Source organism: Aegilops tauschii, chromosome 7, assembly GCF_002575655.3.
Source record: "Aegilops tauschii subsp. strangulata cultivar AL8/78 chromosome 7, Aet v6.0, whole genome shotgun sequence".
NCBI classification, from domain to species: domain Eukaryota; kingdom Viridiplantae; phylum Streptophyta; class Magnoliopsida; order Poales; family Poaceae; genus Aegilops; species Aegilops tauschii.
Window position 1 is genome coordinate 155,962,754 of NC_053041.3, and position 71,943 is coordinate 156,034,696.

The 71,943-nt window shown below is 50.6% G+C and overlaps 2 protein-coding genes across 2 annotated transcripts; one reads left to right on the forward strand and one right to left on the reverse strand.

Moving 5' to 3' along the window:
- Window positions 1-6,179: 6,179 nt before the first annotated feature.
- Window positions 6,180-6,635, reverse strand: LOC141026954 (uncharacterized). Its single transcript, XM_073503850.1, has one exon. It carries the CDS (start codon window positions 6,633-6,635, stop codon window positions 6,180-6,182), a length of 456 nt encoding a protein of 151 aa, XP_073359951.1.
- Window positions 6,636-15,676: 9,041 nt separating this feature from the next.
- On the forward strand, window positions 15,677-17,395 carry LOC109761280 (xyloglucan O-acetyltransferase 1). The gene is made up of 2 exons (XM_020320075.3): window positions 15,677-15,945; window positions 16,065-17,395. The coding sequence occupies exons 1-2, from the start codon at window positions 15,747-15,749 to the stop codon at window positions 17,156-17,158; spliced, it is 1,293 nt and encodes a 430-aa protein (XP_020175664.1). The 5' UTR covers window positions 15,677-15,746; the 3' UTR covers window positions 17,159-17,395.
- The last annotated feature ends 54,548 nt before the right edge of the window (window positions 17,396-71,943 follow it).

The following is a 71,943-nucleotide window of genomic DNA, read 5'->3' on the forward strand; positions in this document are numbered from 1 at the left end:
CTTCGATCCCGTTGATCGGGTCTTCGATGATGAAGCAGGGGCAACAAGGTCAAGGTGGGGGTCACTGATGGATCACTAACCAACCTATATTAAGCAGTTTAGGATAAGCAGGTAAGATACAATGAGCAGGTTACAAAAGCAGGCTATGCATCAGAATAGGAGCAAACAATAACAGTAGCAAAATCTAATGCAAGCATGAGAGAATGGAATGGGCGATATCGGGATGATCAAAAGGGGGGCTTGCCTGGTTGCTCTGGCAAGGAGGGGTCGTCGTCGACGTAGTCGATCACAGGGGCGGCATCAGTCTCGGGGTCTATAGAGAGAAGAGGGGGAAGAAACAGTAAATATAAAGTAGGCAAAGCATCACAAAGCATAACATGGCAATATGCGGTGCCGGGTGTGACCTAACGTAAGGCTACATGATATAGGTGAAGGGGGAATTCAACCGGGAATGTTTTCCCGGTTCCGGACCTGTGTCACACAGATGACCGGAGGGGGAATGTTCCATGTTCAGATAGTTAGAGGCATCTGACTGATGAATGGACCGCGTATTCGGATTCGTTGGATTTTTCTGAGCAACTTTCATATAGAAAACATTTTCATCCGAGTTACGGTTTATTTTCTATGAATTTTCAAAGATTAAACCATTTTCTGGATTTATTTAAATTAACAGAAAAGATAAAATGACGTCAGCATGACGTGCTGATGACGTCAGCAGTCAACAGACTCGCTGACCAGGTCAAACTGACCAATGGGTCCTACATGTCATAGAGAGAGGGCTAACAGTGGGTTATTTTAATTAAACGTGGTTAATTAGCAGCTGGGTCCCACATGTCAGTGACTAATTAGCTAAACTAATTACTTTTAATTATAAAATCGTTTCAATTAGTTATTTAAGTGGTGGGGCCCGCACGTCAGTGGCTGGGGCCTGCCCAGTCAGCACGTTGACTGGGTTGACCCAGTCAACGGGGCCCCCAGGGCCTACGAGGCAGTGACCAGGGGAGTGGCCCCGGCCGGCCATGTCAGCGCTGGCTACCGGAGTTGCTCCGGCGAGCCTTCCGCGGCGGCACACGTCGGGAGAGGGGTCGGGTTCCGCGCACAGGGGGTTTCCAGGGTCGTAGCTAGATGCGTTCGACGCGGCTCGACGTCGCACGCAAGATGGAGGCGATGGCTTGGGCCGGGAACGACCGGAACGACACCGGCGACGAGCAGAAGCGGCGCCGGAGTTCGGGCTCGAGCGGGTGCAGCGTTAGAGCGCGCGAGCGGCCAAACTAACCAGCTAGGCGGGTGCTGCACGATGCGGTCAAGCTAACGGGCATACGCCCATGACCAATTGGTCACCGGAGACCCGCCGGCGACGACCTCCGCGGCGATGCGTTCGGGCGCGCGTGGGGAAAGCAGCTAGGGGCGCGCTAAAGTCAACAAGGAGAGGGAGAAGGATGAGGGGCTCACCGAGCGGCACACGGAGGCCGGTGATAGGTTTAGTAGCAGCAGGGGTCGCCGGAGAGGAGGAAGATGGCGGCGCCCGTGGCGGATGGAGGTTGAAGATGGGGAGGCAGTGGGTTCCCTGGTGGCTTCCGACCCGAGCCCGTGGTCGGGGAGGGCGTAGCAGAGGCCGGCGAGGCAGGTGGACACGCCGGAGGCGCCCGGGGACGGCAGTGGCCGCGATGGTGGCGCGGCGACGGCGACGAAAGCGTCGGCCCCTTTCTCCAGATCGGCAGAGTGGGAGTGAGGAAGAGGGGATATGGAGAGGGCAAGTGGGTGAGGGGAGACGAGAGGAGCCCGAGGCGTCGCCCTTATCCTCTCCCGGCGAGGCCGGCGAGGTGGTCGGGGTCGACCTCGCCCCTGTAGCGACACGAAGCAGAGGAACAGGAAGGGGAGGGAGCGACCGGTGAGGGGGGGGGGGAGTGGGCCGGCCTGCTGGGCCAGCTGGCTCGGGTGGGCCGAAGCCCAAGTGGGGCAGGGGCTTTCTCTCTCTCTGCTTTTCCTTTTTCCTTTTTTGTTTCTTTTTATTTTCAGCAGCTTTTGCATTTTCTTTTTAGCCAATAATTACTTTGCAAAATTATGCCACTGGCCAAAACAATTTCAAAGAATTAAAGTGCACTGCCACAAAAATATTGTGAGACTTTTGAAATAGTTTGCCAATTTTATAAATTAAAAAGGCATTTAATTTATTGCTTAGGTCACTGTTTTACGTAGTTTAGGCCACTTAAACCCTTTGCAAAAATGTTGGTTCACCACCAATATTACCAGAAGAATATGTTTCACATGATGAACATTTTAGTTTTCATGTTTGAGCAATTTTGAATTTCACTCAAAATTTGAACTTGAATTCAACTGGAATTTGAAAGGAGAGAGAACCAAAGGTGATCAAACACTTGTTAAGCAAAATGATTAACTTAACCCCAGGGTTACTGTAGCATCATTACACCAGGGTGTTACAACTCTCCTCCTCTAAAAGAAATTCTCGTCCCGAGAATTAAGAGGTAGAAGGGAACAGGTCGGGGTATTCAGCCCGGAGGTTATCTTCGCGTTCCCAAGTGGCTTCCTCTTTAGTATGATTCGACCATTGCACCTTGAGGAACTTGGTAACCTTCTGGCGTGTTCGACGTTCAGCTTCTTCAAGAATGCAGATCGAATGCTCTTTGTATGTGAGATCATCTTGAACTTCAATCAATTCCGGATCCACTTCACGTTCCGGATCCTTGAAGCAACGACGAAGTTGTGACACATGGAAGACGTCATGGACGTGAGAGAACTGAGGTGGCAACTCAAGTTGATAAGCTACCAGCCCACAACGGGCCAGAATGCGGAAAGGACCAATGTAGCGCGGAGCTAGCTTGCCCTTGACTCCGAACCGATGAGTGCCTCTCAAAGGAGTGACACGCAGATAAGCTTGTTCACCAGGTTGATAAGTTGAACCCCAGTGTTTCCGGTCATAGTTGCTCTTCTGGCGGGACTGGGCCGCCTTGAGATTATCCCGGACAATGCGAACCTGCTCTTCAGCTTGTTGAATAATGTCTGGACCAATGAGCGTCCGTTCCCCAGTTTCTGACCAATTCAGAGGGGTTCGGCACTTACGTCCATAGAGCACTTCAAAGGGTGCCATCTTCAAGCTGGCTTGATAGCTGTTGTTATAAGAGAACTCCGCATAAGGGAGAGATTCTTCCCACTTCTTGCCGAAAGAAATAACACAAGCCCGAAGCATGTCTTCAAGAATTTGATTGACTCGCTCGACTTGGCCTTGGGATTGGGGATGATAAGCAGTGCTCCAGGTAATATGAGTTCCCATTGCCTCTTGGAAACTATCCCAGAACTTTGAAGTGAATATACTGCCGCGATCTGAACTGATCTCCTTCGGAATGCCGTGGAGTGACACAATTCTGGAGATATACAAGTTTGCTAATTGACTAGCAGTGATAGTCTCCTTGACTGGCAGAAAGTGAGCAACCTTCGAGAATTGGTCGATGACGACAAAGATAGCATCGTTACCTTTCTGAGACTTGGGAAGGCCAGTGACAAAGTCCATTTGGATCTTATCCCACTTCCATTCAGGAATCGGAAGTGGTTGTAGAAGTCCAGCCGGTTTCTGATGTTCTGCTTTGACGCGACGATAAACGTCACATTCTTCAATATATCGAGCAATGTCTTGCTTCATATTAGACCACCAGTACTTCTGACGGATGTCTAGATACATCTTGGTACTTCCCGGATGAATAGAGAGAGGGGTGTCATGCGCTTCTTTCATCACCTTCTCTGTCATAAGCTCGAACCGGGGCACTACAATGCGATCTCTGAAGTATAAGGTTCCATCTTCACCAAGTGAGAAATCTCTGGATTTCTCTAATGCAAGATCCTTTTTCATCAGATCAACATGTGCATCTTTGGCTTGAGCAGACTTGATTGCTTTCAGAAGAGTTGGTTCCAAGACAAGGTTATTCAGAGAACCCTGTGGAACTAGTTGAAGGTTCAGCTTGCATAGCTCTTCATAAAGGCGGGGCTGAGCTTTGAAGACCATGTGATTGTTGCAATAAGACTTACGACTCAGGGCATCGGCCATTACATTAGCCTTGCTAGGGGTATAGGATATACCGCAGTTGTAGTCAGCAATAGCTTCCATCCATCGCTGCTGACGGAGGTTCAGATCTGGCTGAGTAAACAGGTACTTCAGACTCTGATGATCGGTGAAAATCTCACAACGATTACCGAGAAGGTATTGCCGCCATAGCTTCAGTGCAAAGATAACCGCAGCAAGCTCGAGATCATGAACTGGGTAGTTCTCTTCATGAGGACGCACTTGACGGGAGGCATACGCAATTACTTTGCGCTCTTGCATTAGGACACAGCCTAATCCTTGACGTGAAGCGTCGCAATAGATGACGAAGTCCTTGCGAGAATCAGGGGGAGCAAGCACTGGGGCAGAAGTCAGCTTGTCCTTGAGTGCTTGGAAACTTTCCTGACATTTGTCTGTCCAATCGAACTTAATGCCCTTGTGAAGCAGATTGGTCAGTGGCTTGGCAATCTTTGAGAAGTTCTCGACAAAGCGGCGACAATAGCTGGCAAGTCCGAGAAAGCTTCTGACTTGCTTGACAGTCTTCGGAGGGGTCCAGTCAAGAATAGCCTGAACGCGCTCTGGGTTGACGGCAATACCATCCTTGGAGATGACATGACCAAGGTAGGTGACTTCGGGTAACCAGAATTCACACTTGGAATACTTGGCATAAAGTTGATGCTCTCGAAGCTTCTCTAGAACAAGTCGAAGATGTTCAGCATGTTCTTCTTTGTTCTTCGAATATACCAGGATATCATCCAGATAGACTACGACGAACTTGTCGAGGTAATCCATGAATATGTAGTTCATCAGACGGGAGAATGTAGCTGGAGCATTGGTCAAGCCAAAAGACATGACAGTGTACTCGTAAGAACCATAACGAGTGACGAATGTGGTCTTTGGAATATCCTCTTCACGAACACGGATCTGGTGGTAACCCAACCTCAAGTCGAGTTTAGAGAAAATCGATGAACCAGCCAGTTGATCATACAGATCATTGATCTGAGGAAGGGGATATTTGTTCTGAATTGTAGCTTGGTTGATAGGACGGTAGTCTTGGACCAAACGGTTCGTTCCGTCCTTCTTCTTGACGAAGAGAGAAGGTGCTCCCCAAGCAGAGGAACTTGGAAGAATGAAACCCTTGCAAAGAGATTTGTCGATTTCCTCCTTAAGTTCAAGGAGTTCATGAGGTGGCATCTTATACGGTCGTTTGGCAATAGGAACGGTGCCTGGTTTCAAGTCGATGACGAACTCGACAGCCCGGGCAGGGGGTATTCCTGGAAGTTCTTCTGGAAATACGTCTTGGAAGTCACGAACGACTGGAATCTTTTCAATTCCCTCAAGAGGTGCTGCGTTCAACGCATTCAAAGCATAAAGTCGTGCTTCAGCGTTTTGAACAAGCTGAGCATGGTAGGTTACTATCTCATCGGAAGGATGTAGGAGGTGAACGACCTTGGTGGCGCAAATGATAGAGGCAATATGCTTTTTCAACCATTCCATTCCCAGAATGAGGTCAATATTGGAAGACTCCAGGATAATGGGAGAAACAAGGAATTCCAACCCTTCAATTTCAACGGGGACGTCACGACCAATCATGGTAGTTCGACACTGACCCGCAGGGGTGCGTACCACTATCGGGGTGTTCATGGGCTCGCATCGAATGTCGTGTGCGTATGCAAAATTTTCTGACATGAATGAATGCGATGCTCCTGAATCGAATAAAACAGAAGCCGGTACTAAATTAACGAGAAGAGTACCCATCACAGTGGCAGGCTGGTCTTGAGCTTCATTCAGATCAACATGATTAGCCTGACCACGACCATAAGGTCTGGCATTGTTGTTATGGGGCTGATTGTTACGGCCAGTTGAAGGCAGAGCCAACTGGCTCTTTTTCTGATTGCATTCTTTAGCAAGGTGGCCTGGGCGGCCATATCTGAAGCACAGACCATCATTGGGATCGGGAGCAGGAGCTCGGGATGGTACATCTCGAAGAGGCTGCCTCTGCGGTGGAGGAGGCAGACGAGGTGCAGCATAGGACTGTCTTGGTGCGGGTGCAGTTGGACGATACATGCTGTGGGGGATCCATATCCGACGCTTCTGCGCGGACGGGCCCGAAGATGAGCCAGCGTCACGGCTGCCTGAGGGATCCCTGGTGTTCCTGAAGACCAGTCTCAACCTGAATAGCCTTGTTCACCAAGGTGGCGAAGTCGGCAAAGTCATGAACGAGCAGTGCTAGCTTGATATCAGGGTGAAGTCCATCACGAAACTTCTCTTGCTTACGAGCATCAGTTGCAATGTCTTCTTCAGCATAACGTGACAAATCCAGAAATTCCCGTTGATAAGCATCTACAGACTTGTTGCCTTGGGTGAGGTTACGGAAATCTCGCTTCTTCCTGTCCATGATTCCCTGAGGAATGAAGCGGGCACGGAAGGCAGCTTGGAAATCCGGCCAAGTGATGACCGGTCCAGCAGGTAGGGTACGCCTGTGGCTGTCCCACCATTGAGCAGCAGGACCCTTGAGGAAGAAGGATGCGAAGGTGACATAGCTGGCAGGGGTAACACTAGCAGACTCCATTTCATACATGATGTCGCAGAGCCAGTCATCAGCATCAAGGGGTTGAGTTGAGCTGCGGTAGATAGTTGGGTTGAGGCGCATGAAGTCCTGCAGAGTTACTGGGGTTGGCTGTTGATTCATATTCGGACGAGGAAACTGAGCCATCATTCCTTCCATGAACTGGCGGTTCAGCTCAAATTGTTGCATCATTCCGGCGAAGAATTCGGGCGGTGGTGGATCGTTGGCACCACGGCCACGACCAGCGGGTCTAACCATCCTGCTAACATGTAACAGGGGGGTAGTTCAGCATTGAGCATTTGCAAAGACAAGGACCTTTCATGATGAAACATGCATAATGAAAGAGGTACGATGGATACCACTTCGTAGTCAACACGACAGTGTGTGTACTATTCAGAATACTATTCTAAGGAATAACCAAGGCTTATCCAACTTTGGGGTGAATGTGGTCACGGGATCCTAATGTTAGAGTTAGTAAATTCGTTTAACCCGAATGGAAGAGAGATCAGAGTCCCAGAGTATAGATGAGGAGTAAAAGATCCTAATACCACCCAATGGCGACGTGGGCCCGTAAGCCACACAGCCAATGTTAGTAAAAGTTTTTCAGTGACTAGACTCAACTTCGGCCAAGGAGTTGGAAAGGGGGCTACCTATAGGTAGTCAGCTCTGATACCAACTTGTGACACCCTCGATTCAATCGTACACTAATCATACACGCAAATGTGTACGATCAAGATCAAGGACTCACGGGAAGATATCACAACACAACTCTAGATACAAATTAAAATAATACAAGCTTTATATTACAAGCCGGGGGCCTCGAGGGCTCGAATACATGAGCTCGATTACACAAGAGTCAGCGGAAGCAACAATATCTGAGTACAGACATAAGTTGAACAGGGATGCCTTAAGAAGGCTAGCACAAAAAAGCAACACGATCGAAGAGGCAAGGCCTCCTGCCTGGGAGCCTCCTAACTACTCCTGGTCGTCAGCGGTCTCCACGTAGTAGCAGGCATCGGCGGTGGCATCTGGCTCCTGGGCTCCGACATCTGATTGCATCAACCGGAAAGAAGAAGAAAGGGGCAAAGGGGAAGCAAAGCAACCGTGAGTACTCATCCAAAGTACTCGCAAGCAAGGATCTACACTACATATGCAACATTATCAAAGGAAGGTTGTATATGTGGACTGGGCTGCAGCAATGCCAGAATAGAGAGAAGGCATAGTCCTACCGAAGACTAGCATCTTCTGGAAACCACCATCTTGCAGCAACAGGAGGGTGTAGAGTAGCATAAAGTAAAGTAGTAGAAGTGTTATCAACCTCGGCCAGAGATCCTTTCTCGACTCCCTGCGAGAAAGCAATCCCAGAGCCATACTATCCAGTTCCAATTATAATCCAATTCTCATATCCAAGTCTCATCACAAGTATCCAGTTCTAGTTGTATCGATCGGGATACAACTCCAAGTGTCCATTACCGTAGGACAGGCTATCGATAGATGTTTTCTTCCCTGCAGGGGTGCACCAACTTACCCACCACGCTCGATTAACTCCGGCCGGACACACTTTCCTGGGTCATGCCCGGCCTCGGCCAAACAATACGCCGCAACCCGACCTAGGCTTAATAGAGAGGTCAAGCACGCCGGACTAAACCTATGCCCCCAGGGGTCATGGGCCATCGCCCCGGGAACTCCTGCACGTTGCGTGGGCGGCCGGTGAGCAGACCTAGCTACCTCCTTAAAAAGGTAGGAGCTTACCAGTCCAACCCGGCGCGCGCCGCTCAGTCGCTTGACGTCTATTAAGCCTCGGCTGATGCATACGACGCAGAACGCCCATACTATGCCCACGTGATGGTTAGTGCTATCAGGCCAGAGGCCCCTCGGATCAAATATCCAAATCGTAGTGGATTAGGAGCACGCGGTAACAAGCAGAGACTCACGAAAGATGTGACCCCCGTCGCCCCGTCTCGAGGACTTGCGGCAAGGGCTAGGAATGCCCGGCCACGCCTCGTAATTATCTCGCGGGCACCTTCCAGGTCAACCCGTCTCCACATCACACGCGGGTACCCCTCAGGGTCGACCCGCCTTTCCAAGTAACAATTGTAAAGTCTAAGTATCCGTGTGTCCAAACATCAAGGGGAAAACCCGAGGAATCACCCCCGATGGATTCCACTCGATGTAATCATCAAGGTGAACGTAAGAGGAATCACCCCCGAGGTTCACACTTGAGGGGTTGCACAACAGAGTCGTATCGAAGGTGGTTAAGGCGGAATCACCCTCGATGACCACGACCGAATAGCTACACTACAGGGTTAACATCAGAAATGCTGTAGAGGTCTCACCCTCGGCACTCGATAGTAACCCAGCAGTGTCGAGCAACTAAGGAGAAAGTGATGTGCGATGCCGGGGCCTGGTCTTCGATCCCGTTGATCGGGTCTTCGATGATGAAGCAGGGGCAACAAGGTCAAGGTGGGGGTCACTGATGGATCACTAACCAACCTATACTAAGCAGTTTAGGATAAGCAGGTAAGATACAATGAGCAGGTTACAAAAGCAGGCTATGCATCAGAATAGGAGCAAACAATAACAGTAGCAAAATCTAATGCAAGCATGAGAGAATGGAATGGGCGATATCGGGATGATCAAAAGGGGGGCTTGCCTGGTTGCTCTGGCAAGGAGGGGTCGTCGTCGACGTAGTCGATCACAGGGGCGGCATCAGTCTCGGGGTCTACCGGAGAGAAGAGGGTGAAGAAACAGTAAATATAAAGTAGGCAAAGCATCACAAAGCATAACATGGCAATATGCGGTGCCGGGTGTGACCTAACGTAAGGCTACATGATATAGGTGAAGGGGGAATTCAACCGGGAATGTTTTCCCGGTTCCGGACCTGTGTCACACAGATGACCGGAGGGGGAATGTTCCATGTTCAGATAGTTAGAGGCATCTGACTGATGAATGGACCGCGTATTCGGATTCGTTGGATTTTTCTGAGCAACTTTCATATAGAAAACATTTTCATCCGAGTTACGGTTTATTTTCTATGAATTTTCAAAGATTAAACCATTTTCTGGATTTATTTAAATTAACAGAAAAGATAAAATGACGTCAGCATGATGTGCTGATGACGTCAGCAGTCAACAGACTCGCTGACCAGGTCAAACTGACCAATGGGTCCTACATGTCATAGAGAGAGGGCTAACAGTGGGTTATTTTAATTAAACGTGGTTAATTAGCAGCTGGGTCCCACATGTCAGTGACTAATTAGCTAAACTAATTACTTTTAATTATAAAATCATTTCAATTAGTTATGTAAGTGGTGGGGCCCGCACGTCAGTGGCTGGGGCCTGCCTAGTCAGCACGTTGACTGGGTTGACCCAGTCAACGGGGCCCCCAGGGCCTACGAGGCAGTGACCAGGGGAGTGGCCCCGGCCGGCCACGTCAGCGCTGGCTACCGGAGTTGCTCCGGCGAGCCTCCCGCGGCGGCGCACGTCGGGAGAGGGGTCGGGTTCCGCGCACAGGGGGTTTCCGGGGTCGTAGCTAGATGCGTTCGACGCGGCTCGACGTCGCACGCAAGATGGAGGCGATGGCTTGGGCCGGGAACGACCGGAACGACACCGGCGACGAGCAGAAGCGGCGCCGGAGTTCGGGCTCGAGCGGGTGCGGCGTTAGAGCGCGCGAGCGGCCAAACTAACCAGCTAGGCAGGTGCTGCACGATGCGGTCAAGCTAACGGGCATACGCCCATGACCAATTGGTCACCGGAGACCCGCCGGCGAAGAGCTCGGCGCTGCGTTCGGGCGCGCGTGGGGAAAGCAGCTAGGGGGCGTGCTAAAGTCAACAAGGAGAGGGAGAAGGATGAGGGGCTCACCGAGCGGCACACGGAGGCCGGTGATAGGTTTAGTAGCAGCAGGGGTCGCCGGAGAGGAGGAAGATGGCGGCGCCCGTGGCGGACGGAGGTTGAAGACGGGGAGGCAGTGGGTTCCCTGGTGGCTTCCGACCCGAGCCCGTGGTCGGGGAGGGCGTAGCAGAGGTCGGCGAGGCAGGTGCACACGCCGGAGGCGCCCGGGGACGGCAGTGGCCGCGATGGTGGCGCGGCGACGGCGACGAAAGCGTCGGCCCCTTTCTCCAGATCGGCAGAGTAGGATTGAGGAAGAGGGGATATGGAGAGGGCAAGTGGGTGAGGGGAGACGAGGGGAGCCCGAGGCGTCGCCCTTATCCTCTCCCGGCGAGGCCGGCGAGGTGGTCGGGGTCGACCTCGCCCCTGTAGCGACACGAAGCAGAGGAACAGGAAGGGGAGGGAGCGACCGGTGAGGGGGGGGGGGGGAGTGGGCCGGCCTGCTGGGCCAGCTGGCTCGGGTGGGCCGAAGCCCAAGTGGGGCAGGGGCTTTCTCTCTCTGCTTTTCCTTTTTCCTTTTTTTGTTTCTTTTTATTTTCAGCAGCTTTTGCATTTTCTTTTTATCCAATAATTACTTTGCAAAATTATGCCATTGGCCAAAACAATTTCAAAGAATTAAAGTGCACTGCCACAAAAATATTGTGAGACTTTTGAAATAGTTTGCCAATTTTATAAATTAAAAAGGCATTTAATTTATTGCTTAGGTCACTGTTTTACGTAGTTTAGGCCACTTAAACCCTTTGCAAAAATGTTGGTTCACCACCAATATTACCAGAAGAATATGTTTCACATGATGAACATTTTAGTTTTCATGTTTGAGCAATTTTGAATTTCACTCAGAATTTGAACTTGAATTCAACTGGAATTTGAAAGGAGAGAGAACCAAGGGTGATCAAACACTTGTTAAGCAAAATGATTAACTTAACCCCAGGGTTACTGTAGCATCATTACACCGGGGTGTTACACCGCCTTTCAGGCCGGCTCCTGCCGCCGGGCCGTCCGCATCGTCATCTGTTGAACCGGCCCCAGGCTGGCGTCCTAGTCCGAACTACCGCGGCAAAAACCCTATCTACAGGCCGCCGTCGACTCGTTCGGTTCCGCCTACGACATCACCAGCACCGAGTCCTGCACCACCCACCAGTGCTCCATCTGCGGTTGCATGGCGGCCTCCTCATGATCCTTGGACGGGGCTTGTTCAAGCATGGCCCATGCCCTGGTCCGCTCCGTCCACCCTCGGTGCTCCGCCGGCATACTTAGGTGCCTGGCAACCTGGCCTTCGGCCGCCTACTAGTGCTCCCGGGGTTCTCAACCCCCGACAGCCGGCCAATGCCTATCACGCCGCCCCGACGTATGCTCCTTATGGTCATTACAGCACCGACGGCGGCGCCTACTACACACCTCAGCCGGCCCTGCTCCCGACGCCACCCCCACCACAGCCGGCCAATGCCTACTACACTCCCCAGCCGGCCCTACTGCCTTCACCATCGTATCCACCGGCACCGCTTCTGACGCCACCCTCACCTGCGACGCCGAGCTGGGATCAAGCTGCCTTTCTCCAGGCCATGAATAACTTTGCTGCACAAGGAAACTCAGGTACGGATTGGATCTTTGATTCAGGGGCCTCTAGTCATATGTCTGCATCTAGTAATTGGTTATCTTCTTGCACTAAATCTCCTTTCCCTTCCATTATCCTTGGAGATGGATCATCTATTCCTATATATTGTGTTGGTCAGGCTCAACTTCCCTCTTCCACCAAACCTCTTTTACTTCGCGATGTTCTAGTTGCACCCGCCCTCATTAAAAATCTTATCTCTGTTCGCCAATTTACTTGCGACAATCTAGTTTCGGCTGAATTTGACCCTTTTGGTTTATCTGTAAAGGATTACCTGACCAAGGCCGAGATCGCTCGCTTCAATAGCTCCGGTGATCTTTATTCTCTTAATGGAGTTCCTGCCGCCACCCCTCCAACATCCATGCTGGCCTCCGTCGATCTCTGGCATCGTCGCTTGGGCCATCCCAACCCCGCCGTCTTAGCTTCTATGCTTAGTGAATTTACCATACCATGTAATAGGGACTCTCATAATTCTGTGTTTTGCGAGTCTTGTCAATTAGGCAAACATGTGCGTCTTCCCTTTAGTTCCTCTAGTTCTTGTAGCACTTATCCCTTTGAATTAATACATTGTGATTTATGGACCTCTCCCATTGCAAGTGTTTCGGGTTTTAAATACTACCTTGTTATCCTAGATGATTTCACCCACTTTGTCTGGACTTTTCCTCTACGCAACAAATCCGAGGTCCATTCTCTTTTCCTTAATTTTCAATGCTATGTGTCTGTTCACTTCTTCCTCCCAATTCGCTTTATCCAATGTGACAATGGTCGCAAGTTTGATAACATTAAAAATCGTACTTTCTTCTTACAACATGGCATCCTGCTTAGGTTCTCATATCCCTACACCTCCCCTCAAAATGGTAAAGCAGAACGCTCTCTTCGCACCCTCAATGATATAGTTCGCACTCTCCTCATTCAATCATCTATGCCTCCCAAGTTTTGGGCTGAAGCCCTACACATGGCCACCTTCCTTCTAAATATTCGACCTTCTAAAACTAAACCAAACACTACTCCCTATTATTCCCTCTTTCTTTCCCACCCCGACTACTCCGCAGTTCATGTTTTCGGTTGTCTCTGTTTTCCCAATGCCTACGCCACTTCTGCAAATAAATTGTCACCACACTCTATCCCATGTGCTTTTCTCGGCTTCTCTGACGAGCACAAAGGCAACGCTGTCTCGACCTTCACGCCGGACACGTTCATGTCTCTCGTCATGTCACGTTTGCTGAGCACATTTTTCCTTTCTCACAACGCACTACTACACCATCCAACACCCCTAGCTCCGCAAACACCCCCTCTCCCCGTCCTTTCCAACTATATACTCCCCTACCTGCTGAACACAACTTATCACCACCACCATTAACACCCACCATAGCCAATCCCAACCATACACTCACCCCACCCGAGACGTCTCCAACACCCCCGACCCCTGCTTCCTCCCCAACACCCCCGGCCCCTACTCCCACTCCACCACCCAGCCCTGCTCCCACTCCACCACCCAGCCCTACTCCTTCGTCCGACTCTTCCGCTGCGCCGGACTCACCAGTACCCACCTTACCCCCTCGTGCTATTCCTACAGCAGCCCCGATTAATGATCATCGCATGCGTACTAGGGCCAAATCAGAATTTCATCAACCCCAAGACCGCCTAAACCTTCATACCTCCGTATCTCTCACTTCTCTTTCAAAGAATTACAAAACTGCTCTACTTGATCCCAATTGGGCCGCTGCCATGCAAGAAGAATATAATGCTTTACTTCAAAACAACACCTGGCAACTTGTTCCTCGTCCTCCCAATACAAATATTGTTTCTGGCAAATGGATTTTTCGCCAAAAGTTCCACTCCGATGGGAGCCTCTCACGATATAAAGCCAGGTGGGTTTGTCGTGGCTTTTCTCAGCAACAAGGAATTGATTACGAAGAAACCTTCTCTCCTGTTGTTAAACCTAGCATCATTCGCACCGTTCTTAGTGTTGCTGTCTCCTCTTCATGGCCCATTCACCAACTTGATGTTAAAAATGCTTTCCTCCATGGTTCCCTTCAAGAAACTGTCTACTGCCAGCAACCTCTGGGTTTTGAAAATCCATCCTTTCCAACTCATGTATGTCTTCTTCAGAAATCTCTCTACGGTCTTAAACAGGCCCCACGAACTTGGTTTCAACGCTTCTCCTCCTTCATTCAAACAATAGGCTTCACTCCATCTCTCTCCGACACCTCTCTTTTTGTGTATCATCAAACTTCTGACACTGCCTATTTACTTCTCTATGTAGATGATATCATTCTTACCGCCTCCTCTCAAAAGTTCTTAGATCATATTGTCTCTCTTCTTAGATCTGAATTTTCTATGACTGACCTAGGACTCCTTCATCATTTCTTAGGCATTGCTGTTGTTCGAGATTCCTCCAGCCTTTTTCTTTCCCAACGCCAGTATATTCTTGATCTTCTTAATCGTGCTGGTATGCTTGACTGTCAATCATCTCGCACTCCTGTCGATACTAGTTTTAAACTTTCGGCTACCGGTGAACCCTTTTCCGATCCTACTCTCTATCGTAGCCTAACAGGTGCTCTCCAATATCTCACAATTACTCGTCCTGAAATCTCTTTTGCTGTTCAACAAGCATGTCTCTATATGCATGATCCCCGGGTTCCTCACTATAATCATGTTAAACGCATTCTTCGGTATTTAAAAGGAACTCTCAATCATGGTCTCCACCTCAATAATTCTTCTCCAAACTCGCTTACCGCATACTCTGATGCAGACTGGGCTGGTTGTCCTGACACTCGAAGGTCCACTTCCGGTTTTTGTGTTTTTCTTGATAACAATTTGATTTCTTGGTCTTCGAAAAGACAGGTTACAGTCTCACGTTCGTCGGCCGAGGCTGAGTATCGCGCTGTGGCACATGCCGTTGCAGATACCATCTGGATTCGGCAGTTACTCTCCGAGCTACACATGCCTATTGCGCAGGCCACTATTGTCTACTGTGACAACATATCAGTAGTCTACATGACCAGCAATCCAGTTCAACACCGACGCACAAAGCATATTGAGATTGATATTCATTTTGTTCGTGAAAAGGTTGCTCTTGGTCAGGTTCGGGTGCTTCATGTTCTCTCTACGGCTCAGTTTGCTGACATTTTCACCAAGGCACTGCCTACTAAGCCGTTTCAAGATATCTGTTTCAGTCTCAACGTCGTCGAGCCTGCCGTTGATACTGCGGGGGGATGTTAGAGTAGTCATTATGGTATACGACTTCTAGTCCAAGTCAGTTTTGTACCCCTACCCCAAGTCGGTTTGTACCATCTTATATACTCTTGTATGCCGCACCAAATCATCAATAAGCAACAGTTTTATTCAGCTTTCACAAAGGAAGTACTGACAGTCAATTGCATAGGCATCGGTATCAAGTAGTATTTCTTGGTTTCTGCATGCTCTCAGATTGTTGGCGTTGACTCCTTGTTTTCTAACCATATAATTTGGCGCTCTCGAACTCCGATATATACGGTGTGTCACCAGTACTAGCTAGATTCCAATCTCTACATGCATTCGCTCCATAGACCCATCTTATATACATACACATCCCGGCCGGTACCAATCTAGAAGTACAAGGCTTCATATCGTTCTCGCCAAATGGGAGGAATGCAAGTAGTAACGACTCATAGCCATTGTTCCTTCCTCAAGAACTTCCTCACTGGTGCTGTGTTCACCTTGCCTCTCGTTTACATCCTTCTCCACTCCATTCCATCTTCTTTCCTCTCATATACCAATCTTGCTGCATTTCAAGCACATCGCACAAGCACAAGCCCTCCTCTCCCACCTCCTCCTCAAGGTATATAAGCAACTCGATCGTCGTACACGCATAAAGATATATACATGTCTCACTGTATGTATATACATAGAAAATGGCTTGATTGCATGCTATGCTGACCTCCATTTTTTTTCTCGCAGCTTGGCAGCAATGCGACTATACCACCGGGAAGTGGGTGTGGGACGGCAGCGTCAGCGGCCGGCGGTACGACAGCGAAAACTGCGACATGGTGAGCGCGGAGAAGTGCGTCATCAACGGCAAGCCGGACAACGGGTACCTGAACTGGCGGTGGCAGCCGGCGGGCTGTAACCTCTCGGCGCTGGACCCGGCTGAGTTCCTCCGGGCAGTCCGGGGCAAGCTCCTGGGTTTCGTCGGCGACTCCACGGCGCGCAACCAGGCGGAGTCCCTCGTCTGCTTCCTCTCCACGGTGTCGCGGCCCGAGACGACGCACCAGTACGAGGATCATCCTATGGCCCACAAATTCTGGCGGTGGGTCTTCCCGGCGCCGCACAACGTCAGCGTCTCCACGTACTGGTCGCCGTTCCTTGTGCGCGCCGAGGGCAGGTCGGTGGACTACGCCATGACGCACGACACGCTGTTCCTGGACGCGTTCACCGAGCCGTGGACGGCGGACGTGGAGGCGATGGACGTCATGGTGATCTCGGCGGGGCACTGGTTCAACCACCAGGCCGTCTACTACGACAACGGGCAGATCGCCGGCGTGTTTGCCCGTCCGGACGTAAACGAGACCGACATCGCCGGCGGCTACATCGGCGCGTACCGCGAGGTGATCCGGAGGGTGCTTGAGTACGTCCAGGAAAAGTCGAGCGGCGACAAGCACAAGCTGGTGGTGGTGTCAACCATGGCGCCGGCGCACTTCGACCCCAAGTACGCGTCGAACCACCGGGATGCGTGCTCGCGGCCGAACCCGTATGATGAGGGAGAGGTGCCCGAGGATGGGGGCACGGCCGAGATGAGGAAGGCCGTGCTGGAGGAGGCGGCGGCGGCGGCGAAAAGGCAGCGACTGGGGCTGCGGTTCGACGTGCTGGACGTGACGAGGCTGGCGTCGATGCGGCCCGATGGGCACCCAGGCGCCTACATCGTCAAGGACAGGTACGGTGCCGGAAAGCCGGTGCCGGAGACGGTGTTCAACGACTGCCTGCACTGGTGCGCGCCGGGGCCGGTGGACACGTTCAACGACATATTCATGCACATTCTGGCTGCAAGCGGCTGAAGCCATTGTTCGGAGTAGTATGCACGATGAGGTACTTGTGCCCATCGACTCATCGTGCATTCGCCACCCACCCCGTGCTTGCGCGCGCGACCGCGAGGCCGACGGCCACGTACGCTTTTTTTAGGAGACGTCTAAATGTCTTGTCACGTACTTGAATTTATTTATTTTTGGCATCAGTCACTTCTTTTCTTGTCTGTCGGCTCTACATCCAACCGCTGACACGTCATCTTCCTCCTACCAACTCTTGACATCAAATTTTGGCACAGACAATAACTTAATTAAGATGACCTCAAATGAAAAAGTTTCCGGCATGACAAAGTTCCGTATTGTCTAAATGAGAAACTTTGATGTTTTGATCATCACCAAGCGATCTCATCTAAAGGGCCAAAATTGTGCTCGAATCACTAAGATTTCTTATTCAGAGTACTGTTCGGCCAATTAAACATTCAAGACAGACCCAGAAACCTAACTGTTGCCTCAGACTTACCTAAATCCGATTTGGTTAATTTTGGAAAGATTTGGACAGGATTTGGAATCCTTTTCTTGTATGGAAAGTCCATCCGCCTCATAAATAGATGAGAGATAACAGCCGATTGAACAACACACAATCGAACAATCATCTACCACTTTTAGCTTTACTTTTATCTTCTCCCTTGTTTTCTTCTTCCTCGTTCTTTGTCGTTCTTCAAGATTGGAGGGCAGCGAACCTCGAGGCCCTATGGGCGAGCGAATCGACCTAGGGAAGCCCATTGCCACTGCGCGCCCTGACAAGGTCCCTCCCTGGGGTGTGGGGTTTCGGGTCCTCAAAAGCACCCACCGGATTACTTGCGTACCGTGCTTTCGTACGGGTCTCCTTCAACGTGAGTTGTGGTGCACTACCCTCAGCGTTGGAGGTACACGGTGACGTGTTCATGTGCGAACACACTTTTTGGTGACTCCGTTGGGGATCGAAGCTTTGAACGGTCTCCAGTCCGTTCCTGCTACGTGGAGAGCATCATGAAGCGGCTGCAATCTATGACGGTAACATGCATGATCAATCTCCTTACGTAGATGTAAATAGTCATTAAGTTGGTGTCCCTGGTTCTTCCAATGGACATGTCATTTCGGCTAGCCCTAATGAGCAAAGGCCGACTAGTTATTGTGTTGGAGGAGCTTGGAATTTAAATAATCGCGACATGCAACTTAGGGATCCAAACTTGCATGCATCGGCAACACCTTTCAATATGCCGATGAACAACACGATGAGTTCGAGTGATCAATATAGGACAACTTGTGTACAGGAGGGTGTCTCGTAGTTTGATCCATCGGCAATCGGCTTACAATATGTGGGTTCATCTCCAAACATGCCCATGGATGGGGAAATCATCCATGCTTCCATTAGCTATTTGGCCGGTTATCCTCAGTCATCATATACTACACCTCGTGAGATTAATTGTTTAGCGACGTATGCAACTAAAAATATTCATGACTCGGCTCACCTTCATGGTTATGGCCGAATGAGTGGAGATTCTACAGGAGCATATGTGCCTAATATTGCAGGAGATGAGGTGGCTTTGGCTGCACTAAAATTTTTAGCCCAAAATAAGAAGATTAGTGCTCTTTGCCTTGAGCAACATGAAAAGGGGTTGGTTCCTGATTATGAGGCAATAAGAGCTATAGTTTTGCAAGAAGACGAAGTGATTCCAATTGATTGAATTGGCGATAGAAAATATGTTCAACAACAGTGCATACATCTTCACCTATCATTGCAGCATGTTGTACACCCACTTGAAAAAATTCGGCAACATCAATTCATTGCCGAAAGATCCTAAAAGCATTGGGGAGGGGGCAAAGCTGATCCAAGCTGGGCCGAATTCAAAGAAAAGTATGTGGCCCGAATGGACAAGATCAAGCGAAAGCTCATAGGAAATAGCGTCAACAATTTTACCACACCTACTCTTGAGGAATTACCAACAGAATATCGACATGCTTATGAAGCACTCAAGAAGAACCGTGGAGAGGAATACTTACAAGAATACGTCAAGTCCCTTCTTGCATTCAACAATCATGTTGGCTCGTCTGTGATGTTGAGGCAAGATAAAAGCGAAGCTTTTAAGACGAAAAACAAAAAAAAGGATTCACTCGGCTAATACGGTTGATTCGATTGAAACCAAGTCAAATATGACCAAGTCATCTACAGCTGCGTGGAAGATCCCTTTAAAACCCAAACAATGGTGGATTCGGTTGAACCGGATTGAGCACCGAGTGCATCGAGATAGTCAAGGCCTGGTGCATTGAGTCATCCGAGTGCATCACCGTCTAATACCAAGTGCATCACACCAGTTATTGCCGAGTGTACCAAAACTGAAGATGCAAACTTCACTGGGCAAACGAACGACGAACTCAGCAAATTGGTCATGCTTGATTTTTCTAGATGTGAGGGAGCTTACATGCTGCCCTGTGAGTTTTTTGCCAAAGAAATTGATGAGCATCAAGGACAAAGTTATATGGCAGAACAAAGTTTGGTTAATGACGATGAACATCAAGAACAAGAGCATTCAGCTAACGAAGAGCGTCCGAGTGAAATCCACTCGACATATCCGAATGACATGGCACGAGATCCAGAAGAGGAAGAAGAGGCGTTGGAGAATTATCCAGAAGTGGAGTAAAGTATTGTCCCAGCTATGCAACCATCATTTCCTCCCAACGTCTTCACAAAGGTACACCTAGCTGACAGTTTACTAAATTTTCGATTTGGTCAAAATCATATTGTTGATGCACCCATTAGCAAGATTCTAATTAATTTTGAAAGACCAGTTGAGATTAGTAATATTTTTGTTAGGAGTGATTTTTTCACTAATCATGTTCGTCAACAAATGGTATCATTCGTAGGGCTAATAGTGACAACTTATGGCAACCAAAGTTGTTCCCTTATGTCGGCTAAACTTTATATTCAATGGACAAGTTTGTTTGTTACATGCCTGGCTAACATTTGGTCTTAGATGAGACGTATACTCTGTAATTATTTTGGTTGTAGGAATATAAAGCAAGGTACAAATTTCTCCAGGATAATCAATTCATGAGCATCGGAAAAGCAGGATGAAAATCGATGCATAGCCGAGTTGGATGATGTTAAGCCGACACCACTCGGTTGTTTTGTTCCAAAGCCGGTATCACACTATCGGTTAATGGTCAGGTAGTGTACCTTCAATCTGGGCATGTGTGATCACATTGTCGGTGCATCACTGACTAATCCTATTATTATAATTGATCACGATGTCGAGTTGCCAAGACTAGAGCGAATGCAATGTTCGTTCGAGCAGAATGCCAAAGACTGCAACGTGATTCATCAAGTCGCACAATCAGCCAACACAAGATGATTGGAGTTTGTTGAGGCATGAGCATAAAGCCAGTCATATCAAATTAGTCTTGACGGCAATCAAATGTTGACTCGGCTATCTCAAGCCGATTCATCTAAAAGTGGACAGGTACACACCAGTGATCACGGGATCGAGTATTCGAGGAAGGATATTGTTAAAAATTGCATCAACAACAATCTTGAAGACGGGAATTCCATCAAAGCTACGATGAAGACATCTAGCACTTGGGGGGCAACAAGAAAATTCAAAGACTGATGCACGCACAACCAAAGAAAGCAAAGGCCATGGTAAGCACAAAGGTAAAAAGGCGAAAGTCAATTTCACGTGGTTATTTGAAAAATATCAGAATATAAGTGAGGCAAAGAGTGCTTATCGGCCGAGTGAAACAAAAGCATAGTCACCCCCAAGGTTTAAATCTGAAGAGTGGGATTGGAGAAAGGGGAAGTTGAACAAGCCGACTCCATATCCTCCTTCCGGGCCACCAATGCCGATGTCATGGATACCTCCCCATATCGACTTCTACGCATATCAATCATGGGACAGGCTTGACTCAAGGGCATGCCATCCATCTTATTCTAGACCACCTCAAAAAATTATACAACTCTAAGAGGAATATCATGTGATCAATAACCACATGTTAATGACCGACTCAACAAAAAAGAAACGGTCCGAAGATCAACAAACATGATGGTGGTCAAGAAAGTTTACCGAGTAAAAAAGGATGGCCGCAAGGGTGTTGTTTCATATCCGAATCCAAAGGACAAAGGGCCAGCTGATTCGATGTTGGCCACTAGAGGCAAGGAGTTGAAGCGTGTAACCTTCAAAGACCCAATTGCTGAGTTTGAACAGGCTAAGTCGAAAGTGCCCAAGGTCAGGAAAGAATTGCTAGTGCATAAAACAAAATCACAGCCGGGGTGCTCAATCGGCTTATCACATTAGCAAGAAAGAAAGCTGAAGCAGCTTAGGGCAAAAGAGTTTGATAAGAGGAACATGGAATGGTTTCCCAGGGGAAGCCGTCAAAGGTGAGAGGGATGTGTTAGCTCCTATTGCGAAGGCGCCTGGACTAAAGGAGGACAAGTGTGAGCCCGGTAGGCGGAGTCGACGGTTTTCATCTCACTACAGGGGACTCGAAATAGTGCATCATCCATGTTCTTTAGTCATTTCATCAAAGTTGGCATCCTATACCTTATCCCCAGCCGAAACATCTAAATTATTTCGGCTATTCACACTTTGGTGGACGGGTACTGTCGTGGAATTGTCACGACAGATGTCCTAGTGTGAGGACTTAGTCGTGGAGCCATCGCAACAAAGTTAACTTAAAGGGGTTAAACGGGAAAAAGGACACAGGGAGTTATACTGGTTCGGCCCCTTGCGGTGAAGGTAAAGGCCTAATCCAGTTTGTGGTGGTATTGCTAGGGTTTCGATGACCAGGGAGCGAATACGCTTAACCTGGCTCTCCATCTGTTGTTTCTTGTCCCTAACCCGCCATCGGATCGCCCCTTTATATACAAAAGTTGACGCCCCGCGGTTCACAGAATCCCGGCCGGCTCATAAACGTGTCCGGCTCGGTATCTACTCTTTCCTATCTTACAATACAAGTCATACACCTATGGCGGTTTACATCTATGGGCCCTAACCCGCCTCGGGGTTTTGGGCCTTCTTATTAAGTCTCCTTCGTAAGTCGCCATCTTCTATGTCTTCATGGGCTTCAATACTGGTAAATCATCATGAGTATAATCCGGCCCCTCCTGGGCGGTTTATACTCAAGTAGCAAAAGAGCCCGTGCGTTGCAACGGGAGAAAAAACACAACACACACTCTTAACCGAACAACCATCACTCAAGACCACAATAGGTTCATCTCCTTTATTTTAGCGACGCATCATATTTGTGTTGCCGCTTATCCTTCTTCTCACCCTCGCCGGCGGTGGCCTTAGTGTTCACACAAACCAAAACATGTTAGAATGTGGTTAATCCTAAGATGTCTCTCTCTCCCTCTCTGCTCCCTCTCCCTCTCTCTCACTTTCTCTCACACTCGCGATGAGAAATCTCTTGTTTTCCCCTGCGACGTATTCAGAGGTATGCATATGTAGTTCCGATGTTTTCTTTTCCCTATATGATTATTGTGGGTGTTTATTTGCAATCCGGATCACCGCCTGTATGAAAGTAAAAGGATCGTGCGCTATAGTTATAAGTTTGCTTCTAAAACAATACTTAAAAAATATTTAACAGGTAAAATTAACATCATATACAGATTTCACACATTTTTCTAATCAAATTTCATATATAACATATTAAAATCGGAGTTACGGTTTAAAAGATACGTATAATTTAGAAAACCATTTGTTTGAATTAAATATCTTCCTAAATAATATTTATAAATACTTAACAGGTTAAAATAATCTTATATTCATATTCTACATATTTTTCTAATCAAATTTCATATATAACATGTTTAAATCGGAGTTACGGTTTAAAAGATATGGATGGTTTAGAAAAGCACTTGTTTGACTTAAATATGATCCGCGAATGGAATACCTAAAAAGTCAGGGGGTTTTGAAAAAAATGTAAAATAACGGTTCGGTGTGACTTAAATCTGGACTGCGGGTTGATTTCATGAAAACGCAGGGACTTTTTTGCAAATTGGCGTGACAGACGGGCAGAAACCTTACGTGCTTTATTATTAGGTAGAGATAGTTATATCCCCAACATTAGGCCCTAGGTTGATTTGAACTTGTTCATGTCAATCTTCAACACTTTGGAAAAATCTTTCTCCATTACCTTCGGGAAGACTTGTAACTCGCCGTGACGTCATCTTCTGAGATCATGATAACTCGCCATGACATCATCCGTCATTAATTCTATACAAATCCAAAATTATATTTAATGAACCTTTGAAAATCGAGGCATCGGCCCTGTTACATATCCAATTTGGAGCTCCTCGATTCCCGCGCATGCCACTTGTCCATTCGCCTTATAAATATGGCCGGGGATCCCTTTCACTGCCCCCGTGCCTCTTCGTCTCGTCTTCTTCCTTGCGACGCCCTAGCGCTCGAGCTCAGCCGCCGCCATCAAGCTTCACCTCTGCTTCAACGTTGGCCGCTGCATCAACCTGATTAGTCCAGACCTCACTCGCGCGCCTCCGCCGTTCCAGCAACCTCGGTAAGTTTTTCTTCCTTCCCTCTCCGTAGATCTCATTAGGGTTCGTTCAAGCTCATGGAAGTTCATCACTGTTCTTCCCTTGTTCTTCGCTATAGCATGAACTCTTGATCCAAACTTGATATTTTCCTGTGCGGCAATAGCCATAGTCCTTCTTTCCTCATCATAACGCCTCTTTTTAAGTAGAAAATCCAATCTGAACCTTTATAAACTGTTCAAGTACCAATATTTAGGTCTGAATATATTTTCATTTTCTGACACGCGGTAGATCCAAAATTGTGATATCAATCTGTGAAAACTGTTTTTCATCACTTAGTCATTTTCCAACTTCAGATCTATACTTTCAATATCTGTGTAGGCGGTTTAACTCAGAAAATAATAACCCGCCAGGTACCATTAGTCCCCTCTTAAATCGCCAATTGCTCATCTCTGCAATCTTATAACATCAATCTCCGGTTTAACACTTTTGCATGCTTCAACACTTTCTGCCTTTTAACCTTTAACGGATTAACCATGAATGTTAAACCGGCACAAACCTTCTTCCAGGTTATCAAATAAATGGCCAAGTCCTTTTATTCCTACAACTGGGTTCAATCCCGGGTTACAGAAGAAAAACTGAATGGATGTGTTGCTACTGGCGCTTTAGCCAAAAAGGAAGTCATCCACTGGAGAGTCCCTGATCCTGAAAATCCTCCTGAACCCAAGGAAGGGGAAGTGATCGTTTTTGTTGACCATCTGAGTCGAGGATTCAGCCCTCCTGGATCAAATTTTTCCGTGATGTGCTTCATTTCCTCCAACTTCACCCTCAAGATATTGGACCTAACTCCGTATCCAATATTTGCAATTTTCAAGTGTTCCATGAAGCTTACCTGCAAGAGGAGCCCATAGTCGAACTGTTCAGAGATTTCTACTATTTAAATCGCCGTACATAATTTGTGGACGGGCCCAATACTGAACTTGGCGGGGTTTCAATCCAAAAGAGAAAATATGTCAGCTTCCCTCACGCTAACCATCATAGCCACCCCAAAGACTGGAATCAAACTTGGTTCTATTGCCAAGATACATCTCCAGCTGGTGAGAATCCTCTGCCGGGTTACCGTGCTCACCGGCTTACCAGTACACATCCACTCCCCCAAAGAATCAGTGCAAAGGAACGGGCCAAGTATGCACCACAACTTTCAAAGCTCAGAGCCTTTGTGGCAAACGGTTTAACATGCGTTGACTTTGTCCGTTGCTGGGTGTCTTGGAGTATTTTGCCTTTAAGCCGTCGCCCCGGTTTAATGTGTGAATACACAGGGGACGTGAAAGACCCTCGACGCCACATTAATATTCAACTGACTGACGCTGAAGTTACTGAAGCCGTCAAGAAAATGTTTGATATACCGGTGGCTGAGTGCAGCAAAACAGGGCTTAGTCCTTTCTGCGCTTCAAATAAACCGCCAGCTGTAAGAATTGCCCAACTCCTGCTTAATCCATATTTTTAATACTCCCTTATGATATTTTCAACTTTTAATAGGGTGATGATCCATTCTAGAAGAGGAAACCGCAGGATAAACCGGCCAAAACAGCTCGCCCCAAGACCAAGGTCACCAAGAAACCTGCCAAGAAGAAAACCGTCGAGTCTGCTGAGTTAAACATTGATGATGACAATGATAACCCGGAGTCAGAGGTAGAACTTGATTCACTTGGCTCCTTTTTCATACACCTCATTCACAATGATTGTTATCAGGATGACGCAGAAGCCAGCCGTGCAAGTGACGCAGAGGTAATTGTTCTCTCATCCGGCTCAGAACCTCTGCCCACACAGAAAACCTGACAAGCAAACCGGAAAGTAAGATTTTCTCACCCTCTAGCACACTTGGATCCAAACTTTCTTTTGAAGAAACAGCAACACGAAGCTCACTGCACAACCCGGCATAGCGGCCATGTGGTAACTTCTTCCGGTTTACTGAACACGCCGGTTCGTAAACACCGCCCAGAGGTCTCTTATACTTCTGACACATGTTATCCGAAGGTGGGTTATTTCCGACAACCTCTTAAGTCGTCTGATTCAAATTATCAGGGAACTTCTCATTCTTCCTCTGGCGAGTCAACAGGAACACAAATTCCAACCCTCAAAACTGTTCCTGGGTGAGCATATTTAATTAACCCTTCATACCTTATGCTTGATCATTATACTAACCTGTTTCTTGCGTCTTATTTTCAGAGCGAAGGCCAGACCCAGCAAGAAGGCCAAACTGAATAATCCGGTTAATGATTCCAAACCATCTGAACCGGAAGGACCCCGGAACCTTCTAATCCAAATACTGAAGCTATTCTTGATGATCCGCCATCGCAAGATCATGAAATTGAAGTTGAACATATGGAAGTTGATCCGATGATTCATGCTGATAAACCGCCAAGCCCAACTAAAGTTGCTGATGACAACACTGATGATGTTATGGTCACTGGTGTTAGTTATACTGCCCCAGGAAACCCCACTGCTCTGCCAAAACATAGTGCCAAAGAAGAATTTTCTGCTGTTGACAAAGGCAAGTGGGAGGCAGACTTGGAAAGCTATGCCCACCTCAGCGCCCAAGATATCCATTCTGGGTTTTTAAACCGTTTGTACACAAGCCGTGATTATGAAGCCGGTTTACTGAATATGATGAAGGAGTGATACGAGGTAAATGCTGTTAACTCTGCATAAATATTCTTCCCTTAGCTGCCAAGTTTATTGGACATAAAAGAATAGAATGTACTGTAAACTTCCAAGAACCATATAGATCAACTCCAATAGCCCCCAAGGGCCGGTTTATACTGCCAATATGAACCGGGACTTGTAGAATAACAACTCTTCATTTTTGCCTGTGTAGCCCCAAGGGCCGGTTTATACTTTCAAGATGAACCAGGACTTAAAAAATATGTTCAGTTGGGACTATTGATGATGTAAGGCTTCAAAATTATTGTTTGGGACCTTTTGTAAACCGGTTGACCACCGAGCTGATATTTGAAGAAAAATCCATAGCTTTTAATTGGAGCAAACATGCATTAGCCCCCAAGTGCCAAGAATAATACTTGTATTGAGCTTGGGACTTAACAAATTTTATGAGAAGCAATAGACATTAGCCCCCAAGTGCCAAGAATAATACTTGTTATGTGCTTGGGACTTTGAATATGCACTGTCATCTCATAAGTTGCTTGTCTCTTGCAGGCTGAGCTTAACAAGAAGGAATCCCAAATCGCCGACCTTCAAGAAAAGATTAAATCGCAACAAGCAGAGACTTCCAAGGCCAAGGATGAACTGACCAGTGCCTTAGCAACAATGGAAAAACTGAAGGAAAGCTTCAAAAACGAGAGGGCGGGTTGGGATACAGAAAAGACAACTCTGCTAATGATGGCTCTAGATGCTGAAGCGGCCCTTAATCCGGTGGCAGAGGAGCTGACTGGCTTGAAACAGCAAATAAATGCCATGACTGCTGCCGTTCTTGGTAAATAGCTTCTTCATAAGCTTTAAAAATATATTATCTAATAAACTGCCGGTTTACAGACTTTTTGATGATGCAGGACCCCGCATTGCTCATCTTGGCTCGGATATGCGGAAAAAACTGAAAGCTGCCTATACACTTGTAGAGAAATTATATACCAGCGTACAACGGGTCATCTGCATAGCTTCCCATAACAAGCCGCCCCCAACTTTGATCAAGGAGACATTGGAAAGGCTGTCTTGTTGGGCAACGTAGTAATTTCAAAAAATTTCCTACGCACACGCAAGATCATGGTGATGCATAGCAACGAGAGGGGAGAGTGTCGTCCACGTACCCTCGTAGACCATTAAGCGAAAGCGTTATGACTACGCGGTTGATGTAGTCGTACGTCTTCACGATCGACCGATCCTCAGTACCGAACGTACGACACCTCCGTGTTCAGCACACGATTCAGATCGGTGACGTCCCGCGAACTCACGATCCAGTAGAGCTCGAAGGATAGTTTCGTCAGCACGATGGCATGGTGACGATGTTGATGAAGCTACCAATGCAGGGCTTCGCCTAAGCACCGCTACGATATGATCGAGGTGGATTATGGTGGAGGGGGGCACCGCACACGGCTAAAAGATCAATGATCAATTGTTGTGTCCTAGGGTGCCCCTGCCCCTGTATATAAAGGAGCAAGGGGGGAGGCGGCCGGCCAAGGAGGAGGGCGCGCCAAGGGGGGAGTCCTACTCCCACCTGGAGTAGGACTCCTCCTTTCCTAGTAGGAGTAGGAGAAGGGGGAAGGAGGAGGTGGAGAGAAGGAAGGAGAGGGGAGCCGCCGCCCCCTTCAATTGTCCAATTCGGACTGGGGCAAGGGGGGCCGCGCCCCACCGCCTGGCTGCCCTCTCTCTTCTCCACTAAGGCCCAATAGGCCCATTACATCCCTCGGGGGGTTCCGGTAACCCCCGGTACTCCGGTAAAATCCCGATTTCACCCGGAACTCTTCTGATGTCCAAATGTAGGCTTCCAATATATCAATATTTATGTCTCGACCATTTCGAGACTCCTCGTCATGTCCGTGATCATATCCGAGACTCCAAACTACCTTCGGTACATCAAAACATATACACTCATAATACAGATCGTCACAGAACTTTAAGCGTGCAGACCCTACGGGTTCGAGAACTATGTAGACATGACCGAGACACGTCTCCGGTCAATAACCAATAGCGGAACCTGGATGCTCATATTGGTTCCTACATATTCTACGAAGATCTTTATTGGTCAAACCGCATAACAGCATACGTTGTTCCCTTTGTCATCGATATGTTACTTGCCCGAGATTCGATCATCGGTATCTCAATACCTAGCTCAATCTCGTTACCGGCAAGTCTCTTTACACGTTCCGTAAATCATCCCGCAACTAGCTCATTAGTCACATTGCTTGCAAGGCTTATAGTGATGTGCATTACCGAGAGGGCCCAGAGATACCTCTCCGACAATCGGAGTGACAAATCCTAATCTCGATCTATGCCGACTCAACAAGTACCATCGGAGACACCTGTAGAGTACCTTTATAATCACCCAGTTACGTTGTGACGTTTGGTAGCACACAAAGTGTTCCTCCGGTAATCGGGAGTTGCATAATATCATAGTTATAGGAACATGTATAAGTCATGAAGAAAGCAATAGCAGTAAACTAAATGATCAAGTGCTAAGCTAACGGAATGGGTCAAGTCAATCGCATCATTCTCCTAATGATGTGATCCCGTTAATCAAATGACAACTCATGTCTATGGCTAGGAAACTCAACCATCTTTGATCAATGAGCTAGTCAAGTAGAGGCATACTAGTGACACAATGTTTGTCTATGTATTCACACATGTATTATGTTTCCGGTTAATACAATTCTAGCATGAATAATAAACATTTATCGTGATATGAGGAAATAAATAATAACTTTATTATTGCCTCTAGAGCATATTTCCTTCATGTCTATGATGCCTGCACGGTTCTAAGAACTGATGAAATTAGCTACAAGGGCAGGTGCTCTTACTGCACTGACTCGGGCCAAAGCATGGATATCTGATCTTGATCCGACTGATTTGGCAAACGGCTACCCAAGCATAAAGGAGGACGGATCAGATTTTAATACTGATGACCTCAGAGCCCTTACGAGGGAAATGCGCCCCCTGGCTAGTAAACTGGCTGAGGAGACCGATCTTTCATATTATCAGTCGGTTTATGATGCCAACAATAAGAGAGTTAAAGCGCCAACTTATGATACTCCAAGCCTTACTCCTCCAATCCGTAAGCACACTTATGCGCCTCATGTTGACCCCTCCCCACTTATAAGTGATGAAGCTGTATTCAAGGCCTTAACTGGGATTGATTGGACAACCATTGACTTCCAGCCATTGGGTAGAGAAGAAGAAGATGAACCGGCGCTGGATGATCCACAACCTTCAAGTCCACCAGGCCAAGATTCATAAACCGGAGGCTGGCTGAACATCTGCTCTCTGGAAGACTTGTGAAAACAATTATTCTTTTGGGCATCACATGCCTTGTAATAGGCTAGCTTAAACTCTTGATCTGCTATGCCATCGCGCATATTTACTTTGCATGACACTGTTGATCCGCCATGTTAAGATATGCCACATATGCTTATGACATTAGCAATTTGAATCTGTTCCTGCATACAACAGATGAAAAATTGTCCTGTGATATTTGATCACATTGTTGGTTCACCAAGCCAGTGTAATAAAGGTGATGACCCCAAATTTGAGCGGATTATGAACAAAAAACCAGGCCGGGTTAATAAACACCGGATATTATCTTATCTCATACTCGCGACTTATAGTCGAAAGCTAGGCCGGGTTAATAAACACCGGATAGTGTCATGTATAAACCATAAGGCGTCACAAACCTCATCGGCTTTTTAACCATGTATTATTATGTCACATGAGAAAAATCCTAAAAAAAATGTTCAAATCAAATAACAACAAAAAATCAAGGCTTTCATAGGCGGCCAGGCCTAAAACTCAAGTGCTTTCACGGGCCGCACATCCATTGAGTTAAACCTTTATACAAACCTTATAAGCCGGACCTCGGACAACCAATCGTCGTTTTAACTTTGACAAGTTCAGGGTCTGTATAAGATTGACTAGTCAAAAGTACGGCGGGTCGTTCGAGGATTACCTGGCGGAGTGGCAGTCTTAAAAAGGTAGGATAACCCGGGGTTTTAGGTGAATACACCTGGCTTCCAAGCCTGTCTTTTAAGCCTATTACAAGGGTCATAAAAACTCTTTGTTCTTTAGAACAAAGAGCCCCCAAGCAATATTTTGAGCTGTGCTCAAGGGGTACCTGTATTTGAGTTGTGGTTTTGCCACAGACTCTCTTTGGTCCCTTTAACCTGGGTAGCAAGCCACCAAGTTTTTTTATATGTGTGGCCTATAAGCCGGATCAAAGGGTAATCATAATTTACTGTATAAAGCAGAAACCCCCAAGTAACCAAAGACTCATTATTTAATAAGAGAAAACGACACAGGCCCTGCTTTAGCAGGGATGCCGGTTTATTATATTGATCATAATATTTACATTGTCAAAAATATGTACATCCGAAGAGCCAGTGGCTCAAGTGTAGTAAGGCCAAAGATGAGCAATATTCCACGGCCGGTGGGTCTCCTCCTCCGACTTACGTGAGTCTTTGTGCTCTTGAACATCGATAAGGTAGTAGGACCCATTGTTGAGATTCTTACTGACCACAAAAGGTCCTTCCCAAGGTGGGGATAACTTGTGCATATCAGTTTGATCCTGGATAAGCCAGAGCACCAGATCGCCTTCTTGGAAAGTTCTGGTTTTAACCCGGCGGCTGTGGTAACGATGCAGATCTTGCTGATAAATTGCCGAACGAGCCGCTGCGATGTCACGCTCCTCATCCAACAGGTTAAGTGCTTCTTGACGTGCTTTTTCATTGTCAGCTTCAACATAAGCAGCCACACGAGGTGAGTCATGACGGATGTCATTAGGGAGAACCACCTCTGCTCCGTAAACCATGAAGAAAGGCGTGTAACCCGTAGATCTATTGGGGGTGGTATTGATGCTCCATAACACGAAAGGTAACTCCTCCACCCAACAACCCAGCGTCCTCTGTAAGGGAACCATAAGCCGGGGCATGATGCCTTTCAGGATCTCTTGATTGGCTCTCTCAGTTTGACCATTAGATTGGGGGTGAGCTACTGACGACACATCAAGTCAGATATGCTCACGTTGACAAAATTCTTTCATAGCACCCTTGGAGAGATTAGTGCCATTGTCTGTTATAATGCTGTGCGGAAAGCCAAAACAGAAGATCACCTTCTTCATGAACTGAACTGCCGTTGCTGCATCACACTTATTGACCGGCTTTGCCTCTACCCACTTAGTGAACTTATCAACCGCCACGAAAAGGTGGGTCTTCTTATCCTTGGACCTCTTAAAAGGTCCAACAATATCAAGCCCCCAAACTGCAGACGGCCAAGTAATCGGAATCATCCTCAATTCTTGAGCCGGTACATGGGATCGTCGTGAAAATTTCTGATATCCATCGCATTTACTGACCAGATCCTCAGCATCAGCATGAGCCGTCAGCCAATAAAATCCATGACGAAAAGCCTTGGCCACAAGAGACTTAGAGCCAGCATGGTGGCCACAATCTCCTTCATGAATCTCACGCATAATCTCACATCCTTCTTCAGGTGAAACACAACGTTGAAACGCCCCTGTGACACTGCGATGATGTAGCTCCCGTTGACAATAGTCATTGACTTGGACCGCCAGGTTATTTGCCTGGCCAAAGTTTCATCCTCAGGTAACTCGCCCCGGGTCATATAAGCCAAATATGGAACTGTCCAATCAGGAATGACATGAAGAGCCGCCACCAACTGAGCTTCCGGGTCAGGAATAGCCAAATCCTCCTCTATAGGTAACTTGACTGACGGGTTATGCAAAACATCAAGGAAAACGTTAGGCGGCACCGGTTTACGTTGAGAACCCAACCGGCTTAAGGCATTAGCCGCTTCATTTTTTCTCCGATCAACATGCTCAACTTGACATCCCTTGAAGTGACCAGCAATAACGTCCACCTCCCGTCGATAAGCCGCCATGAGTGGATCCTTAGAATCCCAAGTACCAGAGACTTGTTGAGCCACCAAATCTGAGTCACCAAAGCACCTTACCCGGCTTAGGTTCATCTCCTTATCCATCCGAAGACCGTGGAGCAAGGCCTCATATCCAGCTGCATTGTTAGTGCAAGGGAACATCAAACGGAGAACGTAACAAAATTTATCACCTCGAGGGGAGCGAGCACAACTCCAGCCCCCGAGCCCTCCAATTGCCTGGACCCATCAAAGTGAATATTCCAATACGTGTTATCTGGCTTTTCCTCGGGCATCTGCAGCTCCGTCCAGTCATTGATGAAATCCACCAGTGCCTGAGACTTGATGGCCGTGCGAGGCATATATTTCAAACCATGAGGACCAAGCTCAATGGCCCACTTGGCTATCCGACCTGTGGCTTCTCTGTTCTGAATAATATCCCCTAAAGGAGCAGAACTAATCACAGTGATGGGATGACCCAAAATTTTTGCTTAAGCTTCCGACTGACCATGAACACCCCATATACAAGTTTCTGCCAGTGAGGATATCTCTGCTTGGACTCAATAAGCACCTCTCTGATGTAGTAAACCGGCCTTTGAACCGGATATTCCTTGCCTGCCTCCTTTCATTCCACCACAATAGCCACGCTGACAGCCCGGGCATTGGCAGCCAAGTACAACAACAATGGCTCTTTATCAACAGGAGCAGCCAGAACAGGTGGCTCAGCCAGCTTCTTCTTCAAGTCCTCAAACGCTGCATTAGCGGCATCACTCCAAACAAAATTATCTGTATTTTTCATCATCTGATACAGAAGGATAGCCTTCTCTCCCAACCGGCTTATGAACCGTCTTAACACCGCAATACGACCCGCTAGACGTTGCACATCATTAACACACGCCGGTTTAGCCAGAGAAGTAATGGCTTTAATCTTCTCCGGATTAGCTTCAATTCCCCTGTTAGACACCAGAAAGTCCAAGAGCTTGCCTGCCGGCACACCAAAAACACTCTTGGCCGGGTTAAGCATCATCTTATAAACCCGGAGATTATCAAAGGTTTCCTTCAAATCGTCTATCAACGTTTCCTTCTTTCTGGGTTTCACCACAATATCATCAACAAAAGCATGAACATTGCGCCCAATCTGATTATGAAGGCAATTCTGCACACATCGCTGGTAAGTTGCCTGGGCACTCTTGAGCCCAAAAGGCATAGACACATAGCAGAAGGCTCCAAAGGGAGTTATGAAAGCTATCTTCTCCTGGTCCTTAGCTGCCGTCTTGATCTGATGATAACCAGAATAAGCATCCAAAAAACTCAAACGCTCACAACCCGCTGTAGCATCAATAATCTGATCAATACGAGGGAGAGCAAAAGGATCAGCCGGTCAAGCCTTGTTTAAGTCCGTGTAGTTCACACACATACGCCAAGTGCCGTTCTTCTTAAGTACGAGCACCGGGTTAGCTAGCCACTCAGGATGAAAAACATCAACAATAAACCCAGCCGCCAAGAGCCGGGCTACCTCCTCACCGATGGCCTTACGCCTTTCCTCATTAAAATGATGAGGAAACAGCTTGACCGGTTTAAACGTGGGATCAATATTGAGAGTGTGCTCAGCGAGTTCCCTCGGTACACCTGGCATGTCAGAAGGTTTCCATGCAAATATGTCCCGGTTCTCACGGATGAACTTGATGAGCGCGCTTTCCTATTTCAGATCCAGATTAGCACTGATACTGAACTGCTTGGATGAATCGCTAGGAATAAAATCAACCAGCTTGGTATCATCTGCCGATTTAAACTTCAGGACCGGATCATGCTCTGTAGTTGGTTTTTTCAAAGATGTCATATCCGCCGGGTCAACATTGTCCTTATAAAATTTTAATTCCTCCGTTGCACAAACCGACTCAGCATAAGACACATCCCCTTCTTTGCATTCCAAAGCTATCTTTCAGCTCCCATGCACTGTGATGGTCCCCTTGTAACCCGACATCTTGAGCTGCATGTAAACATAATAAGGCCAGGCCATGAACTTAGCATAAGCCGGCCGTCCAAACAGAGCATGATAAGGGCTCTTGATTTTCACCACTTCAAAGGTCAATGTCTCTGACCTAGAGTCATGATCATCTCGAAAAGCGACTTCCAGAGCTATCTTACCAACCGGGTACGCCGATTTACCAGGCACCACACCATGGAAGACAGTGTTCGACGGTTTAAGATTTTTATCTATCAACCCCATGCGACGGAAAGTGTCGTAATAAAGGATATTGATGCTGCTCACTCCATCCATGAGTACTTTGGTGAATTTATAATCTTCGACCTAAGGTGTGACCACCAATGCCAAGTGACCCAGATTATCAACCCGGGGCGGGTGATCTTCCCGACTCCACACAATGGGCTGCTTAGACCAGCGCAAGTAACGGGGGACTGCCGGTTCAACAGCGTTCACCGCCCTCTTATGAAGCTTCTGATCCCGTTTGCATAAACTTGTGGTGAAGACGTGGTACTGCCCACTATTCAACTGCTTTGGGTTACTCTGATACCCAGATTGTTGCTGCTGATTCCCATGACCTGACTGTTGATTGTAGCCACCCTGATTGCCCTGATTGCCTTGATTACCTTGGAACCCAGAGCTAGAACCGCCACCGCCATAACCGGTCCACGAGAGCCGGATCCTGAGCCACCACCCGGCCCATGATTGTCTTGAAAAAGATTGGAATTTTTATACTCCTTCATAATGAAGCAATCCTTCCAGAGGTGGCCCGACGGTCTTTCTCATGTCCCATGCCTTGGGCAGGGCTGATTTAGCATATGCTCAAGGTTAAAGCCCGATCCTCCGGTTCGTGGGGGCGGTTTACCCTTGCGATGCTGGCCATTATTCTGCATGTTGGTGTTAGCCACAAAGTCCAAACTATTATCAGCTTTGCGCTTATCGTTACCTCCCTGATTCGCTGGGTTATGTTGCTGCCCTCTGGTGCTGCCGCTCTTCTTTCCCTTTCCCGGCTTTTCATCATCAGACTCGGGGTCATTGGTACCATCAGAGTCAGCGTATTTAACCAGAGCCGCCATGAGTGTTCCCATGTCATTGCAGTGGCGTTTGAGCCGTCCTAATTTTTGCTTCAGGGGCATGAAACGACAATTGCTCTCCAACATTAAGACTGCTGAATTAGCATTGATGCGATCCGATGAGTGCAGGATTGTTGAGACCCGGCACACCCAATGAGTTGTCGACTCACCTTCTTCTTGGACACAGGCAACTAAATCCACAATTGACATGCGCTGCTTGCATGTATCTTTAAAATTCTGGATAAACCGGGCCTTTAACTCGACCCATGACCCAATGGAGTTGGCGGGGAGCCCCTTCAACCAAGTGCGGGCCGTCCCCTACAATATCAGGGGGAAATATTTAGCACACGCAGCATCACTAACATCCAGCAATTCCATGGCCATCTCATAACTCTCGATCCATGCCTCAGGAGGTATGTCGGCTGTATAGTTAGGCACCTTTGCGAGGACCCTTGAAATCCTTGGGCAGACGCTCATTACGTAGAGCCGTCACTAAACATGGCACGCCCAAATTCCTAAAGGTTACACCTGGCTCCACCGAAGTTGTTGGACGAACCGGAGTAGGTTGACGGGCCGCATACTGTGCCGCTAGTTCAGCCTCTCGACGTGCTCTACCTTGATCCACTACGTTCTGAGCATCAGCGCCACTGCCCGCCGGGTTATGTCCATGGGGCGGGTTATGGTTCCGTCCACTGCTTGACACAACCGGCTCATCGATATGCCTGCTGTAACTCCGGCTCGGGCGAGGGGTGGAATGAATCCTATCACGACCGTAAGAATAAGCCTGCTGCTGAACCAAAGCTGTCTGAAGGAGCTCCCCTCCGTGTTTCAACCACCATCGGAGACTCGCCTTCAACTGGGAGAGCTGCCAATCGCGACGCCACAGCGATCATGTTATCCAAAGGGTTAGAGTAATGACCCGGTGGCGTTGGCACGTACTGCGGCGGGTTATTGTTCTGATGAGGCGGGTCCGTCATGCGCGGCTAAGCCGGCGTACCCGTCCCAGGTGCTTCAACCCGGTTTACCACCGGCGGGTTACTGGTTCCCGCTCCTGGCGTGTTAAAGAGATTTCTTTGCTCGTAAACCGGGGGGAGACGAGTCTGATGCCTCCTCCTCATGACTTTGTTTGAAGCGTTCTGATCTAGCATGAGCCGGTAAGACTCCGACTGAATCCGTTGTGCCTAAGCATCCAAAGCAGCCCGCTCCTCGGCCATCCTAGCATTTTCTGCGTTTAGCTCCTCCTTGGCCTATGCTATCTCATCACGCAATTTTGCGACCGACGCATTATGCTGATCCTGATCCGTCGGGTTAACCACTGCTGTTAACAACGCTGTTAGCTTATCCAGCAAGTCAGTTAAGGCTTGAGCCGGCGGGCGCATAGGGCCTCCTGCCCCGGCAGCCGTTGCCGCTGGTGACCCAGAAATCAGTTCTGCTGCAGTCGATGAGTGCTGCACGGGCTGTGTACCGGCCATGAAGATTGCAACCCGGTTCGGCAGCTCGCAGGGGTCCGGAATAATGTCGCCATCGGAACAGCCCCCAAGCCGGCCGTCTTGCAGTTGATACAATGACTCGGTCTTACCGGTGGACGACTCACCATCAGAGTAAATGACCGTCTCACCACCAGATGCCGATCTATCCTCAGATTCCACCCCATGGATGAATCCCACAAAGGCACGATTCATGGCGGGCCGAACCCGGGCGGGTCTTGCACGCTGAGCCGTCTCGATGACGTCGGTGCAGATGTCCAACTCAGGGCGCGGTTCGCCGATCTTGCCGATGAAGACGTGAATTCCGCCGAAGGGGACCCGATACCCGTACTCAATTGAGCCGGCCTCAGGGCCCCAGCCTGCGTTGTTGATGTTGAGTTTGCCGCGACGACTCTTGGTCATCCGGCCCACGGCGTATCCCTTGATCCCTTCTAAGTTGCCCTCTAAGAACTTGAAACCATCATGCGATAGCCCCACGGTGGGTGCCAACTGTCGTGTAATTATCACGACAGATGTCCTAGTTTGAGGACTTAGTCGTGGAGCTATCGCAACAAAGTTAACTTAAAGGTGTTAAATGGGACAAAGGACATAGGGAGTTATACTGGTTCGGCCCCTTGCGGTTAAGGTAAAGGCCTAATCCAGTTTGTGGTGGTATTGCTAGGGTTTCGATGACCAGGGAGCGAATACGCTTAACCTGGCTGTCCATCTGTTGTTTCTTGTCCCTAAACCATCGTCGGATCGTCCCTTTATATACACAGGTTGACGCCCCGCGGTTCACGGAATCCCGACCGGCTCATAAAAGTGCCCGGCTCGGTATCTACTCTTTTCTATCTTACAATACAAGTCATACACCTATGGCGGTTTACATCTATGGGCCCTAACCCGCCTTGGGGTTTTGGGCCTTCTTATTAGGTCTCCTTCGTAAGTCGCCATCTTCTATGTCTTCATGGGCTTCAATACTGGTAAATCATCATGAGTATAATCCGGCCCCTCCTGGGCAGTTCATACTCAATAGTTATATCCCCAACAGGTACTATAGGTACTTTGAGATGAAGACGCATGGTCGATATTTTAATATCGCCCTAAGAGTACATTGTGTTGACAAAGTTGGCATCTGGCTCATGGTGTTCATTGTGGTGTATCTCATATTCCCAATACCAATTCTAAGTTTTGCCAGCACCGGTAAGGCGGACTTAATTATTCGGTCACTAATCAAGGGTCTAGTGCAGCAAAAGTTGCTGAGTTTTATTGTTGGTTTCTGGCAGGATCCATAGAAAGTGAGTCATAGAAATGAACGAAGCTCTGGCTTGGAGGCAGGAAAGTTGATATGTCACTTAACTCCTTCGTCTAAAGGATGGCGCTAAGTTCACCCGGGGCGGCGGGGGGCGGGTGGGGGGGGCATGGCATTGTCGATTCAGGAGGCTGAAGGAAGGGAGTGTGTCATCACATATGTCAATTAGTGCTCACTGGATGCCGAATCAAGTGTTATGGATATTATTTTCACAATTCAGTTTTGGAAGTGCCTCGAGTCGTTGTTGTTCGCATATTTCTCCACGAGCTAGATTCGAAGACCTCATGCCGAGTAAAGCTTGGGTTGCATGCATCGAGGTTCATGATGATTCATTGCCAGCTGTCCAACAAGATGTTATATTTATATGCATCGACAAATCACTCAAACGTTGACCTCTTGTTGACTCAGCCACTTGCGGATCTAGTGCGAGTCAGATGGTTGGCTAGAGGAAATTTCTCTTATCTGCAGGATCCAAGTCAGGAGGCATATGTTGTTCGGCGGAGGCTTCATGGTGTACTTTGAATAACAGGGAGTGGAGTCGCTGAACAATTGATGGTATTCCTTTGAGGTGCATGGTCTTACTCGTTTGGTTGTTGGCTTAACGATGTATCGTCGAATGGTTCCAATATCCCAAAGGACTACGACGACAAAGCAAGTTCAGGATTGACATGAGAGACTTGCGTGGGGGCCTTTGTGACATCCAACGGTTGTTGTCAGACGACTATCATCTGAAGAGGCTCTACCCAAGTAGCAACAAGCCTGAGCATATAGACGATAACAATTATCTTCCTTAGCATGCACAACCGATGAAGTGTTGGACATCGTGCTTAGACATTACCATAGGCAAAGTATTTTTTGCATGCAAGCTTTGCCGAAGATAGGGGGCATGTGTTTGACACCTGATTTTGGCACGATACAAAATGCAATTCAGATGGCCTCAAATGAAAAGTTTTTCAACATGAAGAGGTTTCCAACATAAAAAAGTTTTGCATCGCCGAATGGAACAACTTTGATGTTTAGGTCATCGCCATCCGACCTCATCTTAGGGGGCGAAACTCAGTTCAAATTCTAAAAATTCATGTTCAGATCACTGTTTGGCTTATTAAGCCTCCAAGATGACCTCGGATGAATGCTTTATCTATATGGATTGTCTTCATCTCATAGAGACAATCGGTTTTGATATATAAATCATCTCAACCTAAATTCATATGCAAAATTTAGAGGCAATGCACTGTGAACCGACCATGAGCAAAAAATTTGCGCGAGGTACCAGACACCCACCTATGTGATGTCTGAGGGTCGCGCGAGCTATTCTGCCCTCAAGATGGCCTTGAATTGACAAACATTCAATGAAAAAAAGTTTGTCTCATCGAGCCAGTCGATTCTCATATATAAATTAGTTCAATTCGAGGTCATATGCGACGAGGGGGACAGAACAAGATCGGGCTAAATTTTCAGTCAGGAAATTCGAGAGAAAGATTGTCGTCTGAGTGAAAGATTACTCTCCGAGTGAAAATATTTCCATCCGAGTGAAATACCTTCGAAGTGAAAAGTTGACATCTGAGTAAAGAAATCTTGTCGGGCAATCTGAGTGGAGGACCTAACATCCGACTGGAGAAATTCGAATTCGAGTACTCCAACCAAAAGTTGAAGATGTGCCCGAAAGAGTTTCTATATTGCCTCGGAAGAAAAAGAGTTCAACATGGAAATTGTTCGTAACATCAAAAAATTCAACTTTTCTTTTGGAGTCATCATCATTTGAGATAGTATACGGCCTGCAAAGTCGCTACAAGACTCGGATAGTCCATTCAATTGCAGAGTCCGACCGGATAGTAAAGATGACCTCATAAAGTATTCAAGATGGCCTTGATTGGAAACGTGATCAACAAGTGATTGTTGACCTTTTCGAGGCATACAAAATTGATGTTTGGACCGTCTCAATCGGATGTCATATGGAAATTCCATGACCCGCGCAAGGAGCAAGACGGAAATCTATGCCAGATTCAGATTGAATCCGAGTTAGAGTAGAACTAGGACTCTAGAACATGAATTGATGTATTTTTTCTTGCAAGGAAAGCCTAGATGAATCCTTTACTCGTACAGGAAGTCCAGGCGCTTCTTATATATGTTGGGGGTGACGGCCGATTGAACGACACCAATCGAACAAATCAATCTACTACCTTTTCATGTTCATCTACTTTTTATCACTCTCCCTTGTATCTTTCTGCTCATTCTTCGTCGTTCTTCAAGTTTGGAGGGCAGCGAATCCACGAAGCCCTAGGGGCGATTTGGTCGACCTAGGGCAGCCCATAGCCGCCGCGTGATACATCTCCAACGTATCTATAATTTTTTAATGTTCCATGCTATTATATTATCAATCTTGAATGTTTATTATGCAATTCTATGCAATTATATATCATTTTTTGGGACTAACCTATTAACTTAAGGCCCAATGCGTGTTGTTGTTGTTTCCCCAATTTTTGGCTTTACAGAAATTCAGTAACAAACGGAGTCCAAACGCTAGGAAACTTTTTAGTGATTTTTTCTGGACCCTAGAAGATTCGGGAGAAGTCCCGAAGAGCCATGAGAGAGCGACAAGCCCAGGCTTGTAGGCCCCTCGTGGCACCTCTTGACCTAACCTCAGCTCTATAAATCCCCAAATAATTTTGCCGCCACCGCAAGTTTCTGTTCTTGAGAGATCCCATCTGGAGGCCTTTTCGATACTCTGCCGGAGAGGGAATCGACCACGAAGGGCTTCTACATCAACCTTGCTTCCCTTACGATGATGGGTGAGTAGTTTACCACGGACCTACAGATCCATAGCTAGTAGCTAGATGGCTTCATCTCTCTCTTTGATCTTCAATACAATGTTGTCCTCGATGTTCTTGGAAATCTATTCTATGTAATCCTTTTTGCGGTGTGTTTGTTGGGATCCGATGAAGTGTGGGTTTACGATCAGATTATCTATGAGTATTATTTGAGTCTTCTCTGAACTCTTTTATGCATGATTATTATAGCTTTGTATTTCTCTCCGATCTATCCATTTGGTTTGGCCAACTAGATTGATTTATCTTGCAATGGGAGAGGTGCTTTGTGATGGGTTCAATCTTGCGGTGCTTGATACGTCTCCATCATATCTGCTTTTCCTAACGATTTTGCTCTTGTTTCGGACTCTAATTCGCATGATTTGAATGAAACTAACCTGGAATGACGTTGTTTTCAGAAGAACTACCATGGTGTTGTTTTGTGCAGAAATAAAAGTTCTCGGATTGGAACGTAACTTTTTGGAGATTTATTTCAGAATAAATAGAAAATACTAGAACCAAGAACCACCAGAGGGGGTTCCGTGGCTGGCCACGATACACCAGGGCGCGACACCCCCTCCAGGCGCGCCCTGGTGGGTTGTGGTCACCTCGTGGCCCCCCTGATCCTAATTCCAACTCCAGAAATACCTATTTTCGGAGAAAAAATAGAGGAGGAAGTTTCATCGCGTTTCACGATACGGAGCCACCGCCGCCTCCTGTTCTTCATCGGGAGGCCAGATCTGGAGTCCGTTCGTGGCCCCGGAAAGGGGAATCTTCGATATTCGCCATCACTAACCCTCCTTCATCACCAATTCCAGGATGCTCCCCACCGGAAGTGAGTAATTTCTTCGTAGGCTCGCTGAACGGTGAGGGGTTGGATGAGATTCATCATGTAATCGAGTTAGTTTTGTTAGGGCTTGATCCCAAGTATCCACTATGTTCTGAGATTGATGTTGCCATGACTTTGCTATGCTTAATGCTTGTCACTAGGGCCCGAGTGCCATGAATTCAGATCTGAACAGTTTATGTTTTCACCATTATATCTATGTTCTAGATACGATCTTGCAAGTCATATGCACCTGCTACGTGTTATGATTCGTAAACCCCGATATTACATAGTAATTGGGATACTTTTCGGTGATGTCCGTAGTTTGAGGAGTTCATGTATTCACTATGTGTTAATGCTTTGTTCCAGTTCTCTATTAAAAGGAGGCCTTAATATCCCTTTGTTTCCTTATGAACGCCACTCCTACGAGAGGGTAGGACAAAAGATGTCATACAAGTTCTTTTGCATAAGCACGTATGACTATTTACGGAATACATGCCTACATTATATTTATGAACCGGAGCTTGTTATGTATCGCCCTAGGTTATGACTGTTATATGTTGAATATCATCCAACGAATGCATAGATCCAGTGCCTACAAGTTTTCCACATATTGCTCTTGCTAAGTTACTATTGCTATTACTACTGTTACAAAACTGTTGCTGCTATTACCGTTACCATTGCTACTGTTACCATTGCTATGAAAACTATCATATTACTGTGCTAATGGTCACTTTGTTGCAGATATTTAATCTCCAGGTATGGTTGAATTGGCAACTCAGTTGCTAATACTTACAAATATTCTTTGGCTCCCTTGTGTCGAATCTATAAATTTCGGTTGAATACTCTACCCTCAAAAACTGTTGCGATCCAATATACTTGTGGGTTATCAAGACCTTTTTCTGGCGCCGTTGCCGGGGAGCACAACTATATTTGTTGAGTCACTTGGGATTATTATCTATTTATCACTATGAAGAATCTGAAGGATACTAAAACCAAGATCGTTCCCTCTAGGACGAGGGGAGGTAAGGAACTGCCATCACACTCTGCACTTGATTCACCTTCTGTTTTGAGTAGACTTGCAACACCACCGCATGCTATTCTTCCTGATATGTCGCAAGTTATTGATGATGCTACCTCTGCTATGAGTAATGCTTATGATGATGCTAGTACCTTGCTTGATGATAATGTCCCACTAGGTGAATTTCTTTTTGAACAACTTGGATATTGAGAATGTTGAAACTGATGAAATTACTAAAACTGATGAAGCTCCTGAAACTAAAATTCTTAAAACACCTATTAGACCTAGCTCTCCTAGATTTGAAATGCCTAAGATACCCGAGGGTTATGTTATGGATGAGGAGGTAGCTAGAGACTTTCTTGCTTGCAATGATAGAGATGATCTTAAATTACTATGCAAACTGAAAGAAAAATCTTTGAATGCTAGAATGAAATGTGATCCTAAGTTTGCTACTTCACCTATCTTTGTTACTGATAAGGATTATGAATTCTCTGCCGAACCAGAGTTAATTACTTTGGTTGAATCTGATCCTTTCCATGGCTATTAAACTGGAATTGTTGTGGCACATCTTACTAAGTTAAATGATATAGCCACCCTATTTGCTCATGATGAGAAAATTCACTACTACTATATTCCATAATTATTTCCATTCTCGTTTGTCAGTGTACAAAAGAACGGACACACCATTGTACCCCTTTACCTGTGCACGGGCAGTCGGAGCCGCGCCCACAGTCACACAAAGCAGAGCAGGGGAGGTGAGCCAAGGTAAGACCGAAGCCCAAGATAATAAGAGCAACGCCAAGGCCAAGACCACAAAGAGCAGAGGGACGAAGCAGGTTCCCCCAGCAAGACCCTTGCCGGGGCAGCCTCAGCAGCCCCGGCAAGATCCTTGCCGGGACAGCTCGCCCCGCAACAACAGAGCGGGCCACCCTTGAGCCCACGGTCTCCAACATCACGTTGGGCCAGGGCTCGGGAGGCACCTCCGTGGTGGCATGCAGATCTTTGTGAAGACATATTCAAGATCAGATGAGGATTAGAAGACGACGATCCTGGGCAAGATCCTTGCTGAGGAAGGCCACCAGACCCCCGGCAAGGCCCTTGCCGGGGACGACAGCGCGCCACGGCAAGACCCTTGCCTAGCCGCACGGCAAGACCCTTCCCAGGCCACCCGGCAAGGCCCTCACCAAGGACGCCAGCAGGGCAACCGCCAGGCTCACGCCAACCAAGCTTCCACTGCCGTTCACATGCAGCTGCCAGCCCAACCAGCTGGGCGGGCACCTGCGTGGCAACATGCAGCTCCCAGGCCAACTCATCGAGCGCCTGCGTGGCGGCATGCAGATCTTCGTGAAGGCTCCGCCACTGGGCCACCTCAGCTTCCTGCCTGCCTACATGGCACCATGCGCCTCACTGGCCAGGGCGCGTGTCAAAGCAAGGAGGAGCAGCGACGGACGGGACGGGCCTCGCCCCCATCCCCAATAAAGCAAGGGGACACCTAAATTACGCATTAAATGCGTCTTGTCCTGTAATACGAGCGATAAGCTCAGGGCACTGTACGCCTTTCCACGTCCTGTGTGCCACTGTGGCAGCCCCTTCCGACTATAAAAGGAGGCCCATGGCATACTGGAGAAGGATTCGGCTCTTTCGAACCATGCACTCACCACAGCTAGTTCGAGAGCTCAAGAACTCTCTGAAATACACCCACCAAAGCAGGACTAGGGTTTTACGCATCCTCGCGGCCCGAACCTGGGTAAACGATTCTTGTGCTGGCTACTGATCCTGCTCTTCTTGCAACCCTGCGCCCCGGCAACCGTAGTAGGGATTCTTGTGATCCCATAGGTGTCTTTCCACACCGACATCTTTGGCGCGCCAGGTAGGGGGCGCAATTGTGAGAATCTGGTCCAGTAGTTAGCCTAGCAGTTCTTCATCGCCCTTGGCTCCTGAGAAGAAGGCGGCCGGAGGAACGACGCCGGCTTGGCAACAGAAAAGCTAAGTCATTCAGAGCTTTGACTTATTTCCTCCTATACATAAGGTTATCATCCTCGGAGATCTCACCTATGTATGAGAAACCTGCACGCAAAGGGGCCCTCCCGCAATTGGCAACACCCTTGTTCTGTTTCGAGTCCGCTCAACAGCTCAAAGCGGCCGCGTCGAGGGTGGCGGGGTAGCCTTCCGCACTTTGCAACGCTCCCGACTCTGACTCGAGTCAAGCTCGACAGTTCGGGCGGCCGCGCTAAGGGCGTTAAGGTGGTTTGCCCGGCAGCAAGCACACCTGGCAGGCCAATGGGGATCCATCCCCAAGACACCGCCTTGGGTTTACGCACCGGCGAGCCTACCCAGTAACGTAGGGAGGACATACAAAGGAAAATCAAACAGGAAAATAACATGCATAATACTGAAAGTGCTGCAGAGTTATATTACATTGAATTGTTGCTGCGGTTCTAACTAGAGATAGCGATTGTCTTGGTTGTGAACCTGCAGCGGCGATAAAGAATGGGATGCCTAATCCCGGCGCCTGCCCTCCACCCTCTGAATTTTGCCGACTCGGCTGATGATGGGCTTGATGCGCTCCCTGAGCGGCGCGAGGTCAGTACCCTCCAGCAAGCTCTCCAGCGCAGCGTCGAAGTCGAGGTCGGGGTACCAGTGCGCCACCTTGGTGAGAACCTTGGTCATGGCACCCTGGCAAAGCCTCCGGGACTCGTCGGCCAGTGAGTCCGCCCGGTTGGCGTGGAGGCGCTCCAGAGCGCCGACGACCTTCTCAAAGAACATGGTCAGGCTGCAATTGGCGCTCACGCTCCGCTCCGGGACATACCTCACGTCCGGCATCCCCATGATGGCCAGCTGCGCGGCGGCCTGGTTGGCGACGGTGGCGAGGCGATCGAGCCAACGGTTCTCGCCCTCCACGTGATCCGCGAAGTTGAGGCCCTCGTTCTTCCGCAACTGCTTCTCGGCCTCCAGCTCCTTGGCCAGGGTCCCCTCTCGGGTTTTGGCCTCCGACAGCACCTTCTCGAGACCCTCCAGCTTCAGCTTGAGGTCTTTGATGGAGTTGTTGGCCTCGGAGAGCTCCCCAGCCTTGCTGACGACCGCACCCCGCGCCTTTGTCAGGGCACTGTTAGGCGTGTCCTTCTCCTGGGACAGCTTCAGGGCCTGCTCCTTCAGCCCGTCGCGCTCCGCCTCCAACTCCTCCACCTTGCCGGCGTGAACCTGGGCCTGGGCATTGAGTGCCTCTTTGTGCCTCTGCTCCAGCTCACTGGTCTGCTACAAGACAAGCTTCTCCACCTCTGCATCCTTGCCGCGAAGCATGGCGGCAAGCTTCTCCTCGCGTGCAGCGAGGTCCTCCTCCTGGGAGTTCAGCGCGGCCTCGTGCGGGGTCCGGGCGGCTTCGGCGGCCGCGGCCAAGTTCCTTGCTGTCTCTTGAGCTTTCTCGACATCGGCGAGCTTCATGGTGAGCTCCACGTCGCGCTTGGCCAGCTCGCCCTGGGCAGCCTTGAGCTCCTTGTGGGCCTCGCGGAACCAGTCCTGCATCTCGGCAAGGCGCTTCTGGAGGTCCGCCTCCGCCTTCCCCACCACCGCCGTCCTAGACTTAGCCTTGTCCAGGCGGGCGCGGTGGAGCGCCTGGAGCTTCCGGAAGCTGGCGCCCACGGCGTGGAGGAGCCGCTCTTCCTACGAACCATCACCGCCAACGATCGGCTCGTCGACGACTTCAAGCCCGGCAGCGGCAAGCACTTCGTCGTCGAACACCTCGCCCTCAACGGGTGTCCTGGTGCTCGACGCGCCTGGAAGGTGGACAAAGAAGTCGTCGCTCACCCTCAGGTACTTGCCGGAGCCGGAAGTAGCAGAAGAGGAAGGCTGGTCATCAGCCACCTCCTCCTCCTCGGCAGCGGCCTCGCCGGCCTCTCCGGCAGGCCCCTTGCCGGTCTCCTCAGCGGCAGCCTTGCCGGCCTCCCCGGTAGGCCCCTCGGCGACATCCTCGGCAGCACCCTTGGCGGCCTCCTCGGCGTCGATCTTCTCGGCGTCCGCCTCGGCGGCCTTGGCGACGTCCTCGATGACGGCGTCCACGTCCTCTGGGTTCACCAAGGAGGAATCTGGACGCCGAAGAAGGGGGTGAGGTAAGGCCAGGACGAAGAGCCGGAAAGAAAAAGAAGCAGGGACGAACGGCGAACGACTTACCTGTGCCAGTACCCGGCTGGGAAACGGAAGTCCCCTCCCCGCCAACATTTGGCGTCGAGGCAAAGCCGCCGGCGCCCAAGTTCTCCTCCTCCTCCTCCATGTGCGTGGGCCCGGTGCCTAGCGCCCTTGCCGGGGATGCCCCTCGGGGCGGCGTGGTCGATGGGGGCGGCGTGTTGGGAGTAGCCCTCTGTGGCTCCTCCTGCTGCTGCTCTCCTCCTGCATACCTGGCAAGGTCAGCACCAAAGTGTCGTGCCCCTGACACATGTCGACGGGGGAAGAGTGATGAACTTACGCTGGGGGGCTATGCCGGGGGCTGCTGTCCGGGCTGCTCAACACCACCAGTGGCGCCCTCGAAGTACCAACTGGGGGCTGGCCACCCGCCGAGACCTTGGCCCTCTTCACTCTCTGGGCCAGCATCTCCACGTCCCTGCAAAGATGAAGACAAGTCAAGACGAGCAACACAGATTGAGGAGGCAGAGATAACGAAAAGGAACCAGATACTTACTCGTCGTCCGCCTCCTCCTCTGCTGTTTTCCTCTTCCTCCTCGGGCTGAGGGATCCATAATCGAAAGTAACCTCCGTATCAACATCCGCCGGAGGAGGAGAAGGAGGTGGTGTCTGGACACGCGTGGACGAAGAAGGGGCGGCTGTCTTCTTCTTCACCGCGGCCTTCGCCGGCTTCTTTGCCCCCGCGGCCCTCGTGTGGCGCCCGGACCCCTCCAAGGTCAGCTGTGGCCGCGCAGCCCTGCCAGGCCGGACCGGCTCGCCGGAACTGGCCCGCCGCAGGACTCGCCCTCTCCCCATAGCCGGCGTCGGGCCTGCGGTCTCGGCCTCCTCCTCCGATGACTCGCCGGTCACATCTTCAACCAGAGGAGCCTCGGTGCCAGCGCTGTTGGCTCCCCCGGCAGCCGCCGCCCACCGGGTAAGCTCCTCCTCCTCCGCGGCCGTCGCGGCCTTGTCCTCCACACCGCCGGTGCTGCCAGCCTCCTTGGCAAGCTGTGCCTCCCTCGCCCTGGTGGCGATGTAGTCCAGCTCCGCCTGGGTGGTGTCCTGTACAAGCAGCCGCTCGGCGTCGGTGTTGACGTACCCCTCGTACAGAGTGTCAAAGAACTGCTGCACCTCGGCGTCCTCCGGCTGCTTCCAGCTCGGGTCGGGGCCATGCGCGTTGCAGTCCGGCATCATGGCAATGATATCGGACCGGCGTGAGTTATTGCACAACGGGACCACCCCCGTCGGCAGCTTGAACAGAGGCCCCTTGAGGACCTTGCCGGCCTTCGTGGCAGCCCTCGCGACCTTGCCGGTCCGCTCGACCTCGCCGTCGTGGCCCACGTCAAGCTAGAAGAGCCGATGGCAGAAATGGGCGTGCCCCATCACTGTGAAATTTTGGTCGAGGCCGGGACGAAGCCGCATGATGTCGGCGGGGTTCATGAAGACCCAGGCTGGCCTCCCCTTGTTATGCAGTGGAGCGATCCGGGGGCGGATGAAGTCCGCCCCGATCATCTCAAGGGTGAGGCCGGCCTCGGTGAGCCGGAGGATCCTGGTGGTGGCGACCGTGAGCTTCTCGTCGTCAGCATCGACGTCGCTCCAGTCGCTTCTGCGGACCGGCGGCGCCCGGCAAACTTCGCAGAACGCCGGCGGGTCCTTCTCCCTGATCCAGCACCATCGGCCCGCCATTCTTCCCACCTATCCTTCATGGCGCCCTCCGGATACGCCCCCTTGGATCTTGAGACCCAGGCAATGCAACCAGAGATGGCGCCCCCTGGTTGGATATGAGGGGAGAAGTAATGGCGGAAGAGCGCCGTGTTGGGGTGCACCCCGGCGAAGCCCTCGCAGAGATGCACGAAAAGGGCCATGCACGCCACCGCATTCGGAGTAAAATCCAGGAGGCGGAAGCCAAAGGTATGCATGACGTCGCTGAAGAAATCGGAGAAGGGAGGACAGAGCCCGCAGGAAAAATAATCGACAAAGAAGGGGTACCGATTTGGGGCAGCCTCGACGCAGTCAGTGGGGATGACATGCGTGGCTGGATGCCCCGAATTCTCCCCCCCGTCTTCACTCCCCACAGGGGCCTGAAGGAGTCCCGAAGCTCGAACACGTCAACTGTCGAGGGGAAGAAGGTGGACTGCGTCTGCTGCACCGCCAGCGCACTCTCCGGCGGCTCCGCGGCTCCGGCGTCCTTGGCCACTCCCTTTCCCTTGGTGGATTTTGGTGCCATGGCAGCTGGGGGAGGAGGGCAGGACAGAGGGCGGCGGAAGCGCAATGGCGGCGAGCAGGAACAAAGCTTGGAGAAGAAGAGGAAGGCATGCGGAGGTTTGCAAGATTGGGGTTGTGCGAAGGGTAAAAGGAACAGTGCGCCCGCGGTTATCCCTTTTTATGGGGAAGCCGCGGGGCGCGCTAGCCATTTACTGTGATGTGACGCATGCGTGTCGAAACCGCCCCACGCATGCCGCCCACGTCACGCACACCCCTCCACGCCGCGCCACGCGCGCGGGTCGTGGGAAGCGCAACGCGCGAAAAGTTTTACCACGGTAAAAACAACCCCGCCTGCCCGCGCACCGTTTTGGGCCTGGCCCAACAACGTGTCGCGCTTATGTGTGGCCTAGGCCCGGGGGCTCCTGTCGGTGTACAAAAGAAGGGACGCACCTTTGTACCCCTTTACCTGTGCACGGGCAGTCGGAGCCGCGCCCACGGTCACACCAAGCAGAGCAGGGGAGGTGAGCTAAGGTAAGACCGAAGCCCAAGATATTAAGAGCAACGCCAAGGCCAAGACCACAAAGAGCAGAGGGACGAAGCAGGTTCCCCCGGAAAGACCTTTGCCGGGACAGCTCGCCCCGCACCAACAGAGCGGGCCACCCTTGAGCCCACGGTCCCAACATCACGTTGGGCTAGGGCTCGGGAGGCACCTCCGTGGTGGCATGCAAATCTTTATGAAGACATATTCAAGATCACATGAGGATTAGAAGACGACGATCCTCGGCAAGATCCTTGCCGAGGAAGGCCACCAGACCCCCGGCAAGGCCCTTGCCGGGGACGACAGCGCGCCACGGCAAGACCCTTGCCGGGCCGCACGGCAAGACCCTTGCCGGGCCACCCGACAAGGCCCTCACCAAGGACGCCAGCAGGGCCACCGCCAGGCCCACGCCAACCAAGCTTCCACCGCCGTTCACATGCAGCTGCCAGCCCAACCAGCTGGGCGGGCACCTGCGTGGCAACATGCAGCTCCCAGGCCAACTCATCGAGCGCCTGCGTGGCGGCATGCAGATCTTCGTGAAGGCTCCGCCACTGCGCCACCTCAGCTGCCTGCCTGCCTACATGGCACCACGCGCCTCACTGGCCAGGGCGCGTGTCAAAGCAAGGAGGAGCGGCGACGGACGGGACGGGCCTCGCCCCCGTCCCCAATAAAGCAAGGGGACACCTAAGCTACGCATTAAATGCGTCTTGTCCTGTAATACAAGCGATAAGCTCAGGGCACTGTACGCCTTTCCACCTCCTGTGTGACACTGTGGCAGCCCCTTCCGACTATAAAAGGAGGCCCATGGCATACTGGAGAAGGATTCGGCTCTTTCGAACCACGCACTCACCACAGCTAGTTCGAGAGCTCAAGAAATCTCTGAAATACACCCACCAAAGCAGGACTAGGGTTTTACGCATCCCTCGCAGCCCGAACCTGGGTAAACGATTCTTGTGCTGGCTACTAATCCTGCTCTTCTTGCAACCCTGTGCCCTGGTAACCGTAGTAGGGATTCTTGTGATCCCATAGGTGTCGTTCCACACCGACATCGTTAAAGGGTGATGCTAAGATATGGTACACTACTCTTGCTCCTGGTTGTGTGAGTAGTCCCCAGGATATGATTTATTACTTCTCTGAAAAATATTTTCCTGCTCATAGAAAACAAGTTGCCTTATAGGAAATATTTAACTTTGTGCAAATTGAAGAAGAGAGTCTCCCACAAGCTTGGGGGAGGCTTCTCCAATTGCTTAATGCTTTGCCTGATCATCCTCTTAAGAAAAATGAAATACTTGATATCTTCTATTATGGACTAACCAATGCTTCTAGGGACTTGATACGTCTCCAACGTATCTACTTTTCCAAACACTTTTGCCCTTGTTTTGGACTCTAACTTGCATGATTTGAATGGAGCTAACCCGGACTGACGCTGTTTTCAGCAGAATTGCCATGGTGTTATTTTTGTGCAGAAATAAAAGTTCTTGGAATGACCTGAAACTTCATGGAGAATATTTTTGGAATTAATAAAAATACTGGCAAAAGAATCAACACCAGGGGGCCACACCCTGTCCACGAGGGTGGAGGGGGCGCCCACCCCCTGGGGCGCGCCCCCTGCCTCGTGGGCCCCCTGAGGCTCCACCGACGTCAATTCCAACTCTATGTATTCACGTTTGGGAAGAAAAAAAAATCAAAGAGAAGGATTCATCGCGTTTTACGATACGGAGCCGCCGCCAAGCCCTAATCTCTCTCAGGTTAGTTTTGTTAGGGTTGGATCCCTAGTATCCATTATGTTCTGAGATTGATGTTGCTATGACTTTGCTATGCTTAATGCTTGTCACTAGGGCCCGAGTGCCATGATTTCAGATCTGAATCTATTATGTTTTCATGAATATATGTGAGTTCTTGATCCTATTTTGCAAGTCAATAGTCACCTACTATATGTTATGATCCGGTAACCCCGAAGTGACAATAATCAGGATCACTCCCGGTGATGACCGTAGTTTCAGGAGTTCATGTATTCACTAAGTGTTAATGCTTTGGTCCGGTACTCTATTAAAATGAGGCCTTAATATCCCTTAGTTTCCAATAGGACCCCGCTGCCACGGGAGGGTAGGACAAAAGATGTCATGCAAATTCTTTTCCATAAGCACGTATGACTATATTCGGAATACATGCCTACATTACATTGATGAACTGGAGCTAGTTCTGTGTCACCCTATGTTATAATTGTTGCATTAGGAATCGCATCCGACATAATTATCCATCACCGATCGATTGCCTACGAGCTTTTCACATATTGATCTTTGCTTAGTTACTTTTCCTTTGCCACTGTTACAATTACTACAAAACTGCTACTGTTACCTTTGCCACCATTACTGTTACTTCCATACTACTTTGCTACTAAATACTTTGCTGCAGATATTAAGTTTTCCAGGTGTGGTTGAATTGACAACTCAACTGCTAATACTTGAGAATTCTTTAGCTCCCCTTGTGTCGAATCAATAAATTTGGGTTGAATACTCTACCCTCGAAAACTGTTGCGATCGCCTATACTTGTGGGTTATCAAGACTATTTTCTGGCGCCGTTGCCGGGGAGCATAGCTCTATTCTTTGAGTCACCTGGGATTTATATCTGCTGATCACTCTAAGGAACTTGAAAGACGAAAAAACCAAGTTTTATCCCTTAACTACGAGGGGAGGTTGTATTGCCCACGATGCGGCTATATCTCCCACATGTCGAGGCACGACTTAGAGGCATAACTGCATTGTGGTTTTGTCGCAAGAAGGGTCATCTTCACACAATCCCATGTAATTAACAAGAATGGGATAAAGAGAGTTGGCTTACAATCGCCACTTCACACAATACTTAAATCATTCATACATCATCCAAAATACACGCATAGACCAACTACGGTCAAATCCAAATGAAAACAAAATAACCCCAAATGCTAGATCCCCGATCGTCCCAACTGGGCACCACTACTGATCATCAGGAAACGAAACATAGTAATGACCAGGGTCCTCGTCGAACTCCCACTTGAGCTCGGTTACGTCACCTGCACTGGAATCATTGCCACCTACAACTGTTTTGGTAGTAACTGTCGGTCACGAGGACTCAACAATCTCAAAACCCGCGAGATCAAGACTATTTAAGCTTATGGGTAGGATGGGGTAATGAGTGGAGTTGTAGCAAGCACTAAGCAAATATGGTGGCTAACATATGCAAATAAGAGCGAGAAGAGAAGCAACGCAATGGTCGTGAAGCTAGAAGTGATCCTGAAACTACTTACGCACAACCATAACACAAACCGTGTTCACCTCCCGGACTCCGCCGAAAAGAGACCATCACGACTACAAACGCGGTTGATGCATTTTAATTAACTCAAGTGTCAAGTTCTCTACAACCGGACATTAACAAATTCCCATCTGCCACATAACCACGGGCGCAACTTTCAAAAGTTTATACCCAGCAGGGGTGTCCCAACTTAGCCCATCACAAGCTCACACGATCAACAAAGGATATTCCTTCTCCCGGAATAACCCGACCAGACTTGGAATCCCAATTACAAGACATTTCGACAATGGTAAAACAAGACCAGCAAGACCACCCGACTGTGAATACAAATCCCGATAGGAGCTACACATATCTAGTTCTCAGGGCACACCGGATGAGCACTCCATACAACTAAAACCAGCCCTCAAGTTTCCCCGAGGTGGCGCTGCAAAGGACTCTAGTTCGGACCAGCGCTCAGAGGAGCACTGGCCCGGGGGGGGGGGGGGTAAATAAAGATGACCCTCGGGCTTGCGAAAACCCAAGGGAAAGGATTAGGTGAAGCAAATGTAAAACCAAGGTTGGGCCTTGCTGGAGGAGTTTTATTCAAAGCGAACTGTCAAGGGGGTCCCATAACCCCAACTGCGTAAGGAACGCAAAATCAAGGAACATAACACCGGTATGACGGAAACTAAGGCGGCAAGAGTGGAACAAAACACCAGGCATAAGGCCGAGCCTTCCACCCTTTACCAAGTATATAGATGCATTAATTAAAATAAGAGATATTGTGATATCCCAACAATAAACATGTCCAACATGGAGCAATCTTCAACTTCACCTGCAACTAACAACGCTATAAGAGGGGCTGAGCAAAAGCGGTAACATAGCCAAACAATGGTTTGCTAGGAAGGTTGGTTAGAGGCTTGGCATGGCAATATGGGAAGGTAATGGTCAAACAACGATAGAGCGAACAACTAGCAAAGCAAAGATAGAAGTGATATTGAGGGTAATGGTCATCTTGCCTGAAATCCCGCAAGGAAGAAGAACGAGTCCATGAAGAAGACAAACGGACGTAGTCGAACGAATCCTCACAACTCCGGAATGAAACCGAAGCTAACGAGAGAAGCAACCGGAAAGAAGCAAACAACATGGTAAACACACAAGCGTAAACATGGCATGATGCACAACCAAGGATGATGCATGTCCGGTTTAAATATGCATGGCATGGCAAAGTGCACAAACAATACTACAAGTTAAGTGGAGCTCAATATGCAATGAGATGCATATTGACAAAACACCACATTCAATTATTTAGCTCTCTCCCGTTTAGGTACTCAAAAATATTAAATGTTGCTAAACATGGCAAGAGGTGAAGCATAAGAAAACTACCTATCTAGGCAAGTTTAAATGAGGCCGGAACAACAAACAACAATTCTGGAAAATCCCCATATGCATATTTCGAATTTGCTACTGTTCTTCCCTATACACAATTTTAGGATTATTAAACATGCAAGATGAGTGCACCATGTTAAACTAGGCATTTTGCTCCCCCATTTACATATCAAGTTTATTTAAAATGGAGCTATGGTTATTTAGTTATTAAATAAAGCATTTTAGCATGGCATTTAAGCAAATTAGTGCAAACAGCAATTTAAACATTTTTAACATGGATACAAGTTTCATATTATGAAACTAGAAAAAATTCTAAGCATTTTACATATATAAATTATTTACATATGATGCATGGTTAATTAGTTATTAGATGCATGGACACTAGGGGTTTTTTCTGGAATTCTGCCAATTCCCTGGAAATTAGGAAATTCATAGAACAGGAAAAAAAACGTAGCAGGCCGAAACTGAAATGTGCACAGGGGCGGATGGGCTGCTCACCATGGGCCAAGGCCCAGTCGGTGGAAGAGGCAGGCCGGCGGGGTGCTGACCGGGCCTGATCTGGAGGCCAGCAGGCGACCCACGCGCGAGGCGGGCGCAGTCAACGCACGGTCGAGTGTTGTGGCACGCTGCTTGAACTAAAGCAGGGGAAGCAGGGCGGCGATGGTGCTGGCGGTCTCCGGTGGGGCGGCGCGGCGATCTGGAGGCGGGGATGCAAGGCCTTGGCGCGGCTACGATGCAGGAAGCAGCAGGTAAAGTGGCTCCATGGACTTGGCGAGGCGACGGGTCAACGCGGGGTTGAGCGGCGCTCGATGCAGAGGCGATGCAGCGGCTGGCATCCATGGCGACGGAGTATCTGGGAGAGAGAGGGATTAGAGAGAGGGGAGGCCAAAGAAGAGGATGGGAGGAGTAGGCAAGGTGCTGGCCCGCGGGTCAACGGCGGCGACGAGGCTGACGAAGTGGCCGTCGGGGTTGCGGAGCTCGGGGACTCGGGCGCGCGAGGCTTCAAGAAGCTCCGGCTGGTTGAGGTACTTGGTGACGCGGACGCCGGGTTGGGGTCCTCGGCTCTGGGGTGTCGAAGGAGGAGCTCGTGCTCCTGGTTGCTGCTCGGGGTGGCCTCCAGCCAAGCAGACGGTGGTGCACGGGCGGGAAAGAGCAGAGGCGAAGACTCGGGCTCCGGCTTATCCAAAGAGCGAGGGAGGCTGCGGCTTTGCTGTGGTTGGGCGGCGGCAGAAATCAAGGGAATTGGTCGGGGAGGATTTGGATCGAGAGGAGATCCCGAGGTGGGAGGTGGAGTTGGTCGGGTGGCGGCGGATGGGGAGGATGGATGTGACAAGCCTAGAAACTAGGGTTTGACTGTATATATAGCAGGTGGATTTTGGGTAGGGGCTAATCCGGTCCCTCCGATTAAATCGAACGGTTCCGGATAAATAGGCTAGGGAGACCAAACAAAGAACCGAATATATTAGAGGGATGTTTGGAGATGATCCGAATCCAATGGTGATGACTGAGTGGGTCGGGTTCGGGGAAGTTTCGGACATGCGCGAGGGGTCTGAGAGAGGTTGACAAAGACAAAGAGGCCTAACAAAAGATAAATGGAGACAAAGAGAGAAGCGGCAACTACAAACGACTACGAGTTTTCAAAAATGACGGCAATGAAGTGCCGATGGAAAGCGGATGATGCCATGATGAAATGCAACAAACAAATAAAACACGCGGCGACAACGAAAAACATGGAAGGCTACTGGAGCATTGATACGTCTCCAACGTATCTATAATTTTTGATTGTTCCAAGCTATATTATATTCTGTTTTGGAAATTTAATGGGCTTCATTATACACTTTTATATTATTTTTGGGACTAACCTATTAACCGGAGGCCCAGCCCAAATTGCTGTTTTTTTGCCTATCTCAGTGTTTCACAGAAAAAGAATATCAAACGGAGTCCAAACGGAATGAAACCTTCGGGAACGTGATTTTTGGAACAAACGTGATCCAGGGGACTTGGAGTCTACGTCAAGCAATCAACGTGGAGAGCACGAGGCAGGGGGCGCGCCCTCCACCCTCGTGGGGCCCACATTGCTCCACGGACGTACTTCTTCCTCCTATATATACCTACGTACCCCGAAACCATCAGAGGCATCCACGTATAGTCATATTTTGTTCTAAGTATTGAGTTGTAATTCTTGAGTTGTAAAGAAAATAAAAGTGTGATGATCATCATTATTAGAGCATTGTCCCAAGTGAGGAAAGGATGATGGAGACCATGATTCCCCCATAAGTCGGGATGAGACTCCGGACTAAAAAAAAGGAAAGGCCATAAAAAGAAAAAGGCAAAAGGCAAAAGAAAAAAAAATGAGAGAAAAAGAGAGAAGGGACAATGCTACTATCCTTTTACCACACTTGTGCTTCAAAGTAGCACCACGATCTTCATGGTAGAGAGTCTCCTATAATATCACTTTCATATACTAGTGGGAAATTTTCATTATATAACTTGGCTTGTATATTCCAATGATGGGCTTCCTCAAAATGCCCTAGGTCTTCGTGAGCAAGCGAGTTGGATGCATACCCACTTAGTTTCTTTTGTTGAGATTTCATATACTTATAGCTCTAGTACATCCGTTGCATGGCAATCCCTACTCACTCACATTGATATCTATTAATGGGCATCTCCATAGCCCGTTGATACGCCTAGTTGATGTGAGACTATCTTCTCCTTTTTGTCTTCTCCACAACCACCATTCTATTCCACATATAGTGCTATGTCCATGGCTCACGCTCATGTATTGCGTGAAGATTGAAAAGTTTGAGAACACCAAAAGTATGAAACAATTGCTTGGCTTGTCATCGGGGTTGTGCATGATTAAATACTTTGTGTGATGAAGATAGAGCATAGCGAGATTATATGATTTTGTAGGGATAACTTTCTTTGGCCATGTTATTTTGAGAAGACATAATTGCTTAGTTAGTATGCTTGAAGTATTACTATTTTTATGTCAATATTAAACTTTTGTCTTGAATCTTTCGGATCTGAACATTCATACCACAATTAAGAGAATTACATTGAAAATTATGCCAAGTAGCATTCCACATCAAAAATTCTGTTTTTATCATTTACCTACTCGAGGACGAGGAGGAATTAAGCTTGGGGATGCTTGATACGTCTCCAACGTATCTATAATTTTTGATTGTTCCATGCTATATTATATTCTGTTTTGGATGTTTAATGGGCTTTATTATACACTTTTATATTATTTTTGGGACTAACCTATTAACCGGAGGCCGAGCCCAAATTGCTGTTTTTTGCCTATTTCAGTGTTTCACAGAAAAAGAATATCAAACGGAGTCCAAACGGAATGAAACCTTCGGGAACGTGATTTTCGGAACAAACGTGATCCAGGGGACTTGGAGTCTACGTCAAGAAATCAACGTGGAGAGCACGAGGCAGGGGGCGCGCCTACCCCCCCAGGCGCGCCCTCCACCCTCGTGGGGCCCACATTGCTCCACCGACGTACTTCTTCCTCCTATATATACCTACGTACCCCCAAACCATGAGAGGCATCCACGAAAACCTAATTCCACCGCCGCAACCTTCTGTACACGTGGGATCCCATCTTGGGGCCTTTTCCGGCGTCCTGCCGAACGGGGCATTGATCACGGAGGGCTTCTATATCAACACCATAGCCTCTCCGATGATGTGTGAGTAGTTTACCTCAGACCTTCGGGTCCATAGTTATTAGCTAGATGGCTTCTTCTCTCTCTTTGGATCTCAATACAAAGTTCTCCTCGATTCTCGTGGAGATCTATTTGATGTAATCTTCTTTTGCGGTGTGTTTGTCGGGACCGATGAATTCTGGGTTTATGATCAAGTTTATCTATGAACAATATTTGAATCTTCTCTGAATTCTTTTATGTATGATTGGTTATCTTTGCAAGTCTCTTCGAATTATCAGTTTGGTTTGGCCTACTAGATTGATCTTTCTTGCAATGGGAGAAGTGCTTAGCTTTGGGTTCAATCTTTCGATGTCCTTTCCCAGTGACAGCAGGGGCAGCAAGGCATGTATTGTATTGTTGCCATCGAGGATAACAAGATGGGGTTTATATCATATTGCATGAGTTTATCCGTCTACATCATGTCATCTTGCTTAAAGCGTTATTCCATTCTTATGAACTTAATACTCTAGATGCATGCTGGATAGTGGTCGATGTGTGGAGTAATAGTAGTAGATACAGGCAGGAGTCGGTCTACTTGTCGCGGACGTGATGCCTATATACATGATCATACCTAGATATTCTCATAACTATGCTCAATTCTATCAATTACTCGACAGTAATTTGTTCACCCACCGTAATACTTATGCTCTTGAGAGAAGCCACTAGTGAAACCTATGCCCCCCGGGTCTATTCTCCATCATATTAATCTTCCAACACTTAGTTATTTTTATTGCCTTTTATTTTACTTTGCATCTTTATCATAAAAATACCAAAAATATTATCTTATCATATCTAGCAGATCTCACTCTCGTAAGTGACCGTGAAGGGATTGACAACCCCTTTATCGCGTTGGTTGCGAGGTTCTTATTTGTTTGTGTAGGAGCGTGGGACTTGAGCGTGGTCTCCTACTGGATTGATACCTTGGTTCTCAAAACTGAGGGAAATACTTACGCTACTTTACTGCATCACCCTTTCCTCTTCAAGGGAAAAACCAACGCAGTGCTCAAGAGGTAGCAAGCGTTGATCTCGGGTCGTCACAACACTCCTCCACTTATAAGAGATCTCGTCCCGAGATCTAAGGATGGCACCGGAGAGAAGCGGAAGAGGAAGAGGTAAAACAAAGTTGCTTCTTTGACAAACGAGTGAAACCACGAACCTTGTGAGGATGAACAAATTGAAAGAAATAATACAATGAAGGTGAACAAGATTGCAAACAGTCCGTTAGCAAAGAGGAACAAGGAACATTCGAGAACCTTGTAGGTTGAAAGACATGAAACAAGATCTTAGGGGACAAGATAGATTTTAAAGCCACTCCGGTTAAATGGATAAGCAAGGAAAAGAACATGATCTTGAAAAAACGAGACGATGGGTTGAAGAGAGCAATATCACAATGCCTCCGGTAGAAATGAAAGAATGCAATGAAAAGAACAGGGCCTCAAGTGATTTTGAGAGAGCATCCTTAAAAAGAAGGATAGAACGGAGTTGTTGGAAAACTAGCAACGAAAAGAATAAGCTTGTAGTGGGCTTATGGAAACATCTCAAAATTATGAGGTGACAAACGGCCACTAACAAAAACCATTGATTTGATTCAGAGCACCAAAGAGATGAAAAACTTCTTCCACTAAGATGATAAAGAGATGACTTGGATCATTGTTAAGCACCACAATAGCAACATTCCTTAGGGAAGGCTGTAGGTGAAATATAACCCAAGATAACTCCAACAAAGAGATTGATTGGTCGAAAAGATCTCTTGAACGAAGAGAAAATGATGGATTTAAATATCTCATTCCTGACAACCTGTGAATCATGAAACACGAGGAGAAATTGCCAAGAGTGACATAACACCATCTCAAGAGATAAGGTAGAAAGAATTGCACTTCGGAATGCAAGATGAAGAATCCTTGAACTCCTCAAAACAAACATGTGTTGAGCACCCTGTTTAATTTTGAGTATAGCTTGGCGGATCATAACTTCGAGAGAAATCTTGAAGAACAATTGAAGAATTAAAATAATCCTTGACAAACCACCATGTAGAGCCTTCGTGAGAACTCCGGTAATAAAAGAATGATCAAATGAAAGAAAAGTTGAGAAGAACAAGATGAAGCCTTGCAATGATTTAGATGGAGGTTCTGTCGGGTGGTTGGTGCGACATATGCCAAGGGATGGCTTATCATTGTGGGAGCCAATAAAACGTCGCCGGTGCCCGGAAACGGGATGAGGCGAAGACATGCACGCCGGCAAATCTTACCCAGGTTCGGGGCTCTCCGAGGAGATAACACCCCTAGTCCTGCTCTGCGGGGTCTCCGCATGATCACTAGATCGATAAGGGGTAGCTACAATCGCTCCTAGAGCTGTTGAGATCAAGGGAGAAGAAGAACAAGGCTAGCTCTTGCTTCTCTCTATCTATGGTGTGTGTGCTATGCGTGGGTGTTAACCTAGAAGCCAATTATGCTCAGTGGCCAACCCAGAAGCCAACCCTTTCCATGGGTGACCCGGGGGGTTTATATAGGCCTACCCCCCGGGGGTACAATGGTAATCCGACTGGGATCAGGTCCCAGCCGTCAGTGTCTACGCTCACCGGCTTCTCCGCCGGCTGCTGGGTCCCGCCGGCTGGTGGGTCCCGCCGGCTGCCGGCTACTCGGTCGACAGGCCGGCCCCACCGCCTAAGGTCTTGTCGGCGGCTGCTTACTGTAGCCGCGCCTCTGATGATGAGGGCTTTGTCGAGGTAAGCGTGGCTACAGTGATCCGTCTCGGGGGCTATCACTGTAGCCTCACCTCGTCTTGTCTCCTTAATGGGGCTCCTGCTTCGAGGAAGGGAGTGGCCGGCTTCTGGAGGCCGGCTATACTCCTGGCCGACTAGGAAAGGCCGGGCCGCCTTCACGCCTCTCTCTGGCTGAAGGGGCCCGCAACCCTTGGGACGTACAGGGGTGGGTCGTGGATGACGTCGAGGCTAGCGTGGCTACAGTGCCGAGCCGCACGGGAGACGTCCCTCCCGTACGGCCTCCTGTAGCCATGCCCGCATCGGGCTTCGGGGGTCGTGGGCCGCACTGTGGCCACACCCCGTCACGTCGCCGTTACGTAGGAGTGGTTGTGGTCTAGGCCGGCTCCTAGGAGTCAGCGTCCTTCTTGGCCGGCTTCTTGGAGTCGGTGAGGCTGGGTCGCCTTTCGGGAGTCGGCTTTGGTGGTAGCTCGCCGGGGAAGGTGGCCCAAATGCTTGGAGTGCTTGAAGGCCCAAAGGCCTGATAAATTTTCCGAAGAGCCAGGGGTAGTCGGTTAGGCTACCCGTGGCCATTTACTCCGACAGTAGTCCCCGAAACTGATTGGGCTTCGAGGTGGAGTGGGGTTCAAGAAGCTCGATCAGCTTCCTATCGTGACGAGCCGGCAGCTGGGAGCCGGCCTTGGCCAGGCGTGCCGCCTTAGTCGAATTCTTCTGGAGTCGGGGGGCGGGAACCCGCAGGTACGTGCACCGGGCCGCGGGCCGGCCTCGGGCCGTTGGCATGCCATGTGGCCGGAAAGCCTGCCAGCCCACGCGCGCGACGGGACGTCGCCGCAGGGAGGGGGCCCGCCACGTCCGCGCCCCGGCCCAGGCGCGGATCCTTTGTATCCCGAAACCGCCCGCACGTTCCGTGCGGCAGTTTCGGCTCGCACTTATGCGTAATAAACGCGAGACGTGGGGGGAGTGGGCGCAGTTAATCCCACGTCTCCCCCCCACGTCCGGCCTCTTCGGCCGCGTGAGGCTATAAGTAGGGGGAGGTGGAGGGCGGCAGGCCCTCGCACGCTCCTCCTACTTCCACCATCTTCTTGCCTTGCTCGTTCTCGCGACAGCGCCTCGCCGCCGCGCTCTTCCTCCGCACGCTCCTCCCGCGCCGTGCTAGCTTCCGCTATGCCTCCCCACGTAGAGCAGCTTGGCGGGGATTGGGATGGCTCCATCGTCCATAACGACCACATCGACTTCCTCCGCGACACCCGGCGTCTGCCCAGCGCGGACAAAGTGGAGGTCCGCCTCGCGCCGGAGAAGGAAATCAGGCCGGCGCCGCGGGAGGGCGAGCGGGTGGTCTTCCGCTCGCACTTCCTGCGCGGCTTCGGCCTGCCGGTGAGCGCCTTCTTCCGCTCCTGGCTGGAATTCTATCAGCTCCAGCAGCACCACCTCACCCCCAACGCGGTGGTGCTGCTGTCGGCCTTCGTCACCCTGTGCGAGGGCTATCTCGGTGTCCTCCCCACCCTTGAGCTCTGGGGGGAGTTCTTCCAGTCGAAGCTGGGCACGCGCAGTAAAGGCGTGCCGGCTCATACTGGCGCCTTCATCGCGCGGAGATCGGGCGCCTACAACCCCTTCCCCATCATCACGCTGATCCAATCGGTGAAGAAGTGGCAGAAGTCGTACTTCTACGTGCGGAACATCGCTCCACGGGGCGACTACATCAACCTGCCGGCTTACGTAGCCGGCCCACCGGCGGGGAGGCTGCCCCAGTGGTCCTTCCGGGCGGTGACGCTGTCGCAGGGAGGAAACGCCGCCATAGCCCGCCTGCGGGTGATGGTCCAGTCGGAGGGCCTGACGGGGCCCGACCTCCTGGCCGCGTTCGTCACGCGCCGGGTCCTTCCGCTCCAGAGCCGGCCTCATCTGATCTGTCAGATGAGCGGCCAGCTCGATCCGAGCCGTATGTGCACCAAGGAGATGCCGCAGCCCGACGCCGCCGACATGGTGAATTACCTCGCCAACTGCCAACTTTCCGAAGACTGGCAATTCGGCAAGGAGCCATACAGCCGCGCCAATCCTCCGCCTACGGTACGCTCCCCTCGTCCCTTTTTCTCTTTCTCTCTCAGCTTTGTCGCCGAGTTCCTCTGGGCCGATACTAACTCAGTCGGCTTGCTCTTTTGACAGAGTCCTCTGCTCCGGCCGGCCGGCGGGGCAGACGTGGAGCACCGCTTCGTTCCCGACCGGACCGAACACGACCAGGAGGACCCCGACCTGGGGGCGGTCCATATGGAGGATGCCGCCAAGCCGGCCGGCGGCCAAGCCGGCGGCGAAGCAGGCGGCTCCGGGTTCACCGCTACCTTCGACGATTGGCCGGACGAGGACGAAGCCGAAGCCGTCCCGCATCACCAGCCGGCATCCGGACGCGGCGCGGGCTCCTCCGGCGCGCAGCCTGCTCGGGGTAGAGGCCAGAAACGTCGCGCCACCCAGGGCATGTTCGGTAGCCGGACGAAGAAGCCCAGGGGTGGGGCGGCAGCCACCAGGCGGGAAGAGGCGGCCGCGAAGGCGGCTCGCTTCCGTAAAGTGGTGAAGCAGCCGTAGACTGTGTCGGCGTAAGTTCTCTCTTTCTATGTACTGTCCTTCTTTCTTTCCTTTGGTGGTTCTTGAATCTTCGTCTTCTTTTTCAATGGTCATAGCTCCGCTATCACTTGAGCGGGCGGCCGCCGGCTCCGTCGTCGAGTCGCCAGGGGGCTCTGGGAGCACCACCCGCCGCGTAGATCCCCGCGCCGCCCTCCTGGAGGCGACGGAAAGGAACGCGCGGGAGGCGCGGGAGGAGCAGGAAGCGCGTGAGGCGGAGGCACGGAGGGCAGCCGCCGCCCAGGCAGCTCGGGAGGAGGAGGCGGCGAAGGCGCTCGCCGAGGCCGCAGCCAAGGCCCAGGCAGAGGCCGAGGCCGAAGCGGCGGCAGGGGAGGCTTTGATGGTCACCCCCCTGCACACCATGGCGCCCGGGGACGTGGATCCCTCGCCAGGGGGAGCCAGCGGTTCCCAGCCGGGGCTGGGAGGAAGCGGCGACGACGTCGTCATCTTGGGGGAGGTGCCGGGGCCGACTCCTCCGACTAGGGCGACCCAAGGCCGCCAGCCTGAGCCTGCGCCCGCACAGTCGGCGGAGGGCGAGCCGGCCGTGGGGGCTGAGGTGGCGGTCCGGGTTCCGCCAAGCCGGCGTGCAGGGAAGGCCGCGTCTGAACCGCAGAAGGCTGCGTCGGAGCCACAGCCGGCTGTGGGCTCCAGCTCGTCGGCCCGAGACGCGGAGGCGGCCAGCGCTACCTCAGGGTGGACGCCGGGCGGAGGGACAGCCGTGGTGAACGTCGCTGCACACGACGTCCGGACCCGGCTGCAAAGCCAAGCCGCGGCGCTGAGGCAGTTCACCGACGAATTCCTCGCCACGCGGGCAGCCATCCGGGTTAGTATTCTCATCTTGTTCTTTCTTGATCTTGACTTCTCTTCTTGATCTTGATTTCTCTCGTGGGGGCGCGTTAGCGCACCCACTGGGTGTAGTCCCCGAGTTCCGAGTCGGCTGCTGAGCAGGCGGCTTGGAACTTCTTGGAGATTTTGTCTTTGCTGCTTTTGTTCTCACTTCGGTCTTCTGTTCGTCTTGCAGGACTACCACAACCTCCGAGCGGCCGCCTTCAACTCCCAGGCTCGGGAGCTGACTCAGAAGACCGCCGATCTCAGTGAAAGCCGAGGTATGTGACTTGATCTTTATCTCATGTGGGGGCGCGTCAGCGCACCCACTGGGTGTAGTCCCCGAGATTCGGGCCGACTGCTGAGCAGTCGGCTCAGATCTTCCTTGATGATTTCTCATTGTTCTTCTTCTTCTTCTATCTCTGCAGCGGCCAACGCCAGTCTGAGGGCACAGCTGGGGGAGTCCCAGACTGCTCTTCGTGCCAAGGACGCGGAGCTCGCCGCCTTGGTGCAGGAGCGCGACCGCCTGGTCAAGAAGCTGGCCGACCAGGAGGAAGGCCACAAGGCTGCGCAGGATCGCGAAGCCACCCTCCAGGCCGAGTTCGAGACGGAGGCGGCCGGCTGGGCAGAGGCCAGGCAGACTCTGGTCTCCGGCTATGGCCATATTGAGGACCTGGTTGACGGTAAGTCGTCTACCCCTTCATCCTTTCTTGCCATCTGCCACTTCGGCTTGTTTTTTCTGATTTTGGTGCTCTTCTTTTCTTTTCTTCTTTGCGCAGAGTACTTCCCTGGCTATTCAACTGCCGCCAACCAGGCCATCGAAGCCCGTCGCCAGGCGAAGAGGCAAGCCGGCTTCGAGATCTCGCCAACCGCCGGCCGCTCGCTGGAGGAGCAGCTCCTGGCGATCCAGGCTCGCATCCAGCCGGCTCACAGGCTGCTCCGCCGGCTTCAGCGTGCCGGGTCGGAGGTCTTGGCCGCCCTCTGGCCCGGTCAAGTGGTCCCTCGCACCCCCAGTCGGACCGCCGACTGGTTGGAGATAGCAGTCGGTCGCTTCGAGGCTTGGAAGGCGTCAGCGGCTCGCTCCGGTGCCAGGCGGGCGCTGGAGTTCATCAAGGCATGGTATCCCGGCCTGAACCTGGACCAGCTGTCTACTTGGAGGCAACAAGCCGACACGGAGCTGGAGCCGGCGCGGCCGGCCATCATTCGGCGGGCTTCAGCGATCGCCGACTACACCAACACCAACGTCTTCGCCCCCGAGGTGGACGACAACGGAGTCGCCCAGCCGGTAGATTGGTTCGGGCTGGACCCGGCGTACGGCGAGGACTCGGCGGAGGAGATCGACTCCAGCGACGAGGGCGAAGAGGAGGAGGAGGAGAGTGAAGACACCGAGCCGGCTGGTGGAGTAGCCGGCCAGCCTGACCGCGCCTCCAGCACTATGTCGCGTGCGAGTGCGTCTCCTGCCGCCGGAGGTGGTCAAGCCGGGACCAGCTAGGCGGCCACTCCTTCAGCCGGCGAGGCCGCCTTCCCGGACCAGCTCGGTCCTCGTGTCACGCCTTAGTCTTCTTTTCTTTTATTTTCCTGTCTTGTTACTTTTGAACAATGTTTGGTTAAGTCTGCACAATTCCACCCACTGGTGTATTCAAACTTAAGTCTGTTGCCGGCCTATGGGCGGCTTTCTGTATATAAGTTATGCAATCGGTCTTTCCTTGCACTTTCGCTTTTTGTCCTTCTGCTTTTTTTTCTTTGCCGCCCTCCCTTGGTTGCCGCCTCCCTAGTCAAACAGTTGCTCTGCAATCTGTAGCCGGGGAGTGCCTTGCCGATTGGGGAGGGGGAAGTACTTTTAGCTCTGCCGGACTTAAGCTAAGTTTTTTAGGTAGCCGGCCAGCCGGCTGCTGTGACAGCCGGCAGGCATATATGGAGGCCGTCTTTTTGCTATATAGGTTAGTTGTTCCTTAGCCGTTCTTCGTGTGGGCGTCCTTTCTGTCTTCTCTCTTGCTAGTCGGACAGTCAGTTCTTTGAGCTGCGACTTTCAACAAGAGAGGACTTGGGAGCCGGCGCACTACTTTGCTGACTTCGGGAAGAACTTAGAATATAGCTCAAGGCGGCCAGTCCCCGGGCCGGCTAGTCGGACCCGGTGCCGGACAAGAATTCAAAATGTAATAATACATTCATGGATATGACACTCGTCATTCATAGATAAATAAAAGGTAGTCCCCGAGTACTGTTCGGGGGGCCTGTTGGTTTGTAACTTAATACAAAAGGGGTAGCGTGATACATACCGCTTTTCAGTTGTAAAATCGTCTTAGGAGGTTTGCGTTCCATGGTCGCACCGACTCCTTGCCGGAGTCATCTCTCTTGCGTGCTCTTGGCTTTTGCGCGTCGATCAGGTAGTAGGAGTCGTTGCTGAGTGCCTTGCTGATGACGAAGGGGCCTTCCCAAGGGGCCGAGAGCTTGTGCTGGCCGGCTGTTCGCTGGATCAGCCGGAGCACAAGGTCGCCCTCTTGGAAGGATCTTGGCTTGACCTTGCGGTTGTAGTAGCGGCGCAGGCCTTGCTGGTAGATGGCGGACCGGCTGAGGGCTAACAGCCGGCCTTCTTCCAGTAGGTCGACGCCGTCTTCTCTTCCTTCTTTGGCTTCCTCCTCCGTGTACATGGTGATCCGAGGCGAGTCGAACTCGATGTCTGTTGGGATGACAGCCTCGGCACCGTACACAAGGAAGAATGGAGTGAAGCCGGTTGACTTGTTGGGTGTAGTGCGCAGACTCCAGAGGACAGCCGGCAGCTCTTCGAGCCAGCAGCCGGCCGATCGCTCCACTGGTACAACCAGTCGGGGCTTGATGCCGGAGAGGATAAGTCCATTTGCTCGCTCGACCTGGCCGTTTGACTGCGGGTGGGCAACGGACGCTAAGTCCAGTCGGATGCCCTGTGTCGCGCAGAAACGTGCCAGTGCGCCTGTGGCGAAGTTCGTGCCGTTGTCGGTGATGATGCTGTGCGGCACGCCGTACCGAGTAGTGATGTCGGTGATGAATGCCACGGCAGTCGGCCCGTTCAGCTTCTTAATTGGCTTGGCTTCAATCAACTTTGTGAACTTGTCCACAGCAACGAGAAGATGTGTCAAGCCACCGCGGGCTGTCTTGAAAGGGCCCACCATGTCCAGTCCCCAGACGGCAAAAGGCGAGGTGAGGGGAATGGTCTTGAGGGCAGAAGCCGGCAGGTGTTGTTTGGAACTGAAGACTTGACATCCTCTGCAGCTCTTGACTATTTCTTTAGCATCCTCCAAGGCAGTCGGCCAGAAGAACCCATGGCGGAAAGCCTTGGCCACGAGGGATCTTGAGGCGGCTTGATGGCCGCATTCGCCTTGGTGGATGTCTTTGAGGATTGCCACTCCTTTTTCTGGCTCGACGCACCGCTGGAAGACTCCAGCGACGCTGCGCTTCACAAGCTCCCTGTTGATTATTCTGTATGCTGCGGCTCGTCGTTGCACTAGTCTTGCTGTGATCTCGTCAGCCGGCAGCTCTCTGCTGACTAGGAACTTGAGGATGGGCTGGGCCCATGAGGGAGCTGTGACTTCTTCTGCTGTTAATGTGGCCACCATGACTCGGGTGGGTGGGTTGGGTGTTGCATTGGAGTCGTCCACCGCTTCTTGTGTCATTGCAGTCCCCGGGCCGGGTTCTGAAGTCCTTGGGCCGGGTGCGACTACGTCAGTCCCCGGGGCAGTCGTCGAAGTCCCCGTGCCGCCTGCGGGATTTCTTGAGCCGGATCCGGCTGTTTCTGGCGCAGGCGGTACGAAGATGGAATCCGACTCTGGAGATGGCTTGATGGACGGCTTGAGGAGGCGCTGGAGGGAGACGCCAGTCGGTATGGCTTGTCGGGTGGAGCCGATCCGTGCTAGTGCATCTGCTTGGTCGTTGTCGGCCCTTGGCACGTGAAGGAACTCGCACCCTTCGAAGTATCCGCTTATCTGCTGGACGAGGAAACGGTAGCTCGCCATGTTCGCGTCCTTGGCGTCCCAGTCGCCAGATGATTGCTGGACTACCAGGTCTGAGTCGCCGTAGCACAGGATCCGGCGTATGCCGAGTTCTTTGGCTAGCCGGAGCCCATGTACGAGCGCCTCGTACTCGGCCACGTTGTTGGAGGCGGCGAAGTGGATCTGCAGCGTGTACTTGAGCTTGTCGCCTTTGGGAGAGGTGAGGACGATGCCGGCTCCCAAGCCGGTGCGCATCTTGGACCCGTCAAAGTGCATCCGCCAATGGGTAGAGTCGGAAGCCGGCGGTAAGTACTGGGTCTCGGCCCAGTCGACGAGGAAGTCGGCCAATGCTTGCGACTTGATGGCGGTGCGGGGTTGATAGAAAATCGTGTAGGGCGCCAAGGCAATGGCCCATTTGGCCACCCGGCCGGATGCATCCCGGCTGCCTATGATCTCGGCGAGCGGGGCAGTGCACACGACCGTGATGGGGTGCTCTTGGAAGTAGGGCTTCAATTTCTTGGCAGCGAAGTACACCCCATAGCACATCTTCTGGTAGTGTGGGTAGTTTTGCTTTGAGCTGGACAGTACTTCGCTGAGATAGTAGACCGGCCTCTGGACCAGCTGGGCTCGGCCTTCCTCCGGGCGCTGGACCACAACAATAGTGCTGACGACTCGGCTTGTCGCGGCGATGTAGAGGAGCATGGGCTCCTTCTCAGTCGGCACAGCCAGGACAGGCGGAGTGGTCAACATTTTCTTCAACTCATGGAAGGCTTGGTCGGCTTGATCATTCCACTCAAAGTGAGTGGACTTCTTCCCGAGTCGGTACAGGGGGAGAGCCTTCTCTCCTAGTCGGCTGATAAAACGGTTCAGGGAAGCTAAGCAGCCAGTGAACTTCTGCACATCTCGCAACTTGGTGGGAATCTCCATCCTCTCCATGGCTTTGATCTTGACAGGGTTGCACTCAATGCCGCGTTCGGAGACCAGGAACCCTAGCAGCTGGCCGGCTGGCACTCCGAACACGCACTTCTCGGGGTTGAGCTTGATCTGGAATCGGCGCAAGTTGGCAAATGTTTCCTTCAGGTCTTCCAGCAAAGTACCGCGCTTCTCTGTCTTCACCACAATGTCGTCTACGTAGACGTGGGCATTTCTGCCGAGTTGTTTCAAGAGACATTTCTGCATGCAACGCTGAAAAGTGGCACCGGCGTTTCTCAAGCCGAATGTCATTGTCAGGTAGCAGAAAGCTCCAATGGGTGTGATGAAGGCAGTCTTCAGGCGGTCAGCCGGGTCCAACTTGATCTGATGATACCCTGAGTATGCATCCAAAAAACATAACAGCTCGCATCCGGCTGTGGAGTCTATCACTTGGTCAATCCGTGGCAAAGCAAACGGATCCTTTGGGCAGGCCTTGTTCAAACTTGTGTAGTCTATACACATGCGCCACTTGTTATTCTTCTTCAAAACCAGAACTGGATTGGCAAGCCATTCTGGAAAGAACACTTCCATGATGAAGCCGGCTGCAAGGAGCCGGGCTATCTCTTCTCCCACGATTCTTCGCTTCTCTTCTGATAGTCGGCGGAGGGGTTGCTTGACCGGCTTCGCATCAGCTCGGACATGTAATTTGTGCTCGGCGAAATCCTTCGGGACACCCGACATGTCCTTTGGGGACCATGCAAAGATGTCTCGATTCTCACGGAGGAAGTCGACGAGCTCGCCTTCCTATTTACTGTCCAAGTTCGCCCCAATCACGGCGAACCTCTCCAGGTGCTCCGGGTCTAGAGGTATCTTCTTTGTCTCTTTTGCAGGCTGAAAGGAGCCCTGCACATCACAGTCCTTGGGGTTGGGGGACAGGGCCGGCTGCTTGCCGGCCATGGCCACAACCCGTTCCAACATTTTCTTCTCTTCTGCCACCACGAGGGACTCGGCCAGCCGGCTGCTGGCCATGGCACACTCGATGGACTTCTTGTAGTCGCCGGCTACCGTGATGATCCCCTTCGAGCTCGGCATCTTCATCTTCAGGTAGGCATAGTGGGGCACAGCCATGAACTTGGCCAACGCAGGTCGGCCAAGTAGCGCATGATAGGGGCTCTCCAGATCCACCACCTCGAACCATATCGCTTCCCGGCGAAAGTGATCTTTGTCTCCGAAGAGAACATCCATTTTGATCTTGCCGATTGGAGAGCAAGATAGGCCGGGTACGATACCATGGAAGACGGTGCGGCTCGGCATGAGCTGCTTTGCTTTGATGTTCAGCTTGTCCATGGTATCGCGGTACAGTATGTTGATACTGCTTCCGCCGTCTATCAGGACGCGGGAAAATCTGGCAGCTCGCCTCTCCGTCGCAAGGGTGACGTCCAAGACCATAGCATAGGAGCCAGGCGAAGGCATCACCTCTGGGTGGTCAGCCTGGCTCCAGTCGATGGGCTTTTCCGACCAGTGCATGAACTCGGCGGTGCTAGAGGCGACTGCGTTTACTTCTTGGTGCTGCCGGCGTCGGCTGTGCTTGTCGTCGACTTGACTTGTGAAAACGACGTAGGCGTCGTGCGCTTCGGGGAACTCGTCTTGGATGGCGCCGACTGCCGGCCGGGACGCCGGCTGCTGGGGAGCTGGAGGCGGCGGGCCGGGAGGCGGAGGCGGCACCATCCCTTCGCCCTTGGTGATGCGGGTGAGCCAGTGGCATTTCCGTGTCGTATGGTTGGACGGCTTCGCGCCGCTGTGGAACTTGCAGGGAGCATCGAGTGCTTGCTCGTAGGAGAAAGACGGCTGCCAAGGCGGCCGGCCACCCTTCTTCTTGGGAGCGGGCCGCTCTTCGGGCTGCTCGTCTTCAATGGTGGCCACCTGCCGACTGGAGGAAGTCGGCATGGGGCCCTTGCGCTTGTGGTCGTTCTGGTAGGGGCGCCGGTTAGGGTCGCCAGCCGGCGTCTTGGGAGCCGGAGCAACAACTTTCCCGAGGCGTCCACTCGGAGCTCGGTCTTCATGGAGGAGTCGGCAGTGGCATACTTGTCAGCGGTGATCAGCAACTCATCGATGGTAGCCGGCTCGTCGCAGAGGAGTCGGTGCTTGAGGAGGGTGCCCTCTCGGCACCCGGCGGTGAAATAATCGATGGCCTAGACCTCGTGCACTCCCTCGCAGGAATTGCGGAGCTCGGCCCATCGCGTGAGGTAGTCGCGGGTCGACTCGTTGGGCCCTTGGACGTAGAGGGAGAGCTGGCGAGGCTTGGGAGGCCGCTTGTAGGTGCTGGTGAAGTTGCGGACGAAAACTTCGGTGAAGTCCAGCCAGCTGTTGATGCTGTAGGGCTTGAGGCTGTTGAGCCACGTGCGCGCCGTGCCTTGCAGCATCAAGGGGACGTACTTCACGGCGACGCGCCGATTGCCGTTGGCGATGCTGACGGCTGTGGAGTAGTCGATGAGCCAATCTTCCGGCTTCACTGAGCCGTTGTACTTGGGTGTGTCTCTGGGGAGCGAGAACCCCTTGGGGAAGGGCTCATCGCGGATGCGGGGGCCAAAGCATGGCGGGCCGACATCGTCGTCTTCTTCTAACGCCAAGGATCGAGCAAGGCGGTCGATCCTGTGGCGGGCGTCGTTCTCGCCGACTCCTTCTCGGCGGCCGAGTCGGTCGCCAAGAGTCGGATGGGTGACTGGCGGTGGAGTGAGGCGTCTTTCTCTTGGAGGCGGGGGAGGAGGCAGGTTTCCCTGGTGCTCTACAGCTCGGGGGCGGCCATCCGCATCGCGCTCGATGGTAATGCGAGTCCGGCTGCGGCTGGCAGCCGGCTCCTTGTCTTTCTTCTGGCACGCACCGCTCGCAGTCGGCGA

Excerpts from the sequence above, each read along its gene's own strand:
- LOC109761280 (XM_020320075.3), top strand. The coding sequence starts at position 15,747 with ATGGGAGGAATGCAAGTAGTAACGACTCATAGCCATTGTTCCTTCCTC. Across the intron at positions 15,946-16,064 it reads TCTCCCACCTCCTCCTCAAG|CTTGGCAGCAATGCGACTAT; the intron begins GTATATAAGCAA and ends TTTTTCTCGCAG.
- LOC141026954 (XM_073503850.1), bottom strand. The coding sequence starts at position 6,635 with ATGTATGAAATGGAGTCTGCTAGTGTTACCCCTGCCAGCTATGTCACC.